This window comes from Aplidium turbinatum, chromosome 4 (genome assembly GCF_918807975.1).
Source record: "Aplidium turbinatum chromosome 4, kaAplTurb1.1, whole genome shotgun sequence".
NCBI lineage: Eukaryota > Metazoa > Chordata > Ascidiacea > Aplousobranchia > Polyclinidae > Aplidium > Aplidium turbinatum.
Window position 1 is genome coordinate 40757809 of NC_137475.1, and position 72089 is coordinate 40829897.

Genomic DNA, 72089 nt, shown 5'->3' on the forward strand with positions numbered 1-72089 from the left:
CATTGAAACCTTGCCCCATAAGCAAGAATTGAGTGGTTACAGACATTTTGATGACATTAGTGTGTTTGAATTAGAAAATCGTCAGACTGTGGACACTTTGATAGGCGATGACTGTCCATTCTTGTTAACTGTGCTTGAAGAGCGAGTTGGTAAAACGTTGTATGAGCCGCACGCGATCAACATACCGTTGGGATGGCTAGCCGGAGGGGGGCGGTCTCCTCTCTGTTTGGACAGTCGTGTCACAGTCAGGAAAGTACAGGTTCGCGATGACCTTGAGAACGTGGACTGGTTAAAACTTTTGACGCGCGACTGCATTGTGGATGAATTAAGGCAGGAGTTAAAAGAAGCCACGCTGGCAGAGTCGCGTCGGAGCATGTCACTCGCCAATAACGTTTGGGGTCGCTGGACAGATTTCTGCCTACCTAAGCTGCGGGGTCGAAGAAAATGGAGAAACATCCGTCGCAATTTAGAACCAGGAGACTTGGTCCTGGTATGGGATATGAACGATCGGCCTAAACAAGGGGACTACCGAGTCGGCAGAGTGGTTGAAATTTTACCGCAGCATCGAAAGGGTAAAGAGTTTGTGAGAAGGGTGAGGGAGGCTGTGGTAGCATGGGACACTAACACAAAGAAGTCGCACGTTGAAACCGTGCTTCGTAATATTTCTTGCGTTGCTCCGGTAGAGGGCGCGCGGGCACGCACTGCTGTGCTCGCTCCAGTTGGTTCGGGCCCCCCAGATGGACGTTAAGGGACGTCACTCATAGAAAATGTGTTAACTTTTTTATTAATGTTTAATTGTTTATGACTTGTGTGATGTATGATGCTTATGCTCGCTGTTCACAAAATAAATAGATACAGTCTGGCTGGAACCATATGTATTTATCAAGTACATATTGTCACTTTGAGTCACGCCAATATCGCTTACAGCAAATTTGCTTGTGATACCTGTGACTAAGCTGAGCATCTTATTCATTCTTTTACATTTAATTTAGTATCTTCATATGACAACTTTGTTTTTGCATAACCTTGTGTAGCCTATAGTGTGTTAATGATGTCGTGTAAACATGGTCCGTTTTAAATACCTTCAGATAGCAGTATGGGACTACAGGTTCATCTACATGACTATGTATGTTATTTATACGACAGTATTATGCGACATTGCAATTATGTTTAATGTGTGTTAGGTATGGCCAATGATGAGTAATTTCGTTTAGGTAAAAATAATCTTCTGGAAGATGGATATTGTAATATTCATCTTGGAGGCTGCTATATTCACGAAATTATGGCCAAGTTATCTGTCTCCGTATTGTGACATGGATTGTCGCGCAATCGTGACGTCATCATTGCGATGCACTGTCACGCTTGAACGACAATTTCTCGTCATTCTTTCTCTAATTTTTCTAACTTGTGTTTTGCAAACGTGTTTCCTCTTTCTTTACAATGTGTGAATCTAACGGACGGACGTAATAAGAGTGTGAAGTGATTATTCCACATCACAATTGAACCCGTCTCTTGTTAACAATATACCATCAATCTTCACTCAACACATGTGGAACTTGAGTTGAAAGTTAGGAAGAAGACAGGTTGGATAGCAGCTCATACATAGCTGTTATCAAAAAGAAAGAACAACCTTATTGGCCTTGTTTCGTCACAGCTACTGGCATTCATCTGTCCACCGCTTCCTGCCCTGTTGGACTGGTTTCCCGTGCAGTCGCTTCGTATAACTATCATGCTTTCAGTCTATCTATCTTTCAGTTGTTGTGTTTGCAAGTTGTCGTGAGGCTGGGCACTTCTAGCTTCGTCGCTTCCCTTGGTTGTCTGCTGGCACTAAAGTCCTGGTTTGGTTTCATTTAAACGTTTGTCCGTTTTTTTCACCTTCCCCGCTTAGTTAGTTTCCCCATCCTGCTGTCACGTTGCTTTTCTCTCGCGCCGCGCGGTGTGGCATTTCGTGCAGTTGCTTCGTCCGGCCGCTGTGCGATTTGCTTCCCCGTGTCGCAGAGAGAGGACGCTCTGTGCCCTCTGACATGCTCCGTCAATTATCACAACGTAAGCCTCGTGCATTGTATTTAGACATTATCTGTTTCCGCAAAATTAACCTGTGATAACCGTAGTGATTGGATTGTCATTGCGTAGCATTTAGATTGTGCTTCTCTTTGTCTATAATTATAACCTCCCACATTTGTTTGTGCTATTTAGGAATCATCGTGGCCGGATGTCCGCTGCACAAGACCTCTGCTTCAACCGACCGTCAGAGCCGACCAGCCGCTCTTCTAGGACAGAGAGACTGTTAGCGCTCGCACCGTGAGGAGGGGATCTGACCCCGTTCTTGTTTTCAGTGCATACCGTGTTATCGATTTAATTTAGACATTACCTTGTTATATATATACATACTATGGCTTGTACTTGCACGTTTCTTCCGCTTTACATATTTTTGCTTCAGGTACCTTCATCAGAAGCCAAACGGTTCGCCCCGTTTGCCTTCTTACGGGTGCCCGAAAGCTAATTTTCTCTGACGCAACGCGCGTCACTGCAATGACGTCAAGCCGTATTCTAGAACATTGTCTGTGGCGCCAGAGAGCCATTTTATCTGACATAACGCGCGTCAATTCCATGACGTCATGTCGCATTCTAGAACCTTCCTTTCCAATTAACAAATACCGCGCGCTCTCGGAATGCAGTCTTTTAATCAATTTTTGCATTGTGCCTGAATCGCAGTCCCACTGTACTTCATCGACACGTAAATCCACGTTATATTACGTTAGATGGTCGCATGTAGAATTGGCAATTCCTGTGGTTGCGCCTCTCCAATTAAAGCTAGAGTTCTTTTTAAGAAACTGCAACTATGATCCCTCGCTACTATTCCATTTGTAATCAAGCTGGTTGGTTGATTTCTGCGGCTTCTAGAATGTAATTTGTGAAAGGTAATATGTAGAATTTTATTCGCTGGACGATGCAGTTGTAAACGAAGTTCCTTTTACCCCGATGTACGAAGTTTCCTCATTTCTTTGTGATGGAGTTCATAATGTAGTACGCCAGCATGTTAGTGTTTTGGTAGTGGGATTGTCAGTAGTTCGGTGTTTTCATTTTTGATGTGTGCGGATTCTGTTCTTCTGAAGCTAGAAGCCAAGCTAATAAATAATGCAGTCTTAAGAATTCTGTCTTGTGGTCAAGTATTATTCTGTCAAACCAGTCGATAAATAAGGCAGTAAAGAAGACTATCGGGTCCTGGTCATTCCTCGCCAGTTTTGACCCCGGTTCTGCCCAGGAATGTCGCCGTCAGCATGAACGGCTGCATATGAGCGCGCGTGTTAACTGCCGCGTCCGCTACACATAGCAATGAACTGTTTAGTAAGTAACAAATGACATAACCTCGCTTGCGACGTTTCCTTTGAAACGTGTTGAAAAAAAATAAAAAAATGCACAGATACAATTGTGCTACAAAGCTAGTGTGCTTCCTCTTGTTTATAAGGAGTTATTTTGATCTCTGAGAGTTGTGATTACAGCATCCATTTTGGTAACTAGCGTGATTGCAAGAACTAATTCAGATTGTCATTTCAAAGATAATATTGAAAACTGGGTAAAGATTTATAGATAGATACATTAACCTTAAGAACTTGCAACTTAACAAGCTGATATTATCAAGGTCTCTGGTATTGTAAACGTTTATTTCAACTTTCTGAAAGGCAATTATTTTACCTTTAATCCTTGATAAGATTTATTCACTGTTTTTTATCGTACAGCAATTGATCATCATTTAGGTAAAGAGGTGATTTTCTTGAACAATACACAATAAACCATCCCTTGAATCATGTCTATGGTTCAATTAAACATTGTCGTTTAATGACTCGAGAAAATTATATATCATTTTTAATTAGAGAAATGTTTTTTATTGCATGTGAATAAATAGCTTTTTATTCACATGCATATTAAATTTGGGTGACCGTTGGGTGGCCGTTGGGTGACCGTTCTTGGCACCAAGTCATCTGTGTACCTCTTCGTGGTGCGGCTGGAAGCAGTGCGGCTGACTAAACACAGAGGCGCTGAAGAAAGGAACTGGCCTACCTACTTCAGTACTATGGCCAAGTCTACAATGATGCAAAAGTTCAACAAAAATACGAGAAACGGCGTAAATGGGTCTATGAGTTCTAGAAACCAGAGCCCCTCGCCCGGTAATCGGAGTCATCAATTGCAGGCCTCCTTCGATCGTCATTCAACAACTGTAATTAATGCAAAAACAATCCGACAACGAACTCAAAGAATTGCCATATGGAATGTACGAATACTTTACCAACAAGGAAAACTTGACAATGTTATGCTGGAAATGGATAGAATGAGAATGAACCGCTTGGGTTTTTGCGAAGTACTGTAAGATGGACATTCGACAAATACTAGTCAACTTGGGAAGGATGATAAAACAATTATATACCCTGGAGGATTTGAACATCAAAGAAATGTTGCTGTGTCTATTGACAAACAAATTTCTAAATCAATATTGGGTAGTTGGCCTAAATCTGATCGTTTTCTTCTCGTAAAACTGAAAGCTAGTCCTTTCAATATCAATCTGATTGTTGCTCATTCACCAACAACGGATGCAGATGACTCGGAAATTGGTGATTTCTACGACTCACTGGATGAATTGTACAAGGAATGTAAATAACAGGAAGTGAATATTGTGATGGGTGATTTCTGATTTCAATGCTAAAGTTGGCTGCAACAAACATGGAAAATCTGTTGGACCTCACGGCCTTGGATCACAAAACGATCGTGGTGAGATGCTCATTGACTGGTGTGAAAGAAAAAAGCTTGCTGTTAAGAACACATGGTTTGTGGCGCATCCTCGGCGTCGACATACTTGGACAAATCCTGGTGACCGATGAAGAAATCAATTTGACTAAATCATGATAAATGAAAGATATAGGTCTTCCATTTCTAATACAAGAGCCAATCCAGGTGCTGATGCAAAAAGTGATCATAACCCTGTAATTACAACAATCAAAATTTGTTTAAACACTCTAAAACAGCCGAAACGCAAACCGAAATATTTGTTAACTGCTCTAAAAGATCCTGTAATAAGAATAGATTTTTGTCATGCTGTCCTGGACAATCTCCCAGTGAACCAAAATAAAGAAACAGTAGATAATCAGTGGGACAATCTCAAAACAAGTATTCTCTCAGCAGCAGATAAAGTTATACCAAAAGAAACCAGACGAACTAAACAGCCTCACTGGATGACAGAAATAAAAAATTTTATGTCAGAAAGAAGACAGTCAAAAACAAACCGAGAAAAATATAAAAAAATTCATCAATCTATTCAAGAAAAGTGCAAATCTGCAAAAGAACGATGGTTAGAAGAAAAGTGTGAAAAAATTGAAAGGCTTGAAGACATCAGCCCGAAGGAACTGTTCAATGAAATACGCTTAATATCCAGCACCGGTCCTGTATTAACGTCAAAATGCATTCGATCTTCTGTTGGCAAAATTCTCTATGAACCAAAAGATGTGAAGAAACGTTGGGAAGAGTACATTACTACCCTTTTTCAAGATGACAGAGAAGATATTGATAATAATATGTTTAATTGTGAAACGGGACCACCAATATTAAAGGAAGAAGTACAGTGGGCTTTAGATTAGCTAAGGCTAAAGAAAAAATCTTTAGCCTTTAGAATTCAAAAACCGGCAAGGCAGCAGGCCCAGATGAAATTGTGGTGGAAATGTTGATTGCCTTGAAAGAAGATCGAATAAACTTGTTGTGGAATCTCATTAATACCATTTATGAAAGTGGTGAATTACCTAAGGATATGCTGAAATCTCTTTTTATTGTCCTCCCGAAAAAAACAAACGCACTTGAGTGTGGAAATCACAGAACGATAAGTCTAATGTCACATACATTAAATCTGCTCTTAAAAATTGTCCTCCAAAGAATACGAAGAAAGATTTTACCGGAAATATCTTCTTGCCAATACCGGATTCATGCTTGACAGAGGAACCAGAAATGCAATTTTTGTAGTTCGCACGCTGTGTGAACGTTCAATTCAGCACCAACAAGATGTAAATCTGTGTTTCATAGATTATCAAAAAGCTTTCGATAAAGTACGCCATTTCCAGCTTCTTTCATCACTAAAACGAATTGGGATTGATGATAAAGATTTCCGTATGATACACAATCTATACTACAAGCAGCAAGCCGCTGTCATGCTTCCCGATGGAACCACTGAATGGATGGAAATATCAAGGGGTGTTCGACAGGGCTGTGTCATGAGCCCAGATCTCTTCAATTTGTACAGTGAACTTATCCTTAGAGAACTGGAAGAAATTGATGAAGGAATTAATATAAACGGAAAACTTATAAATAATATTCAATATGCAGATGACACAGTCTTGCTTGCAACGTCACAATGTGGTTTGCAAGTTATACTTGATGCAGTTCAAACATCCAGTGAAAAATATGAACTAAAAATAAACATTAACAAAACTAAAACTCGGCCGTCTCGAAATGTCTTCCTGAACCAACAATTTGCGTGTACTGCAATGATAACAAAATTCAACAGGTGCAAAAATTCAATTATTTGGGCTCAATACTGAATCCAAGCACCCAATGTGAAGAAGAAATTAGACGACGCATTGCATTACCAAAGTCAAGTTTCAACACCATGGAAAAAATCTTTAAAGATCGAAAGCTCTCCAAAACCTTAAAAATTCGTTTGTTAAAATGCTTTGTTTGGTCAATTTTGATGTATGGGTTTGAAACCTGGACATTAACGGCAAAAACCCGAAAAAAATTGAAGCTGCAGAAATGTGGTTTTACCGAAGAATTCTTAAAATTCCATGGACAGCTTTTCGAACCAACAGAGCAGTTCTTCAACAGATGGGCCAGGAGCAGCAGATAATGAGATCTTTAGAAATGCGGCAGCTGAAGTTTTGGGGTCACATTATAAGGAAAGGCGAACTTGAATATTTATCTTTAAGTGGAAAAATTCTAGGAAAACGGTCAAGAGGAGCACAAAGATTCACATTTTTGCACAATTTTCAACCACTTATCAAAATCCCTACTAAAATTTGGCAAGAAGCACGAGATCGAACAAACTGGAACATCATTGTACATCGAGGGCTGTAGGGGAAGGTATGGACTGATGAGCCACTTTTTCACATTAAAAGCTATAGTTGGTTAACACTTTGTTCCTCAAAGGGTGGCCAGATTTGGCCCCCCCCCCTCATATTTCCTTTGATTACTTGAAGCACAGTAACGCCATGCACGTGGTTTTTCTTGACTTTTCCTAAAATTGCCAGGCGGATCTGATGATATTAAATTTGAGGCTAAAAGTTATGTAGTTTTCTTGTAAATTCAAGATTTTGGTGAATTTTTGCTATTTCTAGCTAACTTCCAGCAAAGCGTAAAATGGATTACATTGCGATGACAAGCCATAAGCTCATAATTGCTTCATGCATCGATATGCGCGAGCAGAGCGAAACATCCTCTTGTTTTCATTTGTTTGGTTTGACCTCAATAATACAAAGCGCGTTATTTCTTATGACACAAAAGAAAAGCCAGTGATCACAAAGCTGTTAATTAGAAACAATAATAGCAAGCGTTTTTTTGCGTTATCAGCTCTACGAACAATAGCAATCAATGATCAAAATAGTAGGCTATGTAGGCCACAAACTATTCAAAACAGTTGTTTCAAGCAGATAATATTCATTGACGAATAAAAAACGTTACAATAACAAATCTTCCCTTGGGTAAAGACACGAAAAACCTGGTTTCGAAATAAACGTTCTATGGAAATGCTCTCATTGGCAAAACTTGCAATTGAGGAAATGTATCACTGCAAATGCTTTTGGGAGAAGCCGGAGAAATAGCGTTTTCGCAAACAGTAATTGTGAGATACACTCAAGATTATGAGATAGGCTCCATTTAGGCTACACGTAGCAGCTAACTCGATGGCTACATGTCCCTTCCTTGCTTTATGTTGCCTACTTGCTGTTATGTCTTGCATTTTTGTTTCACAGTGCACTGTGTGTTGTTCCAAAGAGCGAAAAATAAAGATGATAATGCCTTATCTACATGACGAGGCATAAAGCTAGGCGTCACATGAGACAAACAACGAATCAGCTTTCTTGATCATTGATTCAACATCTGAATACGTTACGCCAATGTGACGAACAATACCGATGTCTTCATTTATCTTGGAAAAATGCTGCCTAAACTTATCAACAAAAATACAGTAAATAACGGCAAGGACCCGAAAGCAGAATTTGCTCGACTTTGGCAGGAATTTAGTCAGACATCTAATAATTCCACACATACAATAACGGGTTCTCAACGGCTGTAAGATACATAATCAACCTGGTTCTGGGCGGTTTGTGTAACAGTTTAGGGGAAGACACTACTTGAAATGATGCACCACACAAAAGATTTTCAATGAAGACTAAACAAGTATTCTTGCAACTGAGTCTAAAAACAGATGTAGATTGTGTTGCACAATGACTTCAAGTTTAGGACAGAAAAAGCACAAAAATATCACGATAAAAATAAAGACTTTGTGGGAAATTTTCGAGAATCATAACACGATGCAAATACCATAAACGCGTAGTTTGCATGCTGCTCTAAGCTGGCCGGTAACTACAAAGGTAGACAATACAGGCAGTTCATAATTCGATATCAGCGCAATAAACATTATTAATACGTAAACCGACAATTTTCTTTTACAAACGTTTTACGTCTAATAGTAAATTTTCCCCAACAATTTTTGTGAAGCGCTTGCAAACCACGGTTTTGTAAAATAATTCATCATTATTATTTTTTACTTCTCGGATGTTGTAAAACGTCATCAGCTAAATCACTATAAAACATTTCATTACTTCAATGTAGTAGGCCTATGAATTTTTTATAGAATTGTAGCCACGTTGTTTCAACAAAGAAGCCATTTTTTGGAAGTATAAAGTTATAGAAAATAATTTGCAATCATGCAAATGTTTAGAAAGAATCTAGGAAGTCTTCTCACAATCTGGCACAAAATGATTATGTTTATTGTATCTCTGCAATATTTATTACGACAAACTTTGAAGCTTCGTTATAATCATTTTTATCTTTGAAGTCAAAAGTTAATTTTTTTTTTGGCCAGAAACATATTCGCTGCCTTGCTGATGTTGTCGGCTTTAGGCGTATTTTTTGTGCTTCAAACAATAAGGACCCAGTCACTCAGCAATCCAGTCCTTTTACATTGATTCAACATTTGTAAACGTTAAATTTATGTAGATTTGCTGACTGTGGGTTATTTCACATTTCTTTTGTTTACGCATGTTCCTCAATTCGCTGTTGCATTGTTTCGACGCTGGCGGACTAAAAATGTATTTTCAAATTGATTGACACAATCTTCAAACTTAGCTTTGTTGATGTAAATGCTGTATTTTTTGTGGATGTAATTTATGAGTCATGTTTATAAACAACCGTAAGCGAAATGACTTATGATGTAGCCTGCATGATATTTGTGATGCGACTTGACACAAATCCACAATTTCAAAAGCACCTAATTTGAACTTAGAAATTTCAGATAATTTCAACAACTTGTTCAATTGTCTTCTCTCTACTAAAAATATTCATACCACAAACTCAATTGTAGACCTAAAATACACAAACGAATATGTAAACAGCTATTCAAGCAGGCTAAGGTGTTACTTATGAGAAGTTTGGTTCCCTAAAACTAGAAGCTAGCCATGAGTTTTGGAAAGCATTAGTTTAGGACAAAAATGTAAAAGAACAAACGCAGTTTGTTTTTTTTCCAAATTCGTGTAACAATATTACTCTGATTGTAACTATTTTAGAATCAATGAGTAGCTTACAATAAGATTTGCTCGCAAGTCGTAAATCTTCATCAATGCAAGGCACACCGCACACACACTTCGTGCGGTTGATCGAGCTCTTTGTTATTCAGAACTTTGCATGAAATCGGATTAGCACGGTAATTAAGCAGCGGCAAGACAAATCAAAATTGTTGTTTTTGGGTACCTTTGCAAAAATTGAAATATCAAGTTTAACATATAAAATTTTGAAATAATGATTTTTCAAACTTATAGACAAATGATTTTTTTTTCATACCAGTGCAACTTCTGTTGAAATAGCACCAGCGGATAACACGTAACAACTGATTGAATTTGATCCAAAAACAGCCCCCCCTTGAGCAGTTAACTTCCAAAAAAAGGTTGAAAAGCAAAGGGTTAACTAATTACTCTATGATGACGAAACTTCAACACAACATAGTGTGATCACTTCAGTGTATTGTGTAAAAAATTCAACCACGTATAATTATAGAAACAACAAAAATATTTGACAACATTGACGGTGATCAGAGTGGTTCAAGGGTGCAAACGCGTTTGGACCCTTGAACTACCGGGTATGGACCCTTGAACCACTCTGATAAGTTTGACCTTAAAGATGTTTAGAGCAAACTTTTATGATACAATAAATACACTGTCAAATGCGCACACTGCTAACAGTTTGCAGAAATAGATTAAGCAATATTAAACTGCGAAATGTCGGTTCAACACTTTTTAATGTCAACTGTTTGTTTTGTTGTTCCTGCAAGTGGTGGGGAGAGGACAAAAACAATTGATGAGGCATCACCAGCTTCGCTAGTCATTTTATAATACTTTACACTCCACTTACAATACACAATAATTTCTAAAATAAAAAACTGAAACATGTTTATTGTCCCTCAATTAGGCATTGTGCTAACCCATGAACTATGTGGTTCAAGGGACAACACTTTTGGTGGATCATCGGTCAGAACTGTTGGTGACAAAGTTCCATCTTAGCTTTACTTAATTAGAATGAAGTAAAATCTAAATGAACTGTACTAAATCCTGCACTATATAGCCCATTACAATTTCTGAATTTTATATCTCGATGCTAGCTGTATTTAAGTTTCTGTAAAGCTCCAAACGCAAATGAGAAATTTTGCTGAAACACCTCAAAATCACACCCGCTCTCTAACTTGCAAAATTTTAAAAGATTCAATCTAATACTTTCCAAGAAGTACTATTGAACTAAATGCAACTTATTTAGTTGATAAAAAATCTACTATAAGGTTTTATTCGAATTTGGAAGGGGGTGGTTCATGGGTGAGGTATGGTCATGGGTCCATACCTTCCCATATCAGCTATGATACCTAAAGAGAGAGAGATATGAAATTTAGTAAATAATGGCATGGTATTCCTTTGATATTTGCTTTAACGCTGAAAATTGTGTCATTGGAGCGTGATTATGTTAGCCTACTTGTCTAGAGATTGAATGTTTGTCCTCGGAAGTTAAGATCATTACAATTTTATGAACAAGTGACCCACAAATGTTAGAAAAGTGAAAATTTTTTCTTAAATCTTCAACAACCCTGATGTAAAACTAAAAAAAAATTCCTATTTGTTACCTAAGTAATGTTCTTGATTGTTTATCACCAAATGAATCGTACAACTACAATTATGGAGTCAAATCATCATATAGTACATTAGTTCACTACAAAACTTACCATCTCTCAGGATTGGCTTTCATAATTATCGAAAGTGACCTGAAGAACAAGCGAAAAAACTTAGGCCACTGAAGTTCTTTAGATTTTCTTGTTAAATCGGCTTTTACAGGTGTATAGTTTGAATAAGAAACTTCTAATTAGCTTGTATTTCATGGACATCTTGATATTTAAGTCCGTTCAAGACACCCATTATTGCTTTATTGGGAGCTAAGGCTCTTCGATAAGTAACACAATGAGTGTTAACGCATCAAAGTTCTTATTCTTTTTGCTTTGACGTACCCGTACAATGAAGCCAGATTGCAAAACAAGGACAACAAAAGCTCCGTCTGCACATAGTCCTTCCAGTGAAGCTCAGTTTTAGAAACATGCAAATGGCAAACAAATCAGTTTACGACATTAAAATTATTGTAAAAAGATCTAATATCGTTGAAAAGCTCGTGCCCTCCATGAAAAGTGGTTGACGTTCAGAGAGAGAGAGAGATTTTTGTTTATTTTTCTTCCTAATACGAGTCGAGAAAAAGAAACACAATTACATACAAATCAAAATATCGCAATAGAAAGATCTGGCAGCACCGAACAATCTTGCGGTTAACCAGTCAAGGTGCTGCCTATTGCCGTTCACCAAGAGGAGCGTATAGGCTACCCCTTGGATAAGAACCACTGTTATAAACAACAGACAGCACCAGTAGGCGGGTCAATATAAGGTTTGACCCCAAAAAAAGTTTATACAAAAGGTTTTTTTTGTTCTAAGTGTATGATTAGGTTGTACTATACCCCAAAATAAAAGTTTACAAAAATCTGACCCCGGGAAAGTGGTCAATTTACATAATTTGAAAATGGTGACCCCCCAAATTTTTCAATGTACACCAAATTTTTTTTTAGTTTAATTAACCCTATTTGGACTAACGGGTGGACGGGTTCCGTCCATACCTAAAACTTTCATCGATTACATAAAAGTTACTGGCTCAAATTAGCTGAAGTTTTATGACTTTTCCTAAAAATTATTCATCTTTGTTTTAGTAATAAAATGACATTTTTATGTGGTATAGTTTTTTAGTTATCAGCAGTTTTTGACACCCTACTCCTAAAATTGCCAGGTCATCTGAAAAACTTTATCATCTTGTACAAGCAAGTTAGCAAACATTTGTATTGTTTTGTGCCTTCCAAGATTTACTGCGTGACCTACATGACTACTGACCATTTCGTATTACATGCATGACTGGACCGTGTGCCTTTTACGAAGATATTAACGATTTCAGGAGATTATGACGGAGACATCAGAAAAATTAAAAAAAAATGACTACTTTTAGCAAAAAAGCAATAGCAAATAACTGGTAGAGTATGTGTGTCCACTTAAAATTTTAACCAGTTTGTCAATAATTTTGCTTTAACTTTGCGAAAAAAGCAACCTCGTAACGTTTTTATATCAAAAATTATTAGCAAATGGAAGTGTGGATGGAATAAGTCCACACGTCAGGCCATTACCTCACAAAAATAGCTTAGTCCGAATAGGGTTAACACACTATAAATGTATTAAACACATATAAACATGGTATCTATGCACCAAATGAACATATCAGAAACCGTCTCTGATGTCATTATGATGTCAAGGAAGACATAGGCGTCGATTTTTTAACATTTAAGAAAAAATCTGAGGGGCAAGATGATAAAAAGTGTGAAATATGTAGCCAAATTTGAACAGTTCCATAAAATTACACTGTCAAAGCTACAAAAAAGAACAGAAAAGCAGGGTGGCTGCCCCCTCAAACAATTTCTAGTGGGGGGTGCACCCCACTGCCTGACGGGAATCGACGCCTATGATGGAAGAGTATATGCACTAAACGTCAGAGAATGTCAGAGATGAAGTACTATTTTTCAAGTTATGATTGTTACATTCTAGTAGTCGTCACAATTATCATTGGTACTGTCTGTGTCGTCTTGATCCAATGGAAGCACATTGTTTGGGTTTTCACAGTACACAAGTTGGCATTGTCCACAAGCAGAGGTACACAGAAATCCGTACCTCCTACATGTACATCGCCGTGTTGTGCAAGCGATCGTGCAATTACAATGCACAATCTTTAACAGATTGTCCGGTGCAGGGTTTTTCAGCGTCATTACTGGTGCGAATTGTTTGTCCTCAATCTTCCAACCCCAGCCAGTAGGGTCCAAATTGCTTTCTAGTCCTAACCATATCATTATTTGATAGTAAGCACACAGGAAATGGAATATTGTAGAAGATGCAGTTGGTGGGAATCGGGCTGGCGCAACGAAGGATGACACTGAAACTACTTTCTTTTTCAACACAGAATGTCGCAAAGATGCTTTCCAGCATCTTTGCTAGCATCCAGCATGCTTAAGATGCTTTCGATTTGCTTTCCAGCATAGAGTAGAACCATTGACTGTTTGCCATACTCTTCAATTGCATCCACCCTCTGGCCAGGTTTTGTAAATGCAAGTGCCAAGGATTCTAGCTCTTTGTCGCCTTTGGTGGCTTTCTGAAAGAGTGTTCTCTTTCCTATTCCGAAGATTCGTGATGTGGTATCGCATCCTGTAAACGCATGGAGGAAGAGTAACTGAGAACATAGCTGTTGTCCGAGACATTCCTTTAGGGTATTAATATTGTACACCCTCTAATCTTTAAACCTCTTGTCCGAACAAAAATACATTGTCTTCTTCCGACTGTCCATATGATAGAGGAGAAGGATCAAGAGATCTGTGTCTTCTCTAACCAGGGTTGTAGTGTGGTATTAAGAAGGTGCAATAGCTGCCTGAACAATATCATAGTCGGCATCTCCTTCAGCGTTTATAACTGTGGGGCCTTTCACTCGCAGTTTGTTGCTTATCATATTGATCAGCCCTTAGTTATTGCAGCCCTGCGGTGATAGGAATTCCTCCTTGTTTCCAGTGAAGACTGTTGCTGGAGTGAAGCTCACTTTTGGACGACTGTCGCCATCCCGCAATTGCGTAGGGTAAAGTCGACATAGCTATCCGCAATGGCGCCGTATGTGCTTCCCTTCGTCCATTGCACGCGATGCATGAGGGAACCACCATCAAGGACATACTTCTCGGTCTGTGGTGCTTCGTTGGTAACAGCCTCATCAGATAGGCTGCTTGCGTACTCATCGATTGCTTTAGCAAGCTGTGTTTTCTCTGGCTTTCTCATAATGTTGCTTGTCTCAAACAGGGCAGGTGGGAATGGGCTCAATTCGTATTCTAGAACCTCCTCTAGACAGGGCCTCTGAGAAAAGTTTTCACTAGGGGTACGAAGAATCATTCCGGGCCCCCCTCTCATTCCTGGCCCCCTTAGTCTTGAGCAAAACGCATGATGTTTACTTAGGCATATTGCACACCATCCAACATTTTATTGCAGGATTGTACATCTGTGCGAAATAATAGTATCAGGTTGCAATAAAACTATTATAATTGTTATTTAGTGTTTTGTGTTGTGCATATCATGTAAGCTGTCCCTCAACAATTTGTGCATCCTGCATTGAATTCGTGAATCAGTTGTTGATTGGGTTGTAGAGAGGTGTAGCTTGTAGGCTACAGATTTAATGTAAGATTTTTAAATTCAATTATTTATTTCTCTTAGATGTAACCTGTAATTATTCCTGATGAGGACACAATGTGGTGTCGAAAACGTTGGATTTAGTAGTTTTTTCTTGTTTTTGTGTGTTTAATAAAAAATGTTAAATCCGTTAAACTTACTAAGTGTTATATGTATCTGGTACAACAAGCCAAGCTCCTTACCAAGGCTCAAACATAACATCTTGTTAAAATATAATCAAAATAAACATCTGACCAATGCCCCCCCCCCCCCCCTCTGGACAGGAGAATAACCAACTTTTATGATATAATTTAGGGTGCTTTTAACAGAACATTATTGCACGTAAAGCATTAAATCGCCACTTTGGGACCCTGATTTGAGCGCAATGCACTCAATTATCTTTCCGGACCCTTTTGCTACATTACGGGCCCCAGAGGACTAAAGAATGACAACTTTTATGCTTGAATTCAGTTGTTTAGGATGGGTTTAACCAAACATTTTTGCGCGTAAACTAAAAAATCACAATTTCGGGCCCCCCAACAGGCTTGGGCCCTCAAGGGTACGCCGTACCCTTCGTACCCCTCTCATAGGCCCTGTCTCTAGAGAAATGTCACCTGCATTCGATATGACCAAAAGTCTCTGGAAAAGTAGGGCGGGATCGATGGATCTATCTTGGGAAACTTTGATGCAACATGAATCACGTAAAGTTTTCACTTTGTCCTTCCGTTTACTTGTATAATATGTAAAAAATGGCTGACCCTCCAACCAAAGAATAACAGACAGTTTTTTAACAGAAGTAGCTTCTTTCAACGAAAGTGAAGTTGTTCACGAAATTACGGCCAAGTTATCTGTCTCCGTATTGTGACATGGATTGTCGCGCAATCGTGACGTCATCATTGCGATGCACTGTCACGCTTGAGCGACAATCTCTAGTCATTCTTTCTCTAATTTTTTAACTTGTGTTTTCCAAACGTGCTTCGTCTTTCTTTTACGATGTGTGAATCTAACGGACGGACGTAATTAAGAGTGTGAAGTGACTATTCCACATCACAATTGAACCCGTCTCTTGTTAACAATATACCATCAATCTTCACTCAATACATGTGGAACTTGAGTCGAAAGTTAGGAAGAAGACAGATTGGATAGCAGCTCATACATAGCGGTTATCAAAAAGAAAGAACAGAAGTAATAATTAATCAGCGCGTACTTAAATTGAACAAATGCGTGGGAGACAAAAAGTAAAGCGAGGTTTCAACAAAGGTAACTCTAGGTCATACAAAGATGCAATACTACGTGTTAACTAAAGGATGTACATGACGTAATAGTTATGTTAATTAACTACTTTCCCAGGGTCGGATTTTTGTAGACTTTCTTTCTGGGGTATAGTACAACCTAATCATACACTTGGAACAAAAAAACTTTTTGTATAAACTTTTTTTGGGTTGCCCCTATATTTTTCATATATTGACCCGCCTACAGAGAGATATGCCTACAAGGCTATGGTTTGATGAACTATACAATTGCTTTATAACACGTTGTATCGTTTCATCAATTGCATTTATTGTCGATTCAACAGCAGGACAATCCAAGGAAACAACCACGTGCATTCTCAGAGTCGAGTATTCTCAGAGTGAGAGTCGTGTATTCTCAGAGCAGACGTGTATTCTCAGAGTCGTCACATGCTGTGGAACGTATACGAATCAAAACAAGAGACCTACTTGTAATCTGCAGGTCGCTGCAGCAGATGAAGTTTGTTAACCAATCAGAAAGCAAGATTCAAATCATCTGATTGTAGTCATGATACTCATGCACCTTAAAGGCCTACTAAATGAAAATTTCAAACCGGAAATAAGCATTAAAATACGTAAACAAGTTACAGCCAGAATGGTCGGTATAACAATTTCATCAGGTTAGCAATCTCATCAATAAAAGTTAGGCTTTAATCAACTCTTTTTTAATAGATTTTACAATGCCTTGTGCTGTTTTTTCCAATGCTTTACAGTATCTGCCAGTTTGCAACTGTTAGTAAAAACGGTATTGTAGTTGTAGTACTATAATGTAGTATACTTTACTAAAGGTTTTGGATACAGGTAATGCAAATGGGCAAGGTTCGGAGTTGAGTCAAGGCTTAGTGTTGTACATTGTATAAGTATTTCTAGCTTTGCACACAATGAGATTGTGAAAGTGTTTGTAGAGTCACAATCAGTTTGTTTGCCAGCAGTTACGTATTGACTGTAAATTTTAGCATAATGTATTAGAACTTGAAAATATGAGCCAACCAATATTTCAAAAAATAAGAAAAACCTTATGCATATCTGTAAATCAAGTAAGTTTTAATTCAATATATACAGTACTATGTTATAAGTCATAGTAAATGTAGCCTATATATAAGCAAAGAAACAAATCTGCCATTAATAATATCGTATTGAACAGTCAGTTAGTTCATGCAACCAGGAATTTACTTGAACTAATTTCTTAATGTAAAAAACAGATAAGAAAATAGATTTTTAAAACTTTAGTTAAAATGAGATTAGCTGGTAGCCCACCAGTAGCATATAGCTAGATACTGGTAACTTCCTACTAACGAGTCAAAAGAGAATTTAACTTATAACACTCAGTAACGTCAGTGCATTTAACATTTTTTATTAAACACACAAAAATAAACAACAAAAAACTACTAAATCCAACGTTTTCGACACCACATGGTGTCCTCATTAGATATAATTATAGGCTACATCTAAGAGAAATAAATAAATTAATTTGGAAATTTTACATTAACGCTGTTACCTACAAGCGACACCTCTCAACAGCACCATCAACAACTGACACACAAATTCAATGCAGGATAGCCTACACAAATTGGCGAGGGACAGATCACATGATATGCACAACACAAAACACTAAATAATAGTTTTATTGCAGCCTGATACTATTATTGCGTACAGATGTTCATTGTCCAATTTCGCAGTAAAATGTTGGATGGTGTGCAATACGCCTAAGTAAACATCACGCGTTTCGCCAAAGACAAAGGGGGCCGGGAGTGAGAGGGAGGGCCTGAATGACTCTTCGTACCCCTAGTGAAAATTTCTCTCAGAAGCACTGTATCGAGATGCTGGTTACCACAAGGAAGCAACATTTTCGCCAAAGCGTGGAAACTTATCAAAATATGTGCGCGAATTTGGAGGCAAAATACGCAACGCAAATGAAGGGAAACAGAAACATAATGAATACCATTGTTAAGATGCGATGTTAGAAGATGCAAAGATGTGTTATTTCTAGGTCGAACTGCTTGAGATTTTGCGGTCAGTCCAAATTCATTAGTTAGTTTATTGCTGTACGAGTCAGAAACAAGTTAGGTTATCCGTTTATTAGCCAAATTATTAGACAAATTTTTGGAATACGATGGCTGCAAGAAATATTAAATAAGTTGCATTTCGTCAGACTAATAAAATAATGGCGTAACTCATTTTTTCTTGGTTTGAGATAATCGAAAAAAACTGTCTACACGGTTGTTTTTATCATATTAATTGTGCAGTTAAGCGAAAATAGCATGTCGACACAAGTACAATGAGCATGTATACTTTGATTTGCTTCATTTTGCATCCCATAATGTGCTGGGATGACTAGGTCATTTTCTGAATGCACAGACATGACTTAGGCCATTTGATATTTTGACTTTATCAATATGAGTTTTTTAACGGCGACATAATAACAGTAATAATACCACTGGAATTAACAGGAAAATCCCTAATAGCAACTCCAACCTAACGATAGGAGTTATATTTCATGCTAGACTGCATATTTCGCCTAAAAACAGTTCAGAGTAGCCAAGACAAGCTGAATAAATTATCAGTGATGAGGCAAATTATCAAAAAGGGAGTGGCACCCTGTTGGCATAACATGTTTCATAGATTGGAGGTCATTGTATTTCCTCAATTTGATTGGAAGATGGTTTAAAAAAATAGGAATCCATGTACTGTAGTGTCGCTTAAATTTGTTTGTGACCGCTGTGGCAGATCCTCTCACTGTGCAGCCTCACATAATGAGACCTTGTACAATACCTTTCCACTGCTTTCATGATTCAGGCCTCTAAGATCATGAACCGTGAGATCTCCAGCTTTCTTTCCAGGCCTGATCTTCAACAAGCATCATCCATCGATTTTAATAAAATCACTGTGTTGTATTCTCTGTACATTGTTGGGATGCGGTCTGATCCTGGCATTCTGGATGATAATTTTGTAAGCTCTCGTCATAAAAATGTTGTTTACCAATTTTCGCTTGATAGTACTATGTGCAATGTGCATGCTATCGCACTCCGTTTGAGTGTGACCAGCTACGAGGTAGCCTACTTCTGAGTAAGTGATGTCATGCTTCCATGCAAGGGCACAGTAGGCACTAGAGACATTAGAGTTTCTATTTTGATATCCACACCCATCACTCCAAATAACTATCTCCTCCAGACCGGGGCTTCCAGAAATTACCCGTTTGAAATGATTAAACTGCAAGAAAGCGATTTCATTCCAAATAGAGCAATAAGCACTTTTTGATTCAAGATTGAATAGTGTAAAATTGTGTAGGCCCATCTGCAGCTTGGTTTTACAGTACATACTGCTTGCCTTAGTTTTGGGACACAGAAGTACAGCCTGTGAATCCATTGTTCATACGGATTTAACTGCGCTAGCGGACTCTTTGTCTATCATCTTTTCATCTCAAGCTTCATTCTTCAACTTGATATGGTCATCGTACTGTTCCTTAGTAATATTACTGTGTTTGAATGAAACACACACGTCGCACTGATCCTTACTTGGTATGAACAGAGCACCCGTCATCCCGTTGCAACCAGTTCTCCCGAATCTCCACGTTTCGATTTTATTGGACCGCAGTGGACATGGATCTGGCCAAGAGTGTGTGTGTAGCCCTCGCGTAGTCCCCTTAAACAACCATACAAGCGAATGGCCTTTGTCTCAATTTAGACTAGGACCAAACAAAGCCCAGTGGCGATGATCACGGGTAACGGGGGCAAGCTTGGTAGAGTTGGAAGCCTCCAGCCCGGTTTCACACATTGGCGGCGGATCTATGATGATCCTCTCCCATTGTCTTTTGCCACGTCTTCCATCATAGACTGGGCCTCCAAAGCCACACACGACATTACCATCCACAGCCAAATTCAATTTGACGACAAACCAGTGCTCGGACACGAGCTGGAGCCGACGATAAAGACGGAGAATTCTCATCATGATTTACTTCACTAAAATAGGCTGTGCTCAATGATCGTGTTCCTGATGATTCAGCAAGCTCTATGTATTGCCGATGAAGTTGGATTATGGTAGTTCAAGGGTGCAAGAATTTTTTCTTTCTGTATGTTGTGACCTTTCTACAATAATGAGAATCTACAGTAGGCAGGTCATTGAGAAATTTCGCCATAAAGTGATATTCCTCTTTTCCCATTTTAGCACATTTACCTACACATAAACGTCAATTCATACGTGTTGAAGTCTATGTTTTCCTATGTTCTCCTTCTCACATCAGTGAAACTCAAAAATGATGGCGAAGAACCAGCAACGAGCTTATAAAGTTGCTAAGTGTGATATTAAGTTGAGAATTAATTAAGTGCCCAACAATGGCTTTCTACAAAAACCTGCCATGGGTGCAAGAAGACTCCGAGAAACGGTGCATTGAGAAGATCTGCCCTGTATCACAGTGTGATGTGATAAGTCGCCCTATCAGTCTGATACTACCAAGACAGGCATGGGTGCGCCTTAACCGTCTCCGTACGGGCGTCAGGCTTTTCCGCTCAACCATGCACCAATGGGGAATGGTCTCTTCCTCCTCCTGTAAATGTGGTGCCGAGGTACAGACCGCAGACCACATCACCAATGACTGTTCTATCCTCAAGCCACCTAACGGAGAGAAAGGTCTGCGTGTCATGGATGATGACACCAAAGCCTGGCTGCTCTCTAGTAGCCTTTCAGTGTAGTCCGGGAACATCGTGAATCTGGGGTAGTAAAAGCATGGACCCTCGGCCCCAAAAGCTCACACACGACGACGAGTGCTAGGAAAATGAAGCTTCTCAAAGGAACAGAAAGAAAACAAATTGATTTTAGTAGGCTAGTTACTTGGAAATGGCCAAGATTACGATACATAGAACAGCAAAAAACGTAATTATTTTGTGCTAAATTAATCGTCTAGGCTTGTGATGAAGTGGGAGCTCTACTTATGAACAATTTAGATCGTCGTTTGCTGAACATCTGCTCTGTTGGAGGAAAGCTTTATTTCCAGCAAACGATTAAAAAGATTTGTAAAATGGCCTAAGTCATGCGTTTGAGTTAGGCCATTTGACATTTTTACGAAAAAAACACTTTCTCGTTAACGTAGGTCTTAGAAAATTATGTGGCAGATGCGCTACATTTTAGGGACCTACAAAACACTAATATCTCAATTTCGTCAAAAAGTGAGTTACGCCATTATTTTATTAGTCTGACGATTTTTATATGACGAATTTACATTTTTTTTTAGTGTGTGTCTTAATTTAATGTATTAGGTATTGCTTGGTTCACTTATATAAAATCTAGCTGTATTCTAAGTAGAAGTGCTTTCGTGTTCAAAATGCATGGCAATTTATGTTGGTTTTTCGCAACGTTTGTCATCACAGATGCGCTGAACGATGCGTTTTCGCAACGTTTGTCATAGCGTGAGCCTTCGATGTGCGACCGCTCTGCATTTTATTATAGATTGATTGCTGTTGATAATGAAATATGCTAATCTGTAAATAAAGTTTTCTTTACAAACTATAATCTGACCCAACTCAATTCATCTGCTATCTATCTTTGAATGTTTTATAACATATTACATTACTTTCGTAAATAATTACAGTAAAACAAAAATCTCATGCAAAAATATTTAACCGCTATTCAAGTTAGAATTCATTTGTAAATTAAGAATTATATTTTAATTATTAAAATTCTACAATGTGCTTGAAAGATCTGTTGAAGGTTTTCAAGTAATACCCCACAAGCCCGACTTATCTTCCATATCATAGCAATTTTTCAGTGTTACAGGAATTCTTTTGTGCTAACTGTTGGCCAAATTTAATGATTGTTGTCGAAAGCAAATTACATTGTTGTTCTACTTTTCTAATTCTAGTTTTCCCACACATTTGGTTAATTATTTTGTTTCCATTGTTAGGAAAAAGAGATTGGATGAAGTGTTGGAAGAACTTGAAAGATTCTATGACAAAGAAAGTTTTGAAGAAGAAAATGATGATTACATCACTGTCATTCAAACGTCTGAAGAAATTACAGTGTTTATCGCTCCACCGGATAATGGAAATATCACTGATGAAGGTTCAGGTTACGAAGGAAATGTGCAGCTGGGCAATTTACCGCGTGATCAGCTTACGGCTGAAGCTATAGTGGCAAGGCCCCGCACCTGGGTTCCTAACGCTCCAGCAAGAAAAAAGCCAAGACTACGAAAATGGGTCAATGAAAGCTTGCCCACATCTAACATTGAGCAAAATCACACCCTATCACGGCCGTCTGTAGCTGCTGGAGGTAGGCCTCGACAACTCGGCCGTTAGAGGTAGGCCTATATCCGCACATTGTATAACATTGATAACATAAAAAAAAATTTAAAAAAATAATACTGAACTATAAAGTGCAAGCATAATTGGGAAGCTACTGAAAGTTTGAAAACGTTGCGATAATAAGTAAGGCCCAAAATAGTGCACTAAATTTCTAAAAGTGTCGATTTCGACACCTTCTAGTGTTAAACAAACCCCATTTGTTTAGCCTGGAATTACCACCGTAACAAAGCTTCCCAAAGTTTTTAGTCAACGTGGAGCAAGCCAAGTTTGCCAAGTAACGTCTAGCTTTATAGAAAGAAGAGAGCTCGTGACCCAAGTTGGCATCATCGGTGCCAGCAGAGTAGCACTGCCGCCAGTTTGGAGAGAAGTTGAGTGAGAAGTTCTTTTATTTTGCATCATCAGCACATGTAAAAAAAAAAAACAGTACAAAATTACAATGTGAACTAGGTTGCTTACTGATGATGATGGAGTGGCGGAAGGACCGGACTGGTCATCAAGTCTGCCACACCCGTGTGGTGTCATAGCTTATTTGACATGGAACGTTGCTTTTTCCGTCGTTAATAACAACAAACAAAACCAAGAGGAAGCCAAAACGAAAACTTTTGATCGAGAGTTATTCTAGTGATGAATCTTTGACCTCTGAAATAATGCATTTAAGTGATGACATGTCTAGTGAAGAAGAGTGTCCACTTCCTATTCCAAAGAAAAACCAGAAGTGGGGGACTTTGTACTGGTCAAATATGATTCAAAGAGGAATAAACAGTTTTTGTTTTTTTTATGTCGGTGAAGTGGTCGATTTCGAAGAATCTAACAATCGTCGTCGTATGAGCTTCTGGGGCCGAGGGTCTATCCTTTTACCACCCCAGATTCACGATGTTCCAGGACTACACTGGAAGGCTGCTAGAGAGCAGCCAGTCTTTAGTTTTATCATTCATGACGCGCAGACCTTCCACTCCGTTAGGTGGCTTGAAGATGGTACAGTCATTGATGATGTGGTCTGCGGTCTGTACCTCGGCACCACATTCACAGGAGGAGGAAGAAGCCATTTCCAATTGGTGCGTGGTTGAGCGGAAAAGCCTGACGCCCGTACGGAGACGGTTGAGGCGCACCCATGCCTGTCTCTGTAGTGTCAGGCCGATGGGGCGTGTGTCGGCGTCGGGGATGAATGAATAGAGTCTGGTGGTGCTTGACCTCCATTCAGAATTCAATTTATGGTCCGCCCAAGTAGCCACAGAGATGTCTTGTTTATCAGCTTCGTTGATCAGAAGCCGAGCGGCTGGCACGAATGGGTGTCTTGATTTCAGTCGGCGGGGGTGCCCGTTTGAGAAGGCAGAGATCTTGTTGTGGAGAAGATAGTTAGGCTCCAGTGCCCGTCGACCGAGGGACAGAGTTGCTTCTTCGACGGAGAGGAACAAGAATTTGACATTAAATTTTATAGAAAGAACTCCAAAGGTCGCAATTCATTTGTTGAACCACAACTCGAAGATATCCACTCTGTGGAAAGCACAAGGGTTGTCATGGTGTTGCCAAACCCTGTACGAATCGGAAGATCTAAATGTCAAATGGCGGCCTAAAGATTTCTTATTGTTCCGGCGGGTCACTTGCCCTCTTGATTATAATTGTGATGAATTTTGTAACTTGGCTGACTGAATTAAGCAACTTTGAATTTGCGTTGTTTCACTGTTCTACGTGACGTGGCTCTGATGACAAAGACGTTAGACTGATGACTAAGACGTTTAATCTCTGATTGTCGCATTTGCCGCGTGCCGGGAGCTGTGGCTTCTGGAGACTATTTGCCATTGTGTTGGGTTTCATTTCATTATCGAAATAGCAAGCTAGAGGAATGCCAATGTGTACCACGGATTTAAGTTATCGTTGTTAAAGCCATTATAAGTTTATACAAAATCAGGTTTTTATCCCAACTCACTAACTCAATAAATCAAAAAACAACTAGAAACAATTGCAAGTATGGTTGAGGCAGACAGAGGAGGGATTGTAGGAAAGCAGTGAGCACCTACTCTTGTAACCAAAAATAAAAACCTGATTTACCTTTCGACAACTGAAGTAAAGAAGTTATAAAGTATCTAAATAACGAAAATTGACAGAATTAAAAGAACAAGAACTAACTTAAAGACTAACAAATTTAAATTTCAATCAAGGAAGACTTCAGAAGGGGTGGTCAGCACATCCTTGCAACGAAGGAACTTTAATAAATTTTAATTGTGTTGTAAACTGAAACTCTACTGTAGCCTAATTGTGTATAATAACTTGTGTAAAGTATACTGTATTGTTTGTCAAGATTATAACTCAGAGAGCGGTATGTTCCTAATTTGTGTTGTTTACGCTGTCCATTACGTTACGTGTGTCGCTATTACTGTGTGTAGGCTGAAGTGTAAATTCTTAAATGTGATAAATGGAAGGTGATAGTGGCCATCCGGTGTCTTGTACGTTTCCCGCTGGCAGTGGGACAGGGGACGCTGCGTCTGGGGGTGGTTCGGCGGACCACCCAGACGTTGGGCAGGTGTATCCTCATGGGGTTCATGGCAGCCTTACCCATGCTGATTCCACTGCAGAAGCTGTGCTCAGGGACGTCAGACATAAAAAAGAGAGGTGCTGCGGGGGTTGGAGAATTAAGGAGAAGTCTCCCCATGGTACAGGATGAAGCGTCTTTAGAGCGAGCCTTGGTTGGTATGGCGGAGGTAGAAAGCAACTTTGGAGAGTTGTTGAACCTAGCGAATAAACTGGAGGATAGCACTATGATATCTGAAGCTAGAGAACAGGTCAGAACAGAAGTTGAAGAGTTAAGACAGGCTTTGAAACAAAAGCAATCTCTAGCGTATCTCTAGTGAAACAAAGCAAATCTCTAGCGTATCTCTAGCCAAACAAAATCAAATCTCTAGCAGTCACGGTCATGTCAATAGAAAAATAACACCCAGTATGTCCAGGGGTCGTTCCCGCCGTTCCAAAGAAGAAGAAGAAATAATTGATATCAGGCTCGAAATGGAGAAATTGTAGTGGGAAAGACAGAAGCAGGTAAACAAAGCCAATGCTGAAGAAGCCGAAATTGAAATGCAGATCCAGGCAGCCGAACTGAGAGCAAGGCAAAGTAAACTTGAGCTGTTTTCACAATGTGGATCAGACCAAGGGTCGCAGCATGAGCCACGACGGCCTACGGCCAGTTGTCTCGGAGTCACCGATCACATCCCTACCGCAATAGAAAAGATCCGGAGGTGGGACGCTGTCATTCTCAATCCGCCTAGGAAATCCGAAGACACTCATGGGCCGCTGGCATAGATGCCCAACTTAAACAGAGCAAGTTAAACGGGAGAATTCATTGGAACCGCCAGACAGAGAAACCCCCCTAAGAAAGCTATTTTCCGGGAACGCCCTCGCAAACAAGGATAGAACCTGGACCAAAGATCATGTTTTGACAAAACTACACGGGGGACCATGGGGCCGCTGAAAGAGAACCTCATTATAATCAAAGTGATTTTTATAGAGAGAAGGATGTGAAACCGTCACAAACATACCCTTTAACTGTAAGGAAAGATCTTAAAAGTGATAAATGTAATTCACCACTAGTTAAAAATGATGGCCGTGAAACTAGACATTTTATGACACCCCCGCCAGGGGTTAATGCAAACAGAGGTGCTGACGATCAACAAAACTGGTTATATAAATATCATAATTGTCGTAATTTCTATGACAGGGCAGCATTGATCGACTATGACGGCAACAACATGCCGTTTATATATTTTTTAAATCGTATTGAATCACTAATGGAGAGTTGCCCATTTGAGGGAAATTGGCGGACTTTACTACAGGCAACCTTTGTACGTAGCGCCGCGCAAACCATTTCAAACTTAGCATGGGGTACTTCTGGTTGGAGCGAAAAGGAAAGGACCGACATGTCGCTGGATCGCTTGTCGCAGCGCTTTGGCATTAGAGGCGGATTTCTCGCGGAGCCGGAGATTCGGCGGATACGGCATGGCAATAAATTATCTGGGATGTCATCATCCTCAATAAAGGAATTCAAAGACGAGCTGGCTCAGTGTACCTTCTTCGCTAGGGCGTATAACCAGCGTCATCAGCTAGAAGGACGTTTTGTACTAGACTTGGCAGGTCGATTACATGGATATGTGAAGAAAGACTTTTGTGCTATCTGAAAGAGCAATATAGTAGCACCGAGGAAACAAGCTTCCAAAGCCTAATGGATTTCGTAAATTGGGAAGAGACGTGTCGCTCTACGGACTTCGCCATACGCTTAATGGAGGAAGTCGTTGCTACAAAAGATACAAAACCGTCGGCGAGTGATAATCACATTATACTTATTTGTCAAACCTCAGCATCATCATCATCATCATCATCATTTTCAGCCTGTGAGAGCCCACTGAAGAGCGTAAGCCTTCCCCTTTTCATGCCAATTTACATGATTATGTGCTAGTTGGTACCAATTGGTTGTATTGCATTGTTTATCAATGTCGTCCCTCCATCTCACTTTTGGTTTTCCTTTCTTTCTTTTGGTTTCTCGTGGTGTCCATGTTGTTAATTTTTTAGTCCATCTATTGTCCTGACATCTTGCTATATGACCTGCCCAGGACCATTTTAGTTTCTTGATTGTGCTTACTATATCTCGTAATTTCGTTTGATTTCTGATCCATTCGGCAGTCTTTTTATCTCGCCATGTTAAACCCATCATGATTCGTTCATGTGCTCTCTGCATAGTTCTTAGTTTAAGTGTTAATTTCTTTGTAAGGTTCCAAGTTTCTGCACCATATGTAGCGGTTGGAAGGACGCATTGATCGTAGACTTGTTTCTTGAGAGAAAGGGGCAGTTTTGATTTAAATATCGAACTTGCTCTTCCGAAGGCTTGCCATCCAAGTGATATTCTTCTTTGGATTTCATCTTCTTTATTGGAGTTGGTTGTAATTTTTTGGCCAAGATATATATTGTGATTAACTTTTTCGATAGTCGCTCCGTCCAAAAGAATATTGCTGCCGATGTCTGCCAGTTTGTTATACTACATAACTTTCGTTTTGTTAAAGTTCATATGAAGGCCAATCTTTTTGGTTTCTGTATTGAGTTCACTTAGCATTGTTTGTAGTTGTTTAGGTTGCTCATATATAAGGATGATGTCATCAGCAAAACGTAAATGGTTTATGTATTCACCATCAATTTTGATTCCTTTTTCTTCCCAGTTAAGTTGCTTAAAAATTTCTTCTAAGGCTGCTGTAAAAAGTTTTGGAGATATTGTGTCACTTTGACGTACCCCTTTTTGAATCTGAAATGATTCGGAGTCTTTGTGCAGCCGAATTATAGATGTATTTTTTTCGTAAATGTTTTTGAGAAGCTGAGTGTATGATTGGTCAATTCCTTGTTTTTCCAGTGCTGAGATGACAACTGATGTTTCAACAGAGTCAAACGCTTTTTTTATAATCTACTAGTCCAAGGCAGAGTGGGATGGTATATTCGTTTGTTTTTTCAATTAATTGGTTGATAGTATGCAAGTGGTCCATGGTTGAAAACCCTTTCCTAAAACCTGCTTGTTCTCTCGGTTGGTGGTAGTCCAAATCTTTAGCAATTCTGTTGGTAATTACTCGGGTAAAAAGTTTGTAAATTGTTGGAAGAAGACTAATCGGACGATAGTTTCCCAAGTCTTTTTGGTCTCCCTTCTTATGAAGAAGTATGATGATAGCATTCTTCCAGTTAGAAGGAATTTGTCTTGTTTTAATACATTCTGTAAACAGATGAGCAAGAGGTGATAAAATTGTTTCTTCTGCATCTTTAATTAGGTCAGGCGTGATATTATCTTCACCAGGCGCTTTATTTCGTTTCATCTGACCAATTGCATGCTTTATTTCAGAGATATTTACTTCTGGAATGGGTGCTAAAATTTGAGATTTATCACTGGATTTGTCGACCTCCCCTTGACCCTGATTGCTGCTAGCATAGAGATTTTGATAGAATTCTCTTGTTCGTTCTATTATCCGGTTTCTGCATTTCGTAATAGAGCCATTTTGTTCTTTTATTCCAGTCATATGAGTTTTTCCCAAGCTGAGCTTCCTTTTGACAGATTTAAAACCTCGACCTTTCCGGACTGTTTCTTCAGCATAGCATAGCATAACCTCAGCATAGCCTGTCAGAAATATCACCCAAGGTAGCAGTCGCGGGTCTGGCTCTAGTTCTGGGAGCCAAGAAGAAATGTTTGGTAGCCGCTCTTTTGAGGGTACGAAGAAGGACATACTTTGTATCTATTGTGAGAGTAGGAATAAGCAGGAGCGTCACAGACTACCCAATTGTCCCGAGTTCCTAAACTTGACGCCGTCGCGACGCCGGGATGTCATCGCCACGACTGGTCGTTGTCTAAACTGTCTACGTGTACGACAAGAAGCAAAAAACTGCACCCAATCATGTAATTGTAAGTGCTGTGGTGAACATTTCGGATTTAAGCACTATTATCTACTGCACAAAGCCTATGTGAATCCTCAAAGAACATCGGGCAATGGCAATGGTCATAGAACGGCACCTGCTGTCACTAATCGTAGTGTAAGCATCGCTCATAAGAGGGCAGTGTTTAATCGTGTCACGGCTGGGCGGGTCATGAACCCATCTAATGGAGAAACCACTCTGGTTTACGAAAAGTAAGAAACGAAAGCAGCTACAGGCAAACTATAGCCAATGCCAAAGATGTGGCCCCTCGGTATGCCAAACACATTCTACTAGATTGTGCCAAAGTTGTTTTACACATGAGCTTTCGAACTAAATGTAAAAGTCTGCAAAACCTTTTGTACCAAGCTAAAGATTGAAAATTTGTTTGATTAGTAGGTCCACTGCTATTGTATTTAGATGCAACTTATCGTGTAGGCGTATTATATAGCCTATAATATGCTGTCATAGATTTAATTGTATTTTTTTAAGTGCAAACATTACAGTTATTTCATTTTTATATTGGTCATGATTGTATTGTAAACATCAATGCACTACAAATAATTTGGCTTGTTAGTGTATATTATTAGTGGTTAGTTATTGTCATGTTGTTAGTTGTCTTGCTGTTAGTTACTATCTTCTTGTTAAACAGTGCTTATATTTTAGTGATTACTTACTTACAAAATTCTTTTACCACTTGATATTCACTAGTCACCTTGTAACAATTTCTGATGATTGATATTAGGCTAATTTATTATTATCAACAATGAAAATCATCTGCATTATATATCTCATCAATTTAACGCGAAAATAGTTGCGAACAAGCCCAGGATCAACATTTTTGAATAGTTGACAATTAAATCTATTCTAGAATAGTCATGACGAATCCAGAATAGCGAATCTGATTTAGTTCTACTAACTAAAGAAAAGTGAAACAAAACCAAAACAATGACAAGGTTTGCTTTTAGGCAACATTATACCCAACTGCAATACAGGGTTATCACAGTCCTTTTCATATTTTCACCTGCTAAATTCGAACTTCGTTATTTGATGACTCTGCATTGGAAAATAACTTCTGCGTGGACTTTGCAATATAGGCGCTATACCAAAGTCGCAATGTTCAATCCGCCGCTAGTCTCAAGCAGGATTTTATTTTTTTGTTTCAATGCAAAGTCAAACAGGCATAAAATAGAAAATTTTAAATGCACAATATTATGAACTGTAAACATGTGTTGCATTGCAATGGATTGCAATACAAAATTTAATAATTTTCTGATCTTATTTTTGATTGTAGTTATAAAAAACTTAACTGCAAAGACCGTAAAAAATAACAAAAAGAATTTAAATGCACAATACCGTAGTTGTAGGGGTATATGAAGTTCTACTAAAGTTCTGGAGATTTCCAATCTAGGCTATTGAAAGTTCCACAATCTTGCTTGGATTCGTCCACTTGAAGCTTCAAGCACAGATCGACTGTCTTTAAAATCTTCTTTCTTGCCAATGAATGTCAATGCTGTTTTTCTTCAGAACCAACAAAGAAACGTCTTTAATTTTTAGCTTGAAGTTCTTCAGTACCAACTGAGAAGAAATGTCTTTAGTTTTCTTATGCTTTAAGTTCTTCTGCACCAACTGAGAAGAAATGTCTTTAATCTTTTGCTTCTGTAGACTACCAACTAACAACAATCGTCTTTATTAGTTTGCTTCCGTAGCCTACCAACCAACAAGATTGTCTTTATTATCTATGGTCACAGCGGTAAACCATAATCTCTTCGTGGGAAAATTGTAACATAAAGTTCCCGGATCCGTTCGTCTGTATGCAATGACCGAAAGAAACACTCTTCTGAAAACGTCTATTCAATAATTGTATTTCTGTAAAAATAGCCACTTTCTTTCGAAATTGGAACGCAACACGGTACGCCACTAAAACTTGTCACTACGATACAGACTATTTAAATAAAGACGAAATTTCGTCTAGTTGGTATAAGCACAAGCAAAACCGCTTCAATATGCGACCAACTCTTCAAGCAACAACTTTACAAATGACGAGAATAGATTGCAAGATTCCAAACGCACGTAAGCATCTTCTGTGACGTAATAATGATAAGCATTATGAAGCTATTCAAGCAACTGCCAAACTTGGCTTACACCATATCTCGTAATTCAAGATTTAACGATGACGTAATGTTATGCTACAGGTGCAATGTTTGACAAGTCTGACGAAGTATGTTGCAATCTCGGCTCACTTTTTAGGAATTTCCATGACGTAAGATGCCAGCTAGGTTAAGTAGACCATAGCGGTTTTATGTGACGTTTCATTTGGGGAGCGATTGTCTGGAACATAGCGACCCAAATTTAAATGAAAATGATTTTCAACTTTTACATGCGACCCCATTTTGTTTTTCCCAAAATTGTAAGATAAATTTAACATTGCACTGTCTTTAACTTTTCGGAAAAGGTGCTTTTCAGTCCAGAGTGTCGTTACAGTTGTAGTGCAAAGTCAAATTTATCTTACAAATTTTCATTTATGCATATTGCAGATTGAATCCCTGATGAGGACACACGTACGTGTCGAAAACTTTTGAGTTATTATGTTATAAGTAGGGCAAGTTTTTGTTGCACTGAAATCGTGAAAAAGTTGCACTTAATTTTAACAAAAGTTGCAGTAAAAAGTTGCATTTATTTTATTTACCTTTTTACCATTTATTTACTTCGAAAGTCTAGATACAACCTGTTTTCGTTTATGCGGGCTTGGCCAAAAGCCTTCGGGCAGTGCGTGGTTGGCTGGGGTTGTCGAACTTCTAGCTTACAAGCAAACTGTTGCGTCATAGCTAACGTTGAGATGCAGCTAATCCATCACATAGCTCTTTGTTATGCAAATCAAAGAGAACAGAACCATACTAGAAACAATTTAATCGCATATTTTTTAAATCACTCCTTGACATTTTGCTCAATACTTGAGAAAAGTTGCAATAAAAAGTTGCATGAAAAATAGAAAGAAATTGCAAAAAGTATCAATATAAAATTCCTACAAACAGCTAAAACATCATACTATACATAAATTCTGGGAAAACAACGAAAACTATTAATACTACAAAAAGTGCTCAATGCTAAGCAAAAAGGCAAAGCAGAGCAAATTAAATCAAATATAGTTATTACTATCTGAAGCCTTTACAAATTGTTTCACCTAACGGATCATCAGAAGGTCTGAAAAAACATGCAAACAGTAATGAATCGATAATTTTGAAAATATATTAAATATTACAACTGTAATTTAATCTGCCAAAAAAAAATCTCTAAACCTGTAATTACTGAGAAGATATTAAATATTACAACTGTAATTTAATCTGCAAAAAAAAACCTCTAAACCTACCTGAATTCCTGAAAAGATATTAAATATTATAACCGTAATCCAATCTGCAGAAAAAAAACCTCAGAATTACTGAGGGCTACCTCCATTCGTTACCACAAAGTTTCAATCAGTTTGTCCAAATGGAAACCAAACAACATGATGGCAACATCTGTGACATCACAAAGAAGCAAAATGCATTTGTGATGATCAGTGCAACCTGTAGGGACCTGAACAAAATTAATGAAAAATGTTTTTAAACCTGTAAAAATTAAATGAGATTTATAACCTGTAACTCATTTAATAAGGAAATCATTAAATAAGGAAATCAAAACTCGATGTAAACAACTGAAAGAACAATGGTGGAACCAACAGTGTGACGAGATTGAGCGTAGACCATCCATTGCTCACATCCAAGTGAAGAAGATGCAAAAGAACTCTGTGCACTCCTGCACAGGCTGCATCAAAGCCAAGAACGGTAACATCTTGCTGGAGAAGGATGAAATCCTCGAGAGATGGGCTGAATATATCAGAGACTTGTTCGACGATGCTCGTGGAAACAAACCTGCGATATCGAAAGAGATGGATGGACCACCGATTCTAGAAAGTGAAATATGTCACGCTATAAAGAAAGCCAAATTGAAAAAAGCTCCAGGTCTTGACGCTGTGCATACAGAAACCCTTAAGGTTTTAGACGATTTTGGAATAAAAAAGTTGACTGAAATCGCGAATGAGATGTATGACAGCGGAAAAATTCCAGAGGACTTATTACAATCGATCGTTATCACATTACCGAAGAAACCTGGGGCGATTGATTGCGAACTACACCGCACAATCAGTCTAATGAGTCATGTCACCAAAATTTTTCTGACCGTTTTACTCCATCGACTGCGCAGATGCACCAATCCCGAAATCTCAGATGTGCAATGCGGATTTGTGAAAGACAAAGGAACTAGAAACGCCACATTCCTAATAAGAACACTTGCTGAGAGGTCGATAGAACACAGGGAAGACCTGTACCTCTGCTTTATGGACTACAGCAAAGCTTTCGACCGCGTTAGACATGAGCCACTCATGGAGATGCTTGACAGCTTAGACACAGATGGTAAAGACCTTCGACTTCTCAGAAATCTCTACTGGGATCAATCAGCAGCAGTCCGGATAGATGGCGAGCTGAGCAAGTGGACACAAATTCGGAGAGGTGTTAGACAGGGGTGCGTAGTTTCACCTGATCTTTTCTCACTCTACGCCGAAATGATCTTACGACATCTAAATGACGAAGAAGGCATCTCTGTAGGCGGACAACACTTCAACAACATAAGATACGCAGACGACACAGTACTAATCGCCACATCAAACTCCAGTTTACAAAATTTACTCGACATAGTCTTTAAGCAAAGTGAGAACCTTGGACTTAATTTGAATGCAACAAAAACCTTCTGCATGACCATCTCATCAAAAGAAATAACTCCAGTATGCACTATCAAAATACAAAATACAACAGTCTCACAAGTAAATAGTTTCAACTATCTGGGTTCTATGGTCACTTCGAATGGTCGATGCTGGAGCGACGTAAAATCGAGAATTGCACAATCCAAACAAGCTTTCATCAAAATGGACAAAATACTGAAATCTAATTCAATCTCTCTAAACACTAGAATAAGAATTTTACATGTGTACATTTGGTCAGTTCTGCTATATGGCTGTGAATCTTGGACTGTATCCCCGAAGATAGAGAAGAAGATAAACAGTGCTGAAATTTGGTTCATTCGTAGAATGATGGGAATTAACTGGATGGATAAAATCACTAACGAAGAAGTGTGGAGACGCTCTGGGTGCACCCCTGGCGTCCTCATCACAACTATCAAAAAAAGGCAAATGACATTTATCGGGCATGTCTACCGCAAACGCGGAATTGAACACTCGGCAATGATGGGGCGATTTCCTGATCAGAGGCACCGGGGACGTCCACGTTTGGAAATCTTCAAAAATCTTTCAACATGGACAAACCAAAATTTTGAAAACCTAATTAGAAGTATGGACAATCGATCGTTGTGGAGACTCACGGTAGCCGACGCCTTATTCAGGCATGGCCGATGATGATGATGATGATAACCTGTAAAAATCAAATGAAATTTAATTTTTTCAAAATTATAACCTGTGAAAATCCCAAGGAATTGTGATGATGTAACCTGTATAGTGACCTGAACAAATGAAATAAAATCTGTTTTTAAACCTTTAAAAATTAAATGAGATTTATAGCCTGTAAAAATCAAATGAAATTTTTTTTAAAAAACTGTGAAAATCAAAAGGAACTTATTTTTACTTGAGTTTAAATTTGTTTCTATGACGACATTTGCCGATCAGTTCCGAACGCTTGTTGAAAAGGTGGCCACTTTCAGCCTTCAGAATGGACAGTTTTTCAGCCAAACATAGATAACAATTGTTATGAACCGCCTCCACTATAAGGCCGAGCACAGCTGTGGATGGACCAAGTTATTTTAGGATCAACACCCTTGTCCTTAAGGTCCCAAACTGCCTTAGATAGTTCGGTGCTGTTTCGTTTAGACCTATCCATGAAAGAACATTTATGGTTGGAAAAACGTTTTTTAAAAGTAGTTTCACAACAACCAATGTAATTAAGAACCTTCGGGCCGTTATCAATGGTGGCTTTGTAAACAACGGCCTTCTGCAAGCATTGCTCATTCAAAGGACAATCTGGCTTCACCCTACAATTGCAACCAGGCTGCGATGGTTCATTATCAGCCTGCAATATTGCTTTATTGTGGGAGGATATAATGCTTGCAACATTCGGAGTACAACTGTACCTCAGCTTAATAGTATTACGGTTGAATATTTTGTGCAATCTATGATGGGGCGGGAAGTGTATGGAAACAAGCCTGAAAAATACCTTACGAATATTGCTATCAACCTGCAAGCTGTAAGGAGGATTAAACCATAAAATTTTTCGACTCTTTTTCCTAGATGTTCGCAAGTTATTAGCAGGGTTTTAGCAAACTCTCTCCGCAAAACTACTTTTCAAAAGGGTATCATTATAAACAGATGCGGTCTTATCGAACACAGCTGTGCTCGGCCTTATAGTGGAGGTGGTCGTAACAATTGTGGTCTATGTTTGGCTGAAAAGCTGGCCATTCTGAAGGCTGATGCTGGCCACCTTTTGAACAAGCGTTCGGAACTGATCGGCAAATCTCGTCATAGAAACAAATTTAAACTCAAGTACTTCAAAATAAAATAAATTCCTTTTCATTTTCACAGTTTTTTTTTTTTAAATTTCATTTGATTTTTACAGGCTATAAATCTCATTTAATTTTTACAGGTTTAAAAACAGATTTTATTTCATTTGTTCAGGTCACTGCAGGTTACATCATCACAATTCCTTGGGATTTTCACAGGTTATAATTTTGAAAAAATTAAATTTCATTTGATTTTTACAGGTTATAAATCTCATTTAATTTTTACAGGTATAAAAACATTTTTCATTTATTTTGTTCAGGTCCCTACAGGTTGCACTCATCATCACAAATGCATTTTGCTTCTTTGTGATGTCATAGATGTTGCCATCATGTTGCTTGGTTTCCATTTGGACAAATTGATTGAAACTTTGTGGTAACGGATGGAGGTAGCCCTCAGTAATTCTGAGGTTTTTTTTTCTGCAGATTGGATTACGGTTATAATATTTAATATCTTTTCAGGAATTCAGGTTTAGAAGGTTTTTTTTGCAGATTAAATTAAAGTTGTAATATTTAATATCTTCTCAGGAATTACAGGTTTAGAGATTTTTTTAGCAGATTAAATTACAGTTGTAATATTTAATATATTTTCAGAATTATCGATTCATTACTGTTTGCATGTTTTTTCAGACCTTCTGATGATCCGTTAGGTGAAACAATTTGTAAAGGCTTCAGATAGTAATAACTATATTTGATTTAAATTCTGAGTATTTAGGAAGCTATCGGAAGCTGTAAAAAAAGTTGAAAAAACTTGCTCTAATTATAAGTTATCTTGTTAAACCCGCTAAACTTTAAGACAGATTACACACTTTGGTTTGCCATTAAATTAAGTGAAACCAAGTTTAAAAAAAGCCTCGTCATATGATCCTTTTCTGGTATTTTTTGCTTCCATTTTTGTATAATATTTAGCTATACTTACTATTACTACCTACAAATTACCATTACTAGCTGCAAAGCAAACCGTATGCAGTCGATGAAATGTCTGCACACTACACCTGCATAAATAACTATTCGCTCGTTCTGGAGTCACCTTGAATAGTAAAAAGTTAGTCTAAACTAGCATCGCGAATGCTTTTGTTCTGTCCTACTTGTCGCAACTATTCCATTTTTGATTATTGCACCACAATGGTTTATCTGTGAAACGGGGTAGCATGCTGTACTCCAAAACACTGGCAAAATGTTGCGAACTAGAACAAAAAAGTATCGGTATTTTTTTCGATAATGAATTGAATATGGTGAGTTGTGGCAACCCCAGGAAAAGTCAAGGCGACCCCACTTGGTGTCGCGACCCACAGGTTGGAGACCACTGACCTAGAGTGCTAGTTGTGGCAAACGTACCACCATAACAAAATCATCTTCAGTGAAGTGAAGAGTACATATACGACTAGTTTTGTATGGCCTATCTCACTTTCGAACACCTGAAGAAAACTTTGACCATTTTCTTCTCAGCACTTTGTTTTGTGGGAAAGCATGAAAAGATAACTGGTCACAGCGGTAAACCATAATCTCTTCGTGGGAAAATTGTAACATAAAGTTTCCGGATCCGTTGGTCTGTATGTAATGATCGAAAAAACACTCTTCTGAAAACGTATATTCAAGAATTGTATTTCTGTAAAAATAGCCACTGGCTGTCGAAAGTGGAACGCAACACGGTACGCCACTAAAACGTGTCACTACGATACAGACTACTTAAATAAAGACGGAAATTTCGTCCAGCTGGCAAGCACAACCAAACAGTTTAAATATGCTACCAACCTTTCAGCAACGATTCTAAAAATGACGAGAACTGACTGAATATCTCAGACCACAAACTTTGATACTGTGACGTAATAATGATAAGCATTATCAAGCTATTCAAGCACCTGTTAAATGTGTCTTACACCATATCTCGTAATTCAAGGTTTAACGATTATGCAATGCTTCACAGGTGTGCAAAGGTGATGCAATCATTGCTTATTTCTAGCAATTTCCATGACGTAAGTTGCCAGCTAGGTTAAGTAGACCATAACGGTTTTATGTGACCTTTCATTTGGGGAGTGATTGTCTGGAACAATAGCACACAGTCTTTGTCACTGACAGTGACACTGTCACATCAACAGCATTTGCAGGAATTGCCTCAACCACAAATTATGGGTAGCTTACTGTTGGTGAGATACTGTTGTTACACTGCAAATAGGTTTAGCCGGATTAGGACAAATAAAAAATCATCAAAATTATAGCCCTACGAAACTGTCATTTCAATTGAATTGAAATGCTCTTTGATAAAAATAAAGCCAACCTATTTGATCTAAACCTGCTAGAAATAACAAGTTCACTTTTTCATTTCGGTAATTCTTATTTTGCACATGCTTTAGACGAGGGATGGAGGAACCATTTAAAAGTAGATGGGCCCAGAGGGGCAGCAGTCAAAGTCAATCTAACTTTTGGGGGGCGAAGCCCCCCAGACCCCTCATAACATTGTTGCATTCCTAATGCTTAAAATCGTTTACACCAGCAGTCGGAAACCTACGGCCCGCCAAGAAAAATTATCCAGCCCGCCGCTCCTTTACAAATTATAATAATTTGTAGCCAGGCCAGTGGTTTATTACAGTATAATCTAATGGAAGAACAAGTACTTTTCGTTACGGGAATCATTTAAGTAGGCCCACGTCTTTGATTTGCAGCGTTTCTGTTTGTGCGAATTATTTGTGTTTATTGTGCTCTTGTAGGCCTATAGCCTATGTTTGTTTTTTTCTTTCTTTTTTGCCAACAGAACAAAAATAAACTGAACTGAACTATAAACAAAGAACTCAACATAAAGCGCCATTATGATACAAAACATAATATGTTTTCCTAGTTAATGGGTCAAACAAGGAACGGCAACGTTAATCTACTCAAAAATAGCTTTAAAACAGCAAATTTCTTTGTTACAAAGGAAAGGAAAACCAATGAATCAGAAAATTCTTGTGCTAGCTACAAGGTGGTAGCCACTTTAACAAGTCGAAATTCTGCCACTGAAATTGACTACAATGCAACCGCCAACCAATCAGAACGTGTTATAAGAGCCTACCGTCCAATTGTGACCCTTCTAGCACTCATCCAGAGAGTTAATGCTTGTTTTGAACTTTATTTGGTAATTACAGAAGAAAAAGAGCAATAGCAGTGGTGAGAATCGAACACGCGTCAATGAAATGATTATTTCTAGCCTTAACCCTAACCCCTAAGCCAACCAGCTGACAAAAAATCCATCACTTAATTTGCTTTCTATCATCTTCTTTTCGCATTTTTTTACATCACTTAAACCGTAGCTTATGATTGGTTGACGGTTTCATTCTAGTCAATTTCAGTGGCAGAATTTCGACTTGTTAAAGTGGCTACCCTACAAGGTAGCACAATCAATAGCAAAAGACAAGAAATCGTATAGTGATGGAGAATTTGAGAAAAGGTGTAAGACGGATGTTATTGAAAACACAGCCTATGTCCAGAGAAAAAAAAACTACTTTTTAGATACAGGCCTAAGTCTTTCAACAAGAACCGTAACTCGACGAAAAAAAGAGAAATCGGAGAACGTAACTGGTCACAGCGGTAAACCATAATCTCTTCGTGGGAAAATTGTAACATAAGATGACGGATTCGTTCGTTTGTATGTAATGACCGAAAAAGAAACACTCATCTGAAACGTCTATTCGAGAATTGTATTTCTGTAAAATTAGCCAACTGGCTGGCGAAATTGGGATGCAACACCGTACACCACTAAAACTTGTCACTACAATACAAACTACTTAGATAAAGACGGATATTTCGTCCAGCTGGCAAGCACCAAGCAAACAGTTAAATATGCGACCAACCTTTGAATCAACAATTTTAAGAATGACCAGAATAATTTTCCATATTTCAAACGCACGTAAGCAGTCATGTGACGCAACAATCCATAAGCAATGATAAGCCATTCAAGCACCTGCCCAAGCCTGGCCAACATCTGTTCAAGTTCGGCCCACACCTGTTCAAGCCTGGTCTACAGCTGTTTCGTAATTAAAGATTCAACGAGGATGCAATGCTATGCTGCAGCTGCAATGCTTCACAGGTCCTACAAACGACTCTGCAATCCGCTCATTTTTAGCAATAGTCCATTACGTCAGACGCCAATATTTAGTAGACCTGAACGGTTTTATATGACGTTTGATATGAAAATCGTCCGTAACAGTAACATCTAGCAAAAAGTTATTGTATATCTACAGTTCTTCGTAATGGCAACATATGAGAGCACAGACACTACAGATAAGCCTACAGCTGAGCTGGAAGTATTTGTGCGTGCAGTAAACAAAGATTATGATATTTAACCCTTTGCTTTTCTGTTATTGTCGTCATCTACGTTGAATATATGTAACTCGTGACCAGCGTCACTACATAATCACCGTTCAGCGTTTTCTGGTACAGACGCTGGAATTGATTACCACCGCGCTGCGCGTGTAATCAATTAAGCGTTCTGTACCACGTTCCTTAGTTGATTGTTTTGCGTTTCTTTTTTACTATATATTGCGTTGATTTTATACACTGAATCAGTAAGTAACAAACCAGCTCAGTGGCCGAGTGGTTTCGCCTTCGGCTCTGGTGCTGGTAGATCTGAGATCGATACCAGGTCGGGTCAAACCGAAGACTTTAAAAACGGTACCGATTGTGTTCTATCCTGCATAGCGCAGTGAGAATGAGTCGGGTAATAATGTGATAACATCGTAAAACTTGATATAAATTAAAAATGAGCCCTGTCGCTAAAAGACCTTAGCTGTTGTAGAGCGACAATAAATAAAACCATAACATTATTATTATTATTATTAGTAAGTAATAAGAGGTAAATGGTTTTCTCACTTGGTTGGCTATCGCAACAATTATTATTATCGCTTATATTATATTAAACGTCTGGAAATACAACAGACATTTAACTGGCGTCGTCAGCAGGATCTTTACAGAATTTCTACAGGATTTTAAAAACATGGAGAAACTGACCGAAGTCCTGCAACAACAAATTGCCAACCAAGAACGCCAGACGAAGGAGCAAATGGCCAGACAAGAATAACGTCACCAAGATCAGACGAAACTACTCATGGAGCAACTACGAGAAATGCGAGCCCAAACTTCAAGACCACAACCAACAACAATACAACAGCAGGTATCTTTACCTAAGTTCGTGACGTTCGATGCCACCACTGAACTGTGGGCAGACTATTGGAAGAGGTTTAACACCTTTGTAGCGGCACATTCAGTGGCACAAGACAAAATGCCGCAGGTTTTTCTCACCAATCAATCACCTACAATCTACAAAATGTTAACAAATTTGGCTGCGCAGGAAACAAACCCAAAGGAAGTCAACGATCTCACCATGACGGAAATTACAAATTACATGGCTCAACAATTCGACCCAAAACGCTTCATCGTGAGGGAGCGATTCCGTTTCTGAAGCGAAATGAAGCGCAAGCCCGGTGAAACAGCTCAAGAACTAGCCATCCGCATACGCCAAGCAGCTGCCACCAGTGACTTCTCATCCATTTCAAATCTATTGGACGAAGCTTTACGTACTCGTTTTATTTGTTCAATAGGTAACGAGGCTGTGCTTAAGGCGTTATTCAAAGTCAGAGCTGATGAACTTACTTTCAAACGTGCGGTGGAAGTTGCATCAGAAACCGAAGAGGCAGCCAAGGTGGCCAAAGAAACTGTTTACGGCACTCCACCAGCACCAGTTGCGAAAGTAAGGACCATCAGCAAACCTCCAAAAACTAGGCAACTTACAGGTACTTTCTTTACTTCTAAAAATAAACAATGCTATCACTGTGGTAATTCCAACCACAACGCCAATGACTGTAGGTTTAAAAAAGCCACTTGCCATTTCTGCAATATTACGGGACACTCACAGAGTGTTTGTCGAAAGAAAGCTAAACAGTTCAAACCTTCTAAGGTAAATTGTATCGAGGAAATTAACATGCTCTCTAGTTCTTGCAGAAAACCTCGAAATTCAAAGTTGGAAGTACCGATCTCCATTAATTCGGTAACCACACACTTAGAACTGGACACTGCTACAAATGGAAATTTCCTTTCTAGCGACGTCTGGACTCGGGTAGGCGCACCTCAATTGCAAGCACCAGTGTCGCAGTTCCAATCTGCTACCAAGCATCTAGTACCAATCACGGGTTCTTTCACGGCCCAGGTAACTTGTCCTTCCACGGGAAGGTCAGATAATATTCCTTTTGTAGTCACGACAGTCAAAGGACTAAACTTGCTAGGTCGTGATGCAATCTCGTATTTAGGAATTTCTATTGATAAATTCCTTCTGTCTAACTATTCTACTTTACAGAGTATCCAGTCATGCGACAAGCCTGATAAGAGTCTGGAGAAAGCATGCTCCCTCTTATGTGACGAGTTCACAGAATGTTTTTAAGCCTGAACTCGGGTGCTTACGAGATTATGAACTAGACATTTAACTGGCGTCGTCGGCAGGATTATGGACTATTATGAACAATTCATAATAATGAATTATGAACTGTTGTATTTCCAGACGTTTAATATAATATAAGCGATAATAATAATTGTTGCGATAGCCAACCAAGTGAGAAAACCATTTATCTCTTGTTACTTACTGATTCAGTGTATAAAATCGAAATCAACGCAATATATAGTAAGAAACGCAAAACAATCAACTAAGGAACGTGGTACAGAACGCTTAATTGATTACACGCGCAGCGCGGTGGTAATCAATTCCAACGTCTGTACCAGAAAACACTGAACGGTGATTATGTAGTGACGCTGGTCACGAGTTACATATATTCAACGTAGATGACGACTATAACACCTCCCCGATAAATTTTGTACACAAACATAAAAAATGAACAAGACACCGAATTAACAATAAAACTCAAAGTCCGAAACCGGCCGGAGGTCTGCGGCGACGGCTTGACCTTTGTGGGTTGTGTGGTCCGACTTCCGGTACAGTCGGTGTGTCATCCGAATTCGTTCGGGCTGAAGTGGAGACAGCGGAGGAGTCGACTGTTGGTGCAGAAGCTTCTCCCGGCTCCTGGTCCTCCGATGATGCATAGCGAGGTTGCAGTTGGTCCATAAGGCGCCTCCACGTCGGACCATGTGGCAGCAGACGTACCAGGAAGATTCGGCTACCCTGTCGCTTAATCACCTCAGCGGGAACCCAACGAGGATCCTGGCTCCGTCGTGGAGTGAATGATAGCGCGTAACAGGGGTCTCCCGGTTTGAAATATCGTTTTGTACTTTCGGAGGCGTCCTCGTTGTGAGGGTTTTGTCTTGGTACCACTTGAGACGATGTGGAGAGAAGCGTGTCGATCTTGGTTCGAATCTGACGATTGTTGAGTAAATGGCTTGGAGAGTAGCCACTCGGAGTGGGCGTGCGTCGATGTTGCTGTAGGAATTCCAAGACGGCTTGTTTTGGGGGCAGGAAAGATTTGCGAAGTGCTTGCTTGAACGTACGTACGAGGCGCTCCGCCGCTCCATTGGTTTCCGGATGCTAAGAGGCACCCGTGATGTGCACCATACCCCTCCTTACAGAAAGTTTGGAATTCTGTGGATTTGAAAGTAGAAGCATTATCGGTAACTATAGTATGGGGATAGACGAAATGAGCAAAATCTTCTTCTAGCAGGTTGATAGTAGTTGTTGAAGATAAGGAAGTAGTAGCATGAATACATGGGTATTTAGAAAAAGCATCAATGTTGAGTAACCAATGGTAACCCATGAATTCTACCGCATGATCGATGTGTAAGCGACTCCACGGTGCTTCTGGAACCGTCCATGATTGGACCTGGGTTTTAGATTGCGGTTGATATTCGCCACAGGTACTGCACTTGTGACAAAGTTCCGCTATGTCTCGATCGATGTTTGGCCAGTAGACGGACGTTCTTGCCAACTGCTTCATTCTCTCAATGCCGAAATGTCCTTCATGAAGCAATTGAAGGACGGAAGGACGAAGTTTGGACGGGATGACCACTCTGGAACCGTAACGTAGACATCCGTAACAAGACAAGTAGAAAGAGAGTCTGCGTACTTACGAAACGGTTCGACCGGGTCTTGTGGAGAAGACTTGGCCGGCCATCCTTCATGAATGAAACGCATTACCGTGGAAATGATAGGATCTTTAGAAGATTCTTTACGTAGTGATGCAGCATTTGGGGTCTGGACCTGCAAATCCAAAGCATCGATAGCGCAGACGATATCAATGTCATCCGCACTTTCCTCTTCATCGAAGACTTTATCCCCTCCTGCTGGTAAGCGACTCAAAGCATCAGCGTTTTGATGATCCTTCGTCTTCATGTACTCAATAGTGTATATAAATTGCCACAAAAAGAGTGCCCATCAAGCCAAACGATTTGCTGCCAAAGAAGGTGTCGATTTGGTCGGGCCAAAAAGACTAAGCAATGGTTTATGATCTGTGACCAAAATGAATGATCTACCAAAAAGATATTGATAGAACTTCTTTAGCGCAAAAATTATCGACAAAGCCTCTTTCTGAATTTGACTATAGTTTCTCTGCGAAGCTGTTAATATCTTTGAAACGTTTGCTATAGGCCGTTCTGTGCCATCTGGGTAACGGTGAAACAAAGTAGCACCGATGCCCACACTAGAAGCATCACATGCGATACCTACCGGAAATGATGCATTGAAATGTGTAAGAACCTCATCAGTAGAAAGATAATGCTTCAGCTGAACAAAAGAGTTTTCCTCTTGTTTTCCCCATCTCCAAGGAATGTCCTTTTTCGTGAGATGGTATAGTGATTCTGCTACCGTGGAAGCGTTCAACGGTAGAAACTTCGAATAAAATTGCAAGGAACCTAAAAACGAACGAACAGAAGATACGTCAGTGGGGGCACACATCTCCAGTATGGCGTTTACCTTAGGACCTTTGGAGATGCCCTGCCTGGACAAAATGTGTCCGAGATACTCTACCTGAGGTTGTGCAAACTTACACTTGTCCTTTCTACACCTCAGGCCTTTTGAGTGAAGTCGATCGAGGAGCCGTCTAAGATTCTGGAGATGCTCCTCAGCAGTAGTGCCACTGACAAGAATGTCGTCTAGGTAGACTGCGACCCCTGGAAGGTCGGCTGTAAGGTCGTCTATTATCTTCTGAAAATAACCTGGAGCAGAAGATATGCCAAAAGGTAAAACATTTTGTAAAAGTACGCCACAATGAGTGCTTAATGCGAGTCGTTTTCGACTGTCAGGACCAAGTCGAATCTAATTGTAGGCATCAGCCAAGTCTATCTTGCTGAAACCATACCCACCACCCAATTTTTGCATTAAGTTTTCTGGTAAGGGTAACGGATGACGATGGGTCTCCAGGGAAGGGTTCACCGTGACTGAATAATCGCCACATATGCGTAACTTGGCCTTCGCTTCTGAAGAGTTTGAAGGCTTACGGACTGGAACAACCAATCGCAAAACTGAACTGGTGTCCATACACCACGTGCAATGCCCGAATCATAGGCTTGTGCAAAGTCCTCCTTTAGCGCGAAAGGTACAGACCTAGGTTTGAAAAAAACAGGTTTAGCATCAGACTTAAAATCTATGTCTAGTTCATAATCTCATAATAGTTCATAATTCAAAATAATGAACGCTTTTTATGAACGTTTTTTTAATGAACGTTTTTAATAAACGTTTTTTTGGAAGTTAACTGTTCAAGGGGGGGGGGGGCTGTTTTTGGATCAAATTCAATCAGCTGTTACGTGTGATCCGCTGGTGTTATTTCAACAGAAGTTGCACTAGTGTGAAAAAAATTTATTTGTCTATAAGTTTGAAACGCATCCTATTCCAAAATTTGTATTATGTTAAACTTGATATTTCAACTTTTGCAAAGGTACCCAAAAACTACAATCTTTCTTTATCTTGCCGCCGTTTAATTACAGTGCTAATCTGATTTCATGCAAAGTTCTGAAGGAACAAAGAACTCGATCAACCGCACGAAGTGTGTGTGCGTTGTGCATACTCATTGCATTGATAAAGATTTACGACTTGCGAGCAAATCTTATTGTAGGCTACTCAGTAATTATAAAACAGTTACACAGTAATATTGTTACACGAATTTGAAAAAGCAAAACTGCATTTGTTGTTTTATATTTTTGTCCTGTACTAATACTTTCCGAAACTCATGGCCAGCTTCTAGTTTTATGGAACCAAACTTCTCATAAGTAACACCTTAGCCAATTTGAGGGGAAATGAAGACAGCATCTATGTGGCCTTCCCTACAAGTAACTTCGACCAGAGCTAACAAGCACCAGAAGTGAAACCAATGTCTTCACCATGTCACACGACAACCGTGCCTACTCTAGCGCCAAGCCAGCCCTTTTTAGGGCTTGCTCTAACGGTGATCTCGGCCAATATCGAAGGGTTTTCTTCAGCAAAATCATCCATCCTTGCTGAATTCTGCAAGCAACATCAATGCGATGTCCTCTGCCTACAGGAAACCCACCGAAGTGCTACACACCATAGACCAAGAATACCGGGAATGGACCTCGTCAACGAAATCCTTCATGGGAAACATGGCAGTGCTATGTACGAAAGATATGTATCACGCATTAACTCACTTTCGTCCGATGATAGCAACAACACTGAATGCCTGACTATCCACTTCGATGGAATAGACGTAACATCTGTCTATAAGCCCCCAAATGAACCCTTCATACCAAACGATCTGATGGTACAAAATGACAGTACGCCTGGCTTGTTTATTGGTGATTTCAACAGCGACAGCTCGAGCTGGGGCTATAAAAACACCACTAAGGATGGAAGAGCTGTTGAAACATTGGCTGACGATAATAACTTGCACCTCATACATGACCCCAAGCTGCCCCCTTTTTTTAACAGCGGAAGATGGAAACGAAGCTCAAACCCCGACCTCATCTTTGCAACTGACTCCGTCACTATGGGCTGTGTGAAGTACATATTGGGTCCAATCCCACATACTCAACATTGCCCAATCCGCCTTCAAATCAAGGCAGTTGTTACTCCAAAGGATGTCCCATATCAACGATGATACAACTTTCGAAAAGCTAACTGGAAGGGGTTTACTTAAGATCTGGACTTCCACATCGCCAATCTACAAACGTCATCAGACAAATATCCTGACTTCATAGAAGCTGTACGAAGAGCGTCAAGAAAAAACATCACTAGAGGTTGCAGGACACGTTACATCCCCAGTCTGAATTCAGACTCAGCAGACTTCTATGAAGACTGTAAAGAAAAGTTCCAATCAGATCCTTACTCTCACTGTACAGTTGAAGCAGGAGAAAATGTGATGGCAGCTATCGCCAGCGAAAAGAGAAGAATGTGGCAAGATATGATCGAATCTACAGATCTGTCTCATAGCAGTCGGAAAGCTTGGAAAACAATCAAATTGCTGTCAGCCGACTACACTAAACCAGACCACCTTTACACTGTATCTGCCAATCAAATTGCCCATCAACTCCTTCTAAATGGCAAAAGAAAAAATAACATGAAAAATCAGTCTAAACCTCGGCTAATAAGACCTCAAAATGAACGCAACCCTTGTCTAACATCTCCTTTCTCAATTGAAGAACTGAAAAAGGGCATTGAATTTCTGAAACAAGGTAAATCTGCTGGATAAGGTGAAATTCGAACTGAACAAATTAAACATTTCGGTCCAGTCGCTCTGGGATGGCTGCTAAAGCTTTACAACTGCCTCAGCTCTTACCAAATTCCTAAGCTATGAAGAAAAGCCAAATTATTGCATTGTTGAAACCAGGAAAAGACCCAAGTGACCCTAAAAGCTTTCGTCCTATATCTTTGCTGTGTCACTTGTTCAAGTTGTTTGAAAGGCTGATGTTAAACCGATTGCAACCTCTCATAGAAGACCAACTCTTTAATGAACAAGCAGGTTTACGACCTGGTAAATCCTGCACAGGACAACTCTTGAATCTTACACAGCACATGTAGAATAGGTTTGAAGAGGGTCCGTCACTGGAACTGTCTTTGTAGATCTATCTGCAGCGTATGACACTGTTAACCATCGTCTCCTTATATCAAAGATCCTCAATATCACCGCAAACTTTCGATTCACTAAGCTGATACAATCATTGCTCAGCAATCGCCGTTTCTATGTTTATTTTTGTAGTAAAAATAGCAGATGGAGAGCAGAAAAATGGTCTACCACAAGGGAGTATTTTAGCCCCCATCTTGTACAACATTTATACAAACGACCAACTAATCCATCATGGTACAAGAAGCTTCATAAACGCCGACGATTTGTGTATAACAACACAACACAAACACTTCACTTCCACGGAGAGAGTACTCAGCGATGCCCTAGATGGGCTGACAACATACTACACGGACAACCACCTGCGTGCCAACCCCAATATTACCCAAGTCTGCCATTCCACCTTAGATCCCGGGATGCATCACGCAAACTAAACATTTCCTGGAATGGAACCAAACTGGCACACTGTATCAATCCCACATACCTCGGTGTAAAACTAGATAGGTCCCTCACATACAAATCCCATATCGAAAAAATATGAGCTAAGGTTACTTCTAGAAATAATATTTTACAGAAACTCGGAGACTCTGATTGGGGTGCCCTCCCTGATACAATACGATCAACTGCTTTAGCCTTATGCTATTCGGTTGCAGAATATGCTTGCCCAGTGTTGGAACGCTCAGCACATGCCAAGAAAATTGACCACATATTGAACAAAAGCTGCCGTCTGATTACAGGTTGTCTCAATCCAACCAACATCACGTCGCTGCACATTCTGTCTGGAATTGCTCCACCCAACATCCGAAGAAGCGTGACCAGCAGAAAAGAAAGATCTTGCCAGGACATGGATTTGAGACACCCACTGTATGGCCAAACTCCAGCACACAGGCGTCTGAAGTCAAGAAAAACTTTTCTTGCCTCAGTTGTCCCATTAGATCAAGACGATGTCACCCCCAATGTGCAGGTTCAACTATGACAGGAGGGACTGGCAGTAGGGCCGACATTCGCCAATATAAAGCTCTCACCCATGGAGGGCCTTCCTCCCGGAAAGTGTGAACCGTGGAAGTATTGGCGATGCCTCAACCGTTTAAGAACTGGTATTGGCAGGTGTAAAACTTTGATAAGACACTGGGGGTATTCCACGGGGAGCACAAGTTGCAAATGCGGACAGGAGCAAACGATGCAACATCTACTCGAATGCCCTGACCTAAAAGCAAGGTGCTCTGCACAGGATTTGGTCGAGTTCAACGATAGAGCAAGAGCTTGCGTGAAGCTCTGGGCTACGGCCGTGTGACACACGATGAAGAAGAATAAGCCTACTTGAATTGCTGTTTACATCTTCGTTTGTGTACTTTAGTGAAGTCTCTAAGTTCAAATTAGGCGCTTTTGGAATTGTGGATTTGTGTCAAGTCGCATCACAAATATCATGCAGGCTACATCATAAGTTATTTGGCTTAGGGGTGTTTATAAACGTGACTTATGAATTACATCCACTAAAAATACAGCATTTACATCAACAAAGCTAAGTTCGAAGCTCACTTTTTATTGAAGATTGTGTCAATCAATTTGAAAATGCATTTTTAGTCCGCCAGCGTCGAAACAATGTGGGTCGTCGTCAGCGTATGCTCAAATTCTATGAATGGAGACAAAGGACCAGATGAACTTCAATTCGCTTTTAATTCCAATTCATACACAACATGAATTTGTTGTATATCCGGATTTCGAGCATTTAGCTCTCTTCAGTACAACTTTTGAATTGCGAATGAATAACACTACAAGTGAACTGGTATTTATAGCGAAAAAGGTTCCACGTTGACAGCGATGGCATTGCAAAACCAACGTCAATCACTGCCACAACGTGGAGCAAACAAAAGGGTAAACAAAAGAAATGAGAAATAAACCCACAGTCAGCAAATCAACATAAATTTAACGTTTACAAATATTGAATCAATGCAAAAGGACTGAATTGCTGACTGGGCCGTTATTGTTTGAAACACAAAAAATACGCATAAAGGCGACAAAGTGATACAAGAGCAAGACAGCGATTATGTTTCTGGCCAAAAAAATTGACCTTTGACTTCAAAGATAAAAATCATTATAACGAAGCTTCAAAATTTGTCGTAAAAAATATTGCAGAAATAGAATAAACATAAACATTTAGTGCCAGATTGTGAGAAGACTTCCTAGATTCTTTTCAAACATTTGCAGGATTGCAAATTATTTTCTATAACTTTATATTACCAAAAAATGGCTTCTTTGTTAAAAAAACGTGCCTACAATTCTTAGGCCTACTACATTGAAGTAATGAAATGTTTGTTTTTGTGATTTTTTTCTGATGGCGTTTTACAACATCCGAAAAGTGAAAAAATAATAATGATGAATACTTTCACATAACCATGGTCTGTAAACGCTTCACAAAATTTGTTGCGGAGATTTTACTGTTAGACGTAAAACGTTTGTAAAAGAAAACTGTCGGTTTACGTATTTATAATGTTTATTTCGCTGTTATCGAGTTATAAACTGCCTTTTTTGTGTACCTTTGTGGTTGCCGGCCAGCTTAGAGCAGCATGCAAACTACGCGTTTATGGTATTTGCATCGTGTTATGATTCCCGCAAATTTCGCACAAGGTCTTTGTTTTTATTGTGATATTTTTGTGCCTTTTCTGTCCTAAACTTGAAGTCACAGTGCACCACAATCCGCATCGTTTTTTAGACTCAGTCTTCATTGAAAATCTTTTGTGTGGTGCATCACTTCAAGTAGTGTCTTCCCCTGAACTGTTACACAAACCGCCCACAACCAGGTTGATTATGAATGTTATAGCCGTTGAGTGGCCGTTATTGCATGTGTGGATTTATTAGATGTCTGACTAAATTCCTGCCAAAGTCAAGCAAATTCTGCTTTCGGGATCCCTGCGGTTATTTACGGTATTTTTTGTTGATAAGTTTTGGCAGCATTTTCCAAAATAAATGGCGACATCGGTATTGTTCGTAATTTAGATTTGGTTTTCCCAGCATTGTTTATTCATTCTTTGATCCATTAGTTTATCCCACTTTTGTTATAATCGGATCGTTTATAAATGGCGGGTCTTCACAATAGCTGGCCTCTTATACATTGGCCCAACGTATTCAGATGTTGAATCAATGATCAAGAAAGCTGATTTGTTGTTTGCTTTATGTGATGCCGAGCATTATGCCTCGTCTACATTACAAAATATTTTGTAGTGTAGACGAGGCATTATCATCTTTATTTTGCGCTCTTTGGAACTACACACAGTGCACCGTGAAACAAAAATGCAAAACATAACAACAAGTAGGCAACATAAAGCAGCGAAGGGACATGTAGTCATCGAGTAAGCTGCTATGTGATCTCACAATTTTGTGTATACAGTAGCCTACTGTGTATCTCACAATTACTGTTTGAAAAAACGCCATTTCTTCACCTTCTTCCTAAAGGATTTGCAGTGATACATTTCCTCAATCGCAAGTTTTATCAATGAGAGCATTTCTATAGAACGTTTATTTCGAAACTAGATTTTTCGTTTCACTAAGTAAGGAAAGATTTCTTATTATAACCATGGCAACCTACAGTCGTGGCCAAAAGTTTAAGACCAAACCGCAAATTTCGAGAAAATCAGTTCTCCATCTTATTTCTTGTCGTTTTTTTGCTTATTTTTGCTAAACTATATATAAGAAAACGTAATAAACATTTAGACTGTATTTTGCATCGAAATCTCAAATTTTTAATATTTGGTGTGTCCTCCTTTCGCTTTGATGACGGCCTTGATTCGTCTGGGTATACTTTCGATTAAATTTTTGAAAAGTTCTTCAGGAATGTCACGGATCCAGACTAATTTGATTGCTTCAATTAGGAAAGGAATACTCGAGAGATGTTTTTCAACAACTTTATTCTTGAGAAAAGTCCAAAAGTTTTCGATAGGGTTAAGATTGGGACTGTTCCCCGGCCACTGCAGAAGAGTATTTTTTTAGCCTTAAAAAGCTCTGTTACCACCTTTAAACGATTGCATAGGGCTCCATCTTGCACAAAAATCGTGCACTCATGCACCGACATGTGCATTATTGTGCAGTTGTAGCTTTCCTTCATTAAGTTCAAGTATTTTTGGCCGTTCATCGTAGTTCCTGGTTTTAGAAAAAAGAGTTCCGCTGTACCTTTGGTGGAAATGGCTCCCCAGTCACCATATCATCACACCTGGTGGATGTTTCATCGTTTGACGGGTATACTTTTCATCAAATTGTGTTCCTGAGGGTCGACGGACAGTTCCTTTTCTTGCATCAAACTGTTGGACACTTGATTCGTCCGAAAATTAAACCTTAGACCATTGGGCAGAAGTCCACTCTTTGTGCTGCAATGCAAACAGAAGGCCCTTCTTCTTCATCGCTGGTGTAAGCCTCAGTTTTCTTGCTGGTTTTCGTGACTTCAGACCTAATTTTACAACTAAACGGCGGCTAACAGTCCTCCTTCTGACTGGAATACTAGGTTCATTCAAATTGACCCTGATTAGTTTGGCTGAACATGTTGGAGACTTCACCACTCCCATTTTCATGAAGGTGTCATATCTAGGAGTTGTTTTTCAAGGATAACCACTGCGTTTTGCATCAGCATAAGTTCCTGATTTTTTAAATTTCACAATTGCTTGATGCACAGCAGTTTTACTAAATCTAAGCTGCTCAACAATTTGACGTTCTGTGTATCCTTCCTTGTGGAGAACAACAATTTGACATTGCTGAACCTCCGAAAGAGAGCACATTTTACACATTTTAGGCAGATAAATAATACAGAAAATTAATCTCTACTGGCTAATATTCAATTAATATTTGCTCAATAATGACTGATTACATCAGATTTCGACCCAGAATAAAGATGATGCAACTGAAACAATATCTGATGCAGTATCATGAAGAAATACAAAAAAACGTCATAAATCAAGTCTGGTCTTAAACTTTCGGCCACGACTGTAAATGCTATGTTGTAACGTTTTTTATTAGTCACTGGATATTTGCTGGTTGAAACAATTTGAATAATTTGTGGCCTACATTGATCGTGGATTGCTATTCTTCATAAAGCTGATAACTCAAAAAACGTTTTCTATTATTGTTTCTAATTAACAACTTTGTGATCACTGGCTTTTCTATTGTAGCATAAGAAATAACGCGCATAAGAAATAACGCACTTTGTGTGATTGAGGTCAAACCAAACAATGGAAAACAAGAGGATGTTTCTCTCTGCTCGTGCATATCGATGCACGAAGCAATTATGAGTTTATGGCTTATTATCGCAATGTAATCCATTTCACGCTTTGCTGGAAGTTAGCTAGAAATAGCAAAAATTCACCAAAATCTTAAATTTTCAAGAAAACTACACAACGTTTAACATCAACCTTGTATCATCAGATCCGCCTGGCAATTTTAGGAAAAGTCAAGAAAAACCAAGTGCATGGCGTTACTGTGCTTCAAATAATCAAAGGAAATATGAGGGGGGGGAAATCCGGCCTCCCTTTGAGGAGCAAAGTGTTAAGAATTTGTTTAGCTGATTCCCGTCAAGGATATTACTAGCCGATATTCTGAAGGCATTAGGCTACGTCAACTTCTTGAAATCATGCCTCTGAATCTATTAAAACTGGTATTAATAGGCTAATGTCCGTCAAAACCATGTAAAGTTTGACTTTGGCCCGTTGTTAGAAAAAGGTTGCCGACCCCTGGTTTACACATTGCGTTTTCATAATTGCCTTTCGTGCTAACAGGCAAATTTTCCATTTTTGGCCCGGATTTGGTCAAAAAATTTAGAAAATTGTTGAATTGCTTTATAGCGATGTTCAAAATGTGGCGATGTACACACAAATAAAAAGGCAACAATACACATACAGTTATAATACCACCTGGGAGTAATAATATGCAGCATTATACAGTACGTGCATATGTAATGATATCACTGTTCTAATCATAGAGAGCATAGAAAATAATTATATTGATTGATTGATTGATTGCTCCACCAGTCACACGCAACCACCCACACGTACGTGCTGCACATCAATAATGGACTCAACAGAAAAGTTTGAAGATTGGATTTCATCATTGAGCTATCAAAGATAACCAAACTAGTGTGTATCAAATGAGTGAAGACCTTTTTTGGAACTCCGTCTCTGATTTGCCGTTTTTGCTACATTTTCAAAGAAATTCAGCTTTCAAAAGTGGGTGGGCCAGGCCCACCCAGACAATAAAGTAGATGGTCCGAGGCCTACGAGGCCCACGTGGTTCCTCCATCACTGCTTTAGACCAACAGAGCCCCACACATTCACGTTTTGCAGTAGTCGTACTATACCTTACCAAGTCGCTACAGAGAAAGAATGTATCCTTCCCACTTATGGTGACGTCACAGCGGTGTTGGCGTTTCTATTTTCGCAATTGAATGAGTGCCAGATTTGCCGAAAGTCAACGAAAGTTTGCCAAGGTGTAACTTATTAGCCTGTTGGTTCTTTTTACGATTTGGTGGTCGGGGAAATTTGTTTGTGTCATCTTACTGTTATTTTAGGTAAATTTAGCGAATTTATTTAGGCTACCTGTCAGAGGCACTTTAAGTGCGGAACACTGGACGAGCCAAATATTGAACACGGAGTGGCAATACCACATCTCCACGCTCCCTCACTTCATACCCGACGCCGATCCCCGTCCGCCGGGGGTGTCCCTCAAAAAGACTTGCTTGGGTCAGGCTTAACGGCCTGCGAACTGGCGTCGGCCGCTTTTGTTTGGACATGCACACGTGGGGCCTGGCTCCTCCATCAGAATGCGAGTGCGGTGCTACTAAGCAGACCGCAGACCATTGGTTTGGTTTGGTTTTGAATCTTTATCCTCGGACTGACAAAGCCTTGGTAGGTTATTGCTGGTACTTGTTCGCATACTTGTAAAGGCTATTGACGCAGGGCCGGTTACCGAGATTGGCAGAGTGAAGTTTTCCGATTGTTGAAGTGTTGTTGCCGACAAATTATTCCATTCACTAGGTGCCGCTGAAAAGAGAGCAGTCCTGAAATGCTTTGCTCAAACGCACACCATGAGAGTCGAACCAGCGCTGCGTGATCTTGAGCCGAGCGCGTAACCACTGAGCTAACGGGGCGGACCATGTCATCCACCACTGCCTAACCCACCGGCCTCCAAACAATACGCATGGTCTGAAGGTCCTGGACGACAAGACTGCCGAGTGGCTGACGATTTCCTGCCCTCCAATCTAGCCTGGAAAGATCTGCTCATACACCGATAATGAACCATCCTGATGTAAAAAAAAAACTTTTCCCATATGTTACCCAAGTAACGTACTTGATTGTTTGTCTTAAAATGAAACGAGCAACTACAATGATGCAGTCAAAACATCATATAGTACATTAGTTCACTACAGAACTTGCCATCTCTCATGATATCATATGTTGTCAGCCCCGTTAGTACACGCTCTATGGGATGTTACGACGAATGTTAATTCACAAACTTGTGCGAGTTTTAGGACTCTTTCTGAAAAAAAGGGATAGTTTCCCTAATGGTATCACAGGTATTTCTGATGCTAGCGCACTGGCGTAGAACCATTCCGCTTTAGCATGCACAAATGATGATGGCTCCATCTGCAATCTGTGAGTGTGATAAGAAGGAAGAAACCGCAGACTACACCATCTGCAACTGCTCCGAATGGTGTTCCTAGTCTGCCTGAACTGGAACAAAAATCAATTCAGTGGCTGCTATAGACACCTGCCCAAACATCTAGACCGAGTCGCCACCTCTGCTGAAGGGTGGTAAAAGGTAGACCCTTCGACCCTCGACCCTTGGAGTGGCGAGGAAGGTATTTATTAAGGTAGACACAACTCTGACCCAGCAGTAACTCCTGCCGTTTGTATTGACGTAGGTTATCTGTGCAACTCAGCTTTTGTAACATTGATGGTACCGGTAATCAAAACAAAATAGGCATACCGTTTCGCCTAAGCAACATAAAACCGCCTTGAGGCCAGCAGTAATCAACATTAAGCCAAGGCTGGACTTGCTTTGCGGCAGAAAGCAGTCGCACCTGTCACACTAAATAAGTGTTTTTGCTTTTTTGTTTTGTTTCCAACAGGCTACGGGTAAAGTAATAGGTTTCTAGTACCGGCAGCTTGTTTTTAGTTTTCGTTTGAATTAAGCCTCTCAACAAGTACCACAAATGTATATTTCGCTCTGTTTATCATTTTAATCGTAAGCGGTCGCGAAAAATTTTAGTAGATTAAAGGGGTCGCGAGCAAAAACGTTTGGGAAGCCCTGCAGTGTACACTGTACAACATACCGTCATTTTCCAGATTACCACAGAGAGCTTCACGATGCTTATTGTAGTCTATATGCCTTTTCCGCTTTAATCATGCTCGTACCAACCTACAGTATAATCATGATTATGTGTTTCCGGCGATTCGTAATAAATGTATTGCGCTGTCAAGCAATGTTTCGTTATTGTCAGTTGTGTAGCGAAGAATTCGTAAAGTAGTGAGAGACGTTGTAATGTTGTATCAATAAATATAACTCAAAACGATATAATTTTGTGATATTTATAACAAATAACTCATGCGGACTCTAGCAAAAGACACATTATATGTAATAAAAAAGTAAAAAGCCCAAAAGTTTAGAAGGAGATGAGAAGTTAGTTTAATGCTTTGTTTCTTCTTCTTGCTTATGAGTTTTATTGGTAAATTTTCAAAATAGGCTAGCACTGTTGGTGACATGTGTCATCTGAAAGAGAATAGTTGTTGCTTGGTTGGTACAACTTGTTTTAAGATGTCCATCTTACACTTGGTCAGGCCTTCCGCATTCGATTTATATAGTTTTATTTTTCAGTCTTTCGTATGAAGCAGAAAGTTTGTGGTCAGCCGAATGGTAGGACCTGGAGCCAACTTTTCGTCAGATCGTCAAGTGTGCGAAGTCCTGTTATTCCATTGGGAGGGAAATAGATGGGATACCCAAAGATGATGTGGTTGGCTGTTTACTCTGTCGCCCTACACTGACAAGCAGCAGAGTCCCTTATGTCCCAGCGTGTCAAGCAAGCATTGAAGCGGCCAACTCCCGTTCTTATTCGGTTCAGTGTCATCCACTCTCGTCTCTGAAGCTCAGAACCAAGTGGGAGTGAAGAGGCAGGAGAGACATCAAATAGAAGGAGACGAGACTTTATTTTTGGCACAGTGCTCAATTCCTCGGACCAGGCATTTGACGCGCTGAAATCAGCGAGCTGGAGTTTTGCAGCATGCCTTACAAAAGGGCGCCGTGATGGTAGGCGTTGTATGATTGGGACATTGAGAGTGGATGCGCGATCGTGTAGTATGTGGTTCGGATCAGCACAGGCTTTATTTACTAATGAAGACACCAGCGCTTCTCTTCGTACATTAGCGGGTAGGATACCAGTCGGTAGGATACCAGCGGGTAGGATACCAGATACCAGATACCAGAAGCAGTCGTTCTAGGAGTTTAAATAGAACACAAAGGAGAGATATCGGTCTATAGCTCTTGGTGTCATCGGAAAGCTTTTTTGGTTTGAAAATAGCCATCACTGAAGCTCTACGCCATATTTTAGGGAGTTTTAATTGCTGAAAGCAAGCTGTATAGAACTGAGCTAGCCATTGTAATAGATTGGTAGAGCAATGCTTGAAAAACTCAGGAGGTATCTTATCCGGACCCTGAGATTTACCAGCTTGATGAGTTTTATTGCATTACGCAGCTCCATGATTTTGAAAGGAGAATCAAGATAAATATCAGAGATGTGTGTCGCCCAAAGCTGCTTGATCTCACGGTTGACTGCTCTGAACGATGTTGCGTCAATTTATTTACATTTTTCATTACGTAGCACTTGTGTCGCGATGGTGTTTGCTGAGACAGGGCACCGCTTGGGAGCAGAGGTGCGTCCAGAAAGACATTTGAATGTTTTCCATGCCAAACGACTGGAATCGGTAAAATCGATGCTCTGGACAGTTTCCTCCCAGCGCTCTCTGCGATTCTTATCAAGGTATTCCGTTAGGTTATTTGCTCTTTGAATTGATTCGCTGCCAGGTTCAGCCTTTAGGAAATCATTGTACTTGTATTGACATTCTTTGTCCCAGGTGGGGATACATTGCTTTCTTCACCCTCGTGGGATACCGACCTTACCGGCAGCCAACATGAGTTGGAAGAATGAAGGGTAGGCTTCATTTATGCCCATAATTGCTGGTTTTGGTAAATTGGTAGATTTGCGTCCAAGATACTCCGTGAAAAATGTCCAGTTGGGTTTTCTGAAGTTCCACCGATTTACTGGTTTTGACTTTAGTGGCATAATGGGGTGTGTGGGGCTTATAAAAGAGGGTCGGTATTGGGATTTAGGAAAAGGGTCTAAAACAACTCTGCGAGTGAAGGAGCCATTGAGCTTAACAAATGGTAGGTCAGGGTTTGAAGTAGTTCCCCTTCTATTAGAATAAAAACTGTCGGGTTGTTTTGGGTCGTAGAGCAATTTAGCATTAATTATGGAAGCCCAGTTTTCTAGTGTAGAGCCGTCACTATTGGTGGTTGGAGGTGGATGGACGACAAGTGGCTCCTCGTGCCGCATCCTGTGAGTAACATCTGCATCCAAGCAGATGCCAAACGAAACTTGTCAACAAAGAGCCTCCACCCAGACGGCACAGCTGCAAGGGGCAATGGACAAGTTCAGACGCCCCACCATTCTGCAGCTCAACATAGAAGGCTACACAACAAGCAAGATCAAAGTTGTGGAGCAGATTGCCCATACCAACCGGGCACTCGACATCCTCCTCCAAGAGACCCGCTGCACCTCTGCCGATAGGCTAGCTATTCCCAACTACACGCTAGCCTGGTCTACCTTAAGCAGAAAGCACGGCATTGCCACGTTTGTGCATGAGAGCCTGAAGTGGACCTTTGTCGACCAATCTCCAACTGATGCCGAAATTGATTGGGTGTGCATTTGTATATCAGACTACGACATCGTCAACATCTACAAGCTCCCATCCTCGCGAATGTTGCCACCATCCCTTCCAACGTTCCCCTCCCCCAGTCTCTACAGTGGCGATTTCAACTGCCAGCACATCGACTGAGGCTACAGCAACACAAGCAGCGACGGAGAATCGCCGGCTGACTGGGCCTCTACAAACCATCTTGCCCTCCTATTCAATCCAAAGGAACCAGCCAGGTTACACTCCGGCCGCTGGGGAACAGGGACAAACTCTGACTTGGCCTTCGCGAGTGTCGACAGCTCTCTTCCAGACAGACGTGTGCTTGAGAAGTTCCCGCGGTCGAATGTGGTTTATAAACGTTGACCACAGTGATATTGTCAACTTTTGTAGCTGCCCACTCTATTTCATCAGATTCCTTGCTGGAAGCGAGGGGAAGCCATATCGCAGAGCTATGCACAAAAATAGCAATTTCGTGAATAGCGCTATGGGTATACGCTGCCAGTTAATAACCAGTGAATTTAAGTCTGGAAGAATCCACTGCCTGTGTTTCTTGTAGTAGGATAACAGTGGCTGTGGCAGTTGTGTTGATCAGATGTTCAATGACCGAAATTTTGGCTGTTGTTAGGCCTTCTACATTTAGTTGTAGCAGCGTGATGCTTTCCCTTACGGTGTTAGAATATACCTGCCCTAACAAGGGCACATGCTCAGGGGAAGCATCACGCTTATCAGACTTCTTTGTCTGTGACCTGCAATTTTTGCAGTTTCTACTTCTGATTGTCGTCATTAGCCTGAAAAAGTTTCCAGTTACCTAGATTCCCCACGGGTGGGTAGACGACATGAATCCCAAATTTTTCAGTAATTTGTTCATTTTTCAGTAAGTCTATAGAAACACACTGCAAGAATGTAATCGTTTTCATTGTGAAGATTGTGACATCACCTGCGAGGTGGAGAATAAAATGTATCTTATAATGGAGAATAACATGTGTTTTCAGCGTGGGTGTGGTGCCGCGTTACCCTGCGAAAAACCGTAGGCTATATTACCACCGGAAGATAATTTACCCACAGGTTGGGAACCACTGATGTAGACAAAAAGTGGGCGGTTATGATTTGCAAGATACGAAAATTAATAATGTGAGGTTGAATAAAGCTGTGTAGGTTGTTAGAAATTGTTGAGGAATCAAGCTAAGGTAGAGTAGCCTATTCTCTTCAACTCGAGAAGAAACCCAGAGAAAGTCCCTTTCCTCAAAGACCTTGAGGACGTCGATAGTTTTAACAATTTCTTGACCAACGTTCTCCCCAAACTATCCATGCATTTCATTATATCTTTACTGTCTGTTCATAGAAAAAAGCAAAACAAAACTTTAAAGAAAAAGTTACTTCTCGCAATTGATGTGTTAAGTTCCTGTTGAAACAATGGAAAAGAAGATTAGATCACTACACAATAAGATCCCTAATCCTTATAGTAGAGTCATTTTCAAAGGTTCCGTGACCGTGTTTAGGATACCAAAGTTTCTCAGTGGATTTAACAAGGGCAACTGATACTAAAAAAAATAAGCTCCCATATACTTCACAAAAATGGCGGGAAAATTGTTATTTTAGACGTTTTTCAAAATGGCCACCACCGCCATCTTGGAAAACTAATAAAGTTATATTTCTTGACATGGATGGCCAAAAATGACAATTCAGGTGTCAATTCCTAATAATTTTGGTGTCAGAAACACAATGGGATGGCATAATTCATGATTCAGAGTCTCCTTGACCTCAAAATCCAAGATGGCAGACGTATGCGGTCCAATACTGTATTTAATAAAGTATCTCTACCGTCTCCAAGAAAGAAATCCAGAAATCTTCTTGTGGAGCACCATCTAAGATCTCTAATAGAGAATCAACAAGCACCTTGAGATCGGCATTGTTCTCTAACTCAGCATTTGCATCATTAACTTCTTGTTGATCTACTGAACAGCGTAACTTACTGAGAGATGCCTGGATCTATTCAGACAGAGGGGAACCTTCCAAACGTTTGTCTAGTGCTTGGTGGACTAAACTCACTAAAGCATTGTAGAAGAGTCGAAGGCAACGCACACCGCGGTTGAAGTGTTTTCTACGCAGAGCTTGATCTACTGACCCATCTGCAACGACACCTGCAGCCACTAGTACATCTGAAATGCCTGAGCCTTTGAACCTCTTGTAGACCGCATTGATGAAAGACATCTGGATACGAAAGGGTCCCCATTTCACCAAAGAAACTATTCCCATGAATGGCAATATGTCAGCCGTCATGTCTGGATTTTTACTTTTCAATTCTAGCAATAATGCGTAGACAGGACGATCACCGACAATAACAGCAAAATGGTCTTGCTTAGTGGATCAGGATAAGTCATACGATAAATTGCTTGACTTTTATGGGTTTCTGGTGATAGCTTGCCTTGGAAGCCAGAAAAGGCTGGTACGGTGTGGTCTTCTGGATTTGGTCTTGTTCCGTCTGCCTTATCTCTGGCCAATGCATGAATGACACCTCTCATTTTTTGAGGAGCTGTGTCCAGATGTTGTTCATCTGCTACCCTTGGTCTGATGGGTAGTTCACCACGCTTTACTGTTTTGTATGGTTCAACTCTTGGCATCTGGCTCCTAAGTTCTTTGAGACTAGCAGAGAGGTAGGAAGACAAGGTGGTATTTACAACGGATCTATCCTCAATCAGGGAAGGTAGATTTAACTCAGGTAGGTCTGGCTGGAAAAACATGGCATTTGTACGATGTAATTGGCCACTTCCAGTCAAAGTGTCACTTTTGAAGTCATCGTTGTCGACTATACATATTGCCGGTGTTCTTTCAGAAAGTTCAAATGGACGCTCAGTTGAATGTTTCAGTTCAGTAACTGACCAGAAATATTTAAGCATAAGTACATCGTTGTAACTGATTCCCAGGCCATCCTTATGTGGTATGTCTACAGTGTCTCTGCTCTTTGCCATACCATGTAGCAGTACAGCAAGGTTTGTCTTAAAAGCAGTATGTCTTCCAGTGAAGCAGCTGATCAAAATACATGCAATTGGACTGCCTGGGGGAGTGTCATCGACTTCAGACTTAGTGGGTTGCTTTACCCAAGTGATGAGCTTCAAGAGGAGATCATTTAGGTCTTCATTTTATAACTCATGTATGTATGGAGGCCAAGAAATAGTTTTTATTTTGATGATCTGATCTCTGAATCTCCTAGCTACATTCTTCACCAGGTTATCATCGCTTACACCTAGAGAGGATAGTGCAGCCTCAAGATATGAACCTGCAGCTCACGTATCATATACCAGTTCACTCACATTCTTCTGACTTTTGTTCATGAAATGCTATGTTATTTCACCGTGTTTAGGATTCCAAAGTTTCTCAGTGAATTTAACAGCATCGTATTTGTCCTGCAATGATAGTGAATCTTAATACAGTAGGGGACCGCATACGTCTGCCATCTTGGATTTTGAGGTCAAGGGGGACTCTAAATCAAGAATTATGCCATCCCATTGTGTTTCTGACACCAAAATTATTGGGAATTGACACCTGAATTGTCATTTTTGGCCATCCACGTCAAGAAATATAACTTTATCAGTTTTCCAAGATGGCGGTGGTGGCCATTTTGAAAAACGTCAAAAATAACAATTTTCCCGCCATTTTCGTGAGGTATATGGGAGCTTATTTTTTTTAGTATCAGTTGCCCTTGTTAAATCCACTGAGAAACTTTGGTATCCTAAACACGGTCACGGAACCTTTGAAAATGACTCTACTGTTACTTAGGTTAACTACAAAAGTCAGCAGTGTCACATTTAAGCAAGTTATTCCACTGTATAATGTTCAGTTTTTCTGTATCTTGGTCAAAAAATGATTATGATTTGGTAAAAGCGCGAACAAACGCACTTTAGGTTGCTCCATTAGCTCAGTGGTTACGCGTCCGGCTCAAGATAACGCGACACTGGTTCGGCTCTCGAGGTATGCGCTTGAGTAACGCATTTCAGGACTGCTCTCCATTCAGCTGCATCTAGTGGATGGAATAATTCCCCGACAACAACACTTTAACAATCGGAAAACTTCACTTTGTTAACGTCGGTAACCTGCCCTGCGTCGAGAGCTTGTACAAGTATGCGGAACTACCGGGAATAATCTATAAAGGCTTTGCCAGTCCGAGGATAAAAATTCAAAACCAAACCAAAGCGGTTTGATGCGTGGCTGCGTCCAGTGCTTTCGTTACTCGGCTACATGGCTAATAAAGAGAACTGTAAAACATCGGAAACATTGCATTCGTTGGAGAAATTTCAGAGAATGACTGCTTCTCAAAATTCTCCACTTTATTGCAAAAAAGATTCTTCTATTTATTTTTGAAATAACTATAAAAACTGAGAAATGCATTTATTTTTTGGTTAAATAGCTCCACTTTTATTAAGTTTCTTTGATTGTACTTTATTTATTGCAAAGTTACCAACTTAAATATGAGATGCAACGCACAATTCTGGTCAAATAGATTCAAATTCTATTCCAGTCTCATTGGTTTTGTAAGTATTGTATTTTTTTGTTACTTTACGTTGAAGCTATTTGACAATGACTGCATATTTTTAACTGTTGTTGCTTCGTAGCCTACAGTGGTGGATTTTGGTGTTGCAGAAAAGTTTCTATATTTGTTGCGGTTTATAGAGCAGAGGCGTGATGCTTACTTATTTTCCCTATCTGTTGCTCAACTGCCAACCACACGAATCTTTCAAATATTTATTTGACTATTAAAAAGTAAGTAACAACAGGGCGAAGGGGTTAAAAAACTGATTTCGTCGGGCATCTAACAGTGGGGTAGCCAGAAAAAATTTGAGGGAGGGCGAATATTTGATGAGTTAAAGGAACTACAAAGTATTTGTTTTATGACACCGCCCCCTGTTATAGAAGCCTATAGACACAAAAAATAAGGGTTGATTAGTGGGCAAGGTAAGCTGCAAACTTTTGAAAATTAATTGGTTGTTCAATTCAGATGCACAGTCATAGAAAAAGAATTATGGAAAAACATGCACACCAAATTAGGTAGGCCTACCGCGACCATATTTCAAAACGACCTACACAAATACTAATACATATTACGTTGAGAGCGCAAAAAAAATCAACTCGTGAAACCCATCAACATTTTTCATAATAACCATTCAAATATGCAGCAAAAGGAATACGTCTTAAAATCATTCTCTGGCCTTGTTAATATGAAATCGACTTTCTGCCAGATTCAGAAAGTAATTCTTAAACAAAAAGCACAAACAATCTATTACATGATCAGAAAATGACAACATTAAGATTAAAAGTCTATTCGTCGCCTCCCGCCCGCCATATTCGTAACAACTCGATTGATCTTTTCCTCACTAATCCTTTCGCGATGGCAATGAAGGATACACAAATCTGAGAGGCCACCGGAAGTCATTGTTGGGTGTAGCTAGGTCTTGATCTTCTTCATGCATGAAAAAGACCTTTCAGGCCCAATTGTTGTTGCTAGGAGGGCCAGGATGATTTGAATTGCACTGTGCACGCTTGGATAATCTTTAGCAGTCAGAAGAAGTTCTTGCAAACTTCCTGGTTGATTTGAAAATTCAGAGACCCACAGAGAATTACTTCGCTATCAATGTTATCCAAAGAATACAAAATGCTCAATCTCATCTATCATAGCAACTCAAAAAATAATGGGTTGTCACTGAATCGTTCCCGAAGCGAGTTACTCAATCCGTCGATGTATGGGACATATACCGGACGTTGGAAATACTGAGAAGCCGATTCAGCACAGACGTTAGCACGGTAAACTTGTACCTCCACTGTTCTGGGCATTGTCAGTTCTTGAACTCCAAGTAGCCTACTGCACATGCTTCTTTGTATATGTTGAGCAAAACGTTCAGGCCGTTGCGGTCATGGTCGAGAACGCTCTGTAGAGAAGAAATCAGGCTCTGCACGTATGGCACGTTGACCCCAACAGTCAGAAGCTTGCGTGATAGTGGTTCTATAAGAGCCGGAAATCACGCCGAAAAGTTTCGTAATTTAGTTTCCCGCGCGAGCTTGCGGTGATCGAAGCCAAACGTCACACCAGTCCACACCCAGATGAACCATATGAGGATCCAAACAAAAATAGTGAATTGACAAAAGATGAATGGTGTACAAAATAATTCAACAGATAAGAAAGCGACATTTGCATAACTGGGATCACCTAAAAAACGATGTTCAAACTTGGAGTTGTATAATGCATAACATGACTCTGTAAGATTTCTGTTAGGAAGCCTCTGAAATTCATCGGACAGCAATTCGCTATAGAATTTATCAACTTAGCTCATAGTAATACCAGCAAATATTTTAAAAAAACTATGATTTACAGATTATAGCATAAGAATACTATATGCCTTATATTAGAAGTAAGAAAGGGTGATATGTATTGAAGAAGTGTGCTGCGGGTCCCTTAGATGTTTTTATTTGTCAGCGCAGATCTCATCAGCAACAAATCCATTCTTTCTGGATATGCCACAGCGATCTGGAATTACCAATCTGACACAAGAAGTTATTCATACTGCTTCCTGCTTGACGTCCTTGCACCTACTAGGCACGTGCGGCGTAGTCCTTCCTTCTGCTTTCTTCTTGAAACAAATTGGCTGGAAAATCGTCTCTTTTCTAGAAATTTCCTTTGAAATTGTTTGTCAATCTTCCTCTGCTTCGTTGAAGTCTTTACAGCTGTTCAATATAGTTTTTATAACGTTAAAAAATTCAAAATCACGTCGGGGTCACCAATGTGCGCAAACGGTCTAGTTCTCTTTCCTTTCTTTGGTCTAGGTTTATAACTCCATGTAAATAATAAGAAACAATGTGCATGTTTTCTTTTATTTCTCCATTTTTCTCAATTCTGGTGCTGAGTAAAAGAAACGACCGTTCTGTAACTAAACCAAACTAAAACTCTGTGAATTTTTTCCTCACGTAATCAAAAAAATGAATCGTGTGACTTACAAAAAATGTGAGATCATCTGAAGGCAAGCGTGAGACTAATTTAATTTCTCGCGCGAGTTTGCGGTGATCGAAGCCAAACGTCACAATATTATAGGCTAAAATAAAATGTGACGTGAAAATACTCTTAGTCTTGGTGAAGCGAAGGACACCTCAGATAGATTTACGAAGTTCTAACCTGCTGAAAGGCTGCACCACACTAGGCTACACAAATTTTCAAGAAAAAAATTATTGAGATCTTCATGTGGTGGTGAATGAAGTTTTTTGAAGTGGTAGGTTAACTTAAATTTTAAAACAAACTTTCTTTCCAAATCTAATTTGATGACTTTGATTACATACAAAGCGACCTATGGTAACATACAAAGTTTGATAAAAAAAAGTTATTGCGCCAAAAATGCCTAAAAAGTGACTAATAAAAAGAACTTTTATTACTTGTCAAATTACAAGTGCCCAAGGCTAGATTCAAGAAATTAAAAGCAAAGAAAACTACTAAATTATTATTTTTGGGTATTCAGAGAAAATCAGCGTTTTCAAAGGACTAGCCATTTTGGCACAACCACTTTTGTTCTGCATTGGTGATACTTTTTACAAAACGTATCCTGCTTATTGTTTGGTTCAAGTAATTGATAAGTGTACCGCAGGCATATAAAAATTATCTATTATTATATATCATAAATGATAAAGTATATTAAATAGTAGCATATATGATATATTCTACATTACCACTAATAATTTACTAATAATATATATGCTAATAAATAATAATATTGATAATACGAAAATGCTCAACGCTAAGCCGAGCAAATTATAAACATGTAGCCTAGTTACTATTCACCTTACATTGTTAACAAGCTTAATAGGCTAATAGAATATTGTAATTCAATAACAACCTTCTGATAATCCCAATAAGGGTGAAATAGCATGTCAAACGGTTTACACGAAAAAAACTACAATATTAGGGTTAGGTCTCGGTGTCTCAGATGACATTCACTTTATCAATGTTTAATGATACTTGTCATATTCATTATACAGTAGTATATAAATATACTACTGCTTAATGCAGCAAGCATGGCTGCAAAAATTAAAGCAAAAGCTAACGCAGACAAGGTATGCGCTATCTAAGAATTTATGGTAGATAACTGTCACGATTCTTTCTAACTCTTACCAGAAAAGTGATTAGGAAAGATTAATGACGTAGTTTAAAGGGATATCAACGACAAGCAGTCAAATATATGGTCGAATAATTCTACTAGTGAGATAATAAATGAAAATTCTTGAAGGATTAACGAAGGGTTCAACGCTTCTAACAAATGATCAAAGTAACAGTGAACAGCGATAGATTTCAACGCTTGCCACTCTTATAATTGACTTTAACATACTTCACTCACAGCTTCTCGTATAACTCTAATCTCGATCACAACTTATAATATGATTACACCACACTCCACAGTCCACACCACACTATGATCAAAAGATCACACCAACTGTCATCTAGTCGTATTCAATGACTTTAATTCTCATTTAACAATCATCTCACTATACTCTCTTCTCTACCTCTATAATTCTAATAATAATAAATTCCGCAAATTACGCCACTATTTATAGCAGGTTTCTTTGGTCTAGTAACTTCGAGAAGGTATGATCATGTTACATCATAAGAACTCATTGTTCTGGTCAAGTTTTACTACACCTAAACATCTTTGTGATGTTATAACAACCTACACCTGGCAAGTCAAGCCAGAAAACATTCTAGACTTGCACCTATGCAGAAACTTCTAGAAATACGTCACATAACAAGGATTTCGCAATCAAAGGTGACTATAGGACAATAACCGATGATAAATTTTCGTAACAATTATACAATAAAACAGTACGTTTGGTCAAGACATGATGTCGTGAGGCTTCGCATATTGATTGTGACAATTAGTCTACAATCAATCTGAAGATGCGCAGTTAATTGTTGTGTGAAACCTCAGCGTTGTAATTAATTTTTCAATTATTATTCATTTTAAGCCTTAGCATTATCAATGAAACATTTATCAAAGAAATACATATTACAGTATTATCGTTCCATTTTTCACGAATTTAGTTCAACACTTGTGTAATGCCAAGCTGTTGATTCAATGTAATCATATACTTATTTGATGTGTTTACAGATATGCGGTGTCTTGTTTGTATTTCTGGTTCTTCCAGACAGAAATTCGTACTCTTTGGTAACGTCCAATTTCCTTCGAAATGATAAATACAAAATGGAGAAAATCACCAATGTGAAAACAACTCACCACGCACAAACCGAAGCAAATCTCAAAAAAGAAGACAAACGCAAAAATTCAAACAGCCTTAAAAATATCCTTAGTTACTCTCTTTATGGTTCAAACCCACGGTATACAGATGGAGCAATAGCAAACGCGAAATTATACAAGGAAATATATCCTGGATGGATAATGCGAGTGTATTATGACAACACTGTTCCTAAAAACATTCTTGATCAACTGATAGCTGCAGACGTAGAACTTGTAGATATGACAGATTCCAAAATGAATAAAAGGTCATGGCGGTTTCAAGCCGCTGCAGATGCTGGCCGCTTATGCTCAAGAGACATGGATTCTCGTTTATCCTTACGCGAAAAAGCTGCCGTCGATCAATGGATACAATCTGGTAAAAAGTTTCACTCAATGCGCGACCATCCTAACCATTCAAAGTATTCAATGTCAGCTGGTATGTGGTGCTCAAAGACTATTCCAAATGTAATTGAGTTACTCACAAACGTAACAGATCAAGCGTATATAGCAGACACGGTCTTTATGAACAAAGTAATTTGGCCAATGGCAGAGAAAAATGTGATGCAGCATGACTCATTCTCATGTGAAAAGTGGGGAGGGTTGCCATTTCCAACGGAAAGAGTAGAAAAGGAGTTTGTGGGAAGTATTTACAGAAATGGAAAGACGTATGGTGTTGACAGCTCACAGAGAACGGAAATTGATAAAAAGTGCTTACAAGACAATTGGATATCAAACAACGAACCAACGAACAAATGATAAAAGCCAAGACCGCAAATGAGCAGTGTAACTCAACTCACACTCATTTTAAACAGTAAACGTAATTAACAAGCGTAACAAACTAACAAGTTCTTCATTTAATATTAATTGAAATGGAGCACTTGTGGTTTGACAACTTAGGCTACTTTTCTTTCTTGTACATCAGGATCATTCGTTGTGATTAAGACTAGAATATCTTTGGACTTGAACTGGAAATTGGTAGTATTTTATCATGCTAACAAGTTCTTCATTTAATGTTAATTGAAATCGAGCACTTGTCGTTTGACAACTTAGACTACTTTGCTTTCTGTTGCAATAAAAATCATCAGGATCATTCCTTTTGATTAATAGCTATGAGTTGGAGTAGGCATTAGGCAACTTGTAACATCATAAGATACAAAAGGTTTGAGTGATATCAAACTTTCCCTACGGTGGAATATGCAGAAACCCACATCCGGGGTCTTAATATTGGGGCGTTTGGAGGCTACGGCCGATGAAAAACCTGTTTTGGTGGTTTAAAAATAAGATAACATACAAGAACAAAAGTTGATGGCACATATTCCATCTTCGTATCTTATGATGTCAGTTTTACTTATTATGGGCTAACTCTGGGTTTAGGGTACCCTTTTTCGGAAATGTCCCATCTGTGGCACCCAAATGGACTTGTTTCAAAGTCTACAAGTGAAGGCATAAATTCTGGCAAAAGTTTTGTTCTTGAATCTGATGATGTTTTATTGACCACTGAAATAGGTTTTTCATCGGGCCGTATATCCCAAACGCTCCAGTAGTGAGATCCCGGATGTAGGTTTATGAACATGTCATAAAACACTCAAACCTTTTGTACCTTATGATATTACAAATACATCACAGGCTCCCGAACTATAAAGTCAATGATGGGGAATCAATTGACCTACAAGCAATTAAGCTTGTAAAGTTGGTGAAGATAATATTGGGTATTTTCTGTTACGACCAGTGCTGTGTCAAGTGAGGAGGGAGAGGTCCAACTCTACAGATAACATACGTTTGCGTTTCATTGACAACCTTTTTACTGTATTAGTTTAAAGTTTAGACTTTCATTCTGAGCAAAGGTCTTGCTATAATTTGATATATCTGTCTTGGGTAATGTTACTTTTGTGATGTTTTCTAAACTGGTTAAGAAGCATAGGGGTAGGAGAAGGGTTGAGACCTCACCCATCAACTTTTTTTTATTTCCGAGGATTTGGGATAGTTTGATAAAATTTGTAAAAAAAATTCAACATGATTTCATTTTCAAGATTATGTTCACCAATCAAATAAATTCCTTGAAAATTTAGCGTATTTGTCAAATATTGCATTTTTGTCGTCCCTTTGTTCGTTTTCGTTGCACCATCCCAGTTAATATTAAATTGTTCCAACGAGTTGCTTCTTACTATACTGTATATCCGAAATATCTTAATTTGATGAGGTTGATATTGCTAATCAGACTCCAGTCATCGTCTATTAATTTGTTTGGTAATAAATACATTTGTATTTTTTCCATTCCGCTGATACGTAACATCTTCCTGTAGCACCACATTTCTAAACTTCTTAACTTTTTAAAGTCATGTTTTTTGTATGTCGAAATCTTACATCCATACGTGGCAATTGGGAGAGCGAGAGTTCGGAATATTCTTAACTTTGTGTTCTTACGAATTAACCTCTGTTTCCACAACGTAGTAATTGATGTCACAGCTGTTTTTGCCATTGCAATTCACCTTCTAATTTATGCTATCATCGTAAGCGTCTGTTATGATACTGCGCAGATAGCAGAAACTACTTACATTTTCAACTGCATTTCCACCAATGTATAAGCATGGACAATTTTCATTTTTGCTTTATTTATGGCATCACTTTTGTTCCTGTGGGATCCTGACTTGACCCTACTCAAAAGTTCTTCACTTCCGTTACACTTCCACCGACCAACACTACGTCGTCAGCATATCGAACGTTGGTTACCATTTTTCCTCCACTTTTCACAGAGCCTTCAAAATTGTCCAAAGCTTTTCTCAATATGTGTTCAGTATATAATGGATTGAAAAGATATGGTGACAGTTTGCATCCCTGTCTGATACCTTTTCCAATGGAAAACCACTCGGTGAGTTCATTTCCAGTTCTTGCTGCTGCTTTCTGAGCAGTAGGGGAGACTCGGGTAAGTTGGCCCAGCAAAATGAAAAATTGAATTTGTGAGCTGATAACAAAACGTATGTTAAAGCGAATGCTATTGAAGAGTAGAGAATTCATCACTCTAGAAGTGGACATATTCTTGCATCAAACAAACATTCTTAGGTATATAATTTTTCAAGTTTTCCGAAAAAAATAAAATGGACCATCTTGCCTTTATGTGCGGGTAATTTGGCCCACCATGGAAGGTAAGTTGGCCACGTGGGAAACATGTCCATCTACGGGATATTAACCCTATTCGGACTAACGGGTGGACGGGTTCCGTCCATACCTACAACTTTCATCGATTACATAAAAGTTACTGGCTCAAATTAGCTGAAGTTTTATGACTTTTCCTAAAAATTATTCATTTTTGTTTTAGTAATAAAATGACATTTTTATGTGGTATAAGTTTTTTAGTTATCAGCAGTTTTTGACACCCTACTCCTAAAATTGCCAGGCCATGTGAAAAACTTTATCATCTGGTACAAGCAAGTTAGCAAACATTTGTATTGTTTTGTGCTTTCCAAGATTTACTGCGTGACCTACATGACTACTGACCATTTCGGATAATCATCATGTCATCGTTGATTATGAGATTAGATATTTTAATCACAGTATTTGGTCATTTCTGCTATATGGCTGTGAATCCTGGACTGTATCCCCGAAGATAGTGAAGAAGATCAACAGTGCTGAAATTTGGTTCATTCGTAGAATGATGGGAATTAACTGGATGGATAAAATCACTAACGAAGAAGTGTGGAGACGCTCTGGGTGCACCCCTGGCGTCCTCATCACAAGTATCAAAAAAAGGCAAATGACATTTATCGGGCATGTCTACCGCAAACGCGGAATTGAACACTTGGCAATGATGGGGCGATTTCCTTGTCAGAGACACCAGGGGCGTCCACGTTTGGAAATCTTCAAAAATCTTTCAACGTGGACAAACCAAAATTTTGAAAATCTAATTAGAAGTATAGACAATCGATCGTTGTGGAGACTCACGGTAGCCGACGCCTTATTCAGGCATGGCCGATGATGATGATGATTTGGTCATCACCGTTTTATTCAAAAGCGGGGTATTTTTCTATCTATTAATTGATCGAAATATTACTTATAAAGCTGTGCGGTTCAATTTCATTACCATTATACTTGACGATGCTAATTTACTACACTTGCAATACGGTCTGTTTTGTACAATATTTCGCACAAGTCATATTTTTTTGTGACTGGAATTTCTTGTCTTCGAAAAATTTTGATAAGTCAGTTTTTCTCAATGCAATGACGAGCTG